This window comes from Dipodomys spectabilis, unplaced genomic scaffold (assembly GCF_019054845.1).
Source record: "Dipodomys spectabilis isolate Male_0828 unplaced genomic scaffold, ASM1905484v1 ptg000333l, whole genome shotgun sequence".
In the NCBI taxonomy this organism is placed as follows: domain Eukaryota; kingdom Metazoa; phylum Chordata; class Mammalia; order Rodentia; family Heteromyidae; genus Dipodomys; species Dipodomys spectabilis.
The window spans coordinates 1034440-1106528 of NW_024871010.1; the positions used below are offsets into that span (position 1 = coordinate 1034440).

The 72089-nt window shown below is 41.3% G+C and overlaps 1 non-coding gene and 1 pseudogene across 1 annotated transcript; one reads left to right on the forward strand and one right to left on the reverse strand.

The window, feature by feature from the left end:
* The first annotated feature begins 21004 nt into the window (after window positions 1-21004).
* LOC122095058 lies at window positions 21005-47070 on the forward strand (annotated as a pseudogene).
* On the reverse strand, window positions 24676-24839 carry LOC122095087. The gene has a single exon (XR_006145028.1). It is a non-coding gene; the product is annotated as a U1 spliceosomal RNA (small nuclear RNA).
* Window positions 47071-72089: the final 25019 nt, after the last annotated feature.

The following is a 72089-nucleotide window of genomic DNA, read 5'->3' on the forward strand; positions in this document are numbered from 1 at the left end:
ACCATATACTGCTGATTCACACCTATAACCCTAGCCATTCAGGAGTTTGAGAGCAGAGGATCTCCGTTCAAAGCTTGCCGGGGCAAGAACAGTCCACAAAACTTTTTATCACCTTCACCACAAAAAGCCAGTAGGAGAGTTGTGGGCCAAGTGGTACAGTACTACCCTTGAACAAAAGCGCTCAAGGACAGTGCCCAGTCCTGGAGTTCAAGCCTAATACTGGCACACAGACACACAGACACACACACACACACACACACACACACACACACACACACACACACACACACACACACACGAAAAGCTAGAAGTGGAGCTGTGGCTCAATGGTATAAGATTAGTCTCTTTTTGTACATTTTTATTGTAAAAATGCTGGACAGAGGGGTTACATTTACATGAGCAAGGTACTGAGTACATTTCCTATTGATCATTGTTACCTCCTCCTTTGTTTTCTCCCTACCCTACCTTCCCTCCCACCTCCACAAAATACCCTTCCCATCCCACCCCCACCAAAGTTGTAAAGTTCATTTTCAACTTAGTGTTTTGTACATCTTATTGTTACACTGGGTCAACTGTATCCCAAAAAAACAAAGTTCAGACTTATGTGAAAATTTTCACTAAGGTAAAATGTCAATGCCCAGAGTTCAAACCCAATATCAAAATACATTTTTTTAAAAAGACTACTTTTAATAAGCTTTCCAAACATAACTGGTTGTCTTCCTTTTATGGTACTGAGGTTTGAACTCAGGGCCTCATGTTTTCCAGATACACACTGTAGTATTGAGCCACACTTGTATAATTTTTGCTGTTTTTGAGACAGGGTCTCATTACCTGCTCAGGTGTGCAACTGGATTTCAGTCCTCCCACTTTCCTCTCCCATCACTGCTGGGATGAGAGGTGCACACCCCCTGTACACAGCTTCTTCTGTTCAGATGAGGTCTCAAAGAATTCTGCCTGGGTTGATCTGAAAACACAACTTTTGCAGTCTCAGCCTCCCCAAAAGCTAAGCTTTTAGGTTCACATCACTATGCTTGGCTTATTGAAGCCCTAAATTCAATCACCAATACAAAAATTGAAAATGAAAATAAATTTAAATGGAAAGGCAGTATGGTAAGAGCAGGGAAAAAGGATGGAGCAATGATCTTGGGCAGCTCCTGAAGTCCAATCTGATGGCTTTATTTACCAACATTGGAGAATAAAATGAAACTATGTAACAAGACAGCCCTGTCTGTTTTTCCTTAGCAACAAGACAGCCCTGCCTGTCTTTTCTCATTTATGCCAGAGCCAAAGGGCTCAGTAGACCACGACTAAAGGAGGAAGTTAGAGCTGTGTAAGATGAAAAAGAACAAGCCCGGGACATGTCTGGAAATCAAGAAAGCTTCTGGAGCCTTAGAACTCTTAAGCATTTCAGAGACTACTATTCCAAAAAAAAAACAAAACAAATGTTCAGAGAGAAAGTCAAGATGTGCTCTGAGGTGTGTAGATTCCCTTACTCAAAGAACATACAGACCTCCCAATGGCACAATCCTCCCTGCCAACTATAGTTCTTCACAGTGAGTGTCAGGGGGTAAACACACTGCCCTTTTCTACCCGCCAGACACCAGCCCACATCCTGAGAGCACCAGGAGAGCAGGGAGGGAGGGCTCAGCCCTATAACAGCCCAAAGATGAAGCTCAGAGGACCACACCTAATCACATAATGTTCTCAGACCTCATAAAGTTCTAACCGCTGCCAGAAGGAGTCCTCAGCCTTTCAAAAAGAACGAGCTGTAATACCCAGTTTTACAGCCTATCCCCACCCGCAGGACTTCAAGGAGGGCAATGAACCTAAGCAAGAAGGAATGAAGGGACAAGAGACACGAAGAATGACAGCAAGACAAGGATTCTGATCAAGATGCAAATTTTTATTTTTCACACAGGGGTATTTATATGCTTAGAATAAGAAAGCTTTTTCATTGGCGGTAGCAGCTGCAGGATGTTTGCTTAGGGCAGTGTGAAAAGGTGGTCGTTAGCAGCTACCTGGTGTTTGGGGCAGGATGAAAAGACCAGATTCTGTAAACAGCCTCGAGATGTTCCAGTGAGATAGTCAAGCCTATCATGCAGAAAGACTCCCTTTAGGGCTCCCGACAACAGCCCAAACTCCCCACCCAGTATTAGTCCTGCTGTGACATGCAAGCTAAGTAGGGCTCTCTGATAATTTTCCTAAAATTATCAGGCTCCATGCCAGTGTCCACTCATTTGTCCTCTGGTGACAAAGCCTCAGGGTCCTTCAAGACAGAAGCAGCCATGACCTCAACTCCACCTTCTGTGGGCAGTTCAGCAATCCTTACTCTTTTGCTCCCTCAGGGGTTTGTTTCATTTGGGGATAATCTCACAAACACTGTCTCCTAATATCACTGTCCCCTAGGGGCGACTCCCTACCCAAGCAAACAGCCAAACAAGCTGGAGGTGCTCTCTTTGGGAAAGACACACCAGCCTTCCCATGAGCCCATTTTGAGGAGCTCCCCTTTCCCCAGAAGCCTTGGAAGGGGCATCTGCTCCATCCAGCAGCAGGCCTGCCATTCCTCCCAGACCCAAACTGACCAAGCATCCTCTAGTGAGCTGAACACTCATTTTCAAGTTGGGAAAGCTGCTGTCCCCAAGTTCTTTGTCTGAGTAGATGCTAGGCAGCTTCTTGTGCCTTCAGGTGCCTCAAGTTGCAGACTCTGCAAAGCTATCCAGCAAGGTTTCACCTTCCAGCCTGTCTAGTGTACAGCTAGCCAATCCTGGTGTCTGCTTGAGCTCTGGCTTCCCTGGACATGCAGTGTTAGGGAACCCGCAGCTCCTCCTGCCAGTGCCAGCGTTGAATTGCCCACCAAGAGCACCATGTACTCCTGGTCTGTCTACTTTGGTCTTTGGGATTTTGCCCCTCACCAGCATGGGACTCTCTGGTGCATCCAGTTTTAGGGGGATATTTCTGGGTAGCAAGAAAGTCTAACTTTTCATTAGGAAGCCGGCAGTCTACTAATACAGGCTCATCACCTGTCCCCCTGCCAAACTGGATAGCCCTGTTCCTCCAAGGTCCATTGCCCACCCTGTGTTTAGGGGCCCCTTGAGTCAGCTTCTGCTTCCTGAACATGCCCATGTATTCTGAAAAGAGCCCAGAGAAGCCTTTGACATATGTTGTTCCCCAGAAGTCAGGCCACAATGAGGCTTCTGCAGTGCACAGCCTTGCTCCTAGCACAGTCACTAACAGGGCAATGCCCCCAGGATCCAACGCAGACCTCTGACTTGGGTAAAAAAGGCTGTGCTTGAGTCGCCCACAGTCAGCAGTCAGCAGTCCTGGCACATTGGCATCTACTATGTCCACCCCAGTAGCTATGGGGGCTTTGACATAAAGAAAGAGGCAGGCACACCTGTGTAGGCTGACTTTGGAACAGCTCCTCTTCCAGGTGCAGGCATGGTGGCCTTTGAAGCACAACATGACAGTGGACACACTAGAAGATCACAGCACACACTAGAAGAACTTGGTAAGCCATGGTCCTGTGCTCAGAGACCTGACAGGCAGGAAATCAGAGAGAGAGAGAAAGAGAGAGAGAGGCTAGCTCTGATTTGTACCAGTTTAAATATCCTTGCTGAGAAAATTTTCACCAAGAAATAAAATGGAAAACTTCTAACTCTAACTCTGATGGAGTAGCTGGGATCAATCTAGACTTCCTCCATAAACAATCACAAAAGAGGATGTCATGTGAAAAAAAAATGTATATAAATGTATATATAATATAAATATGTAGGCATATACATGTGTATTCACATACGCAATGTGAATATGTATTGTATGTATAATGTGTGTGTGTGTGTGTGTGTGTGTGTGTGTGTGTATATATATATATAACATACAGGGAGAAAAAAATACATAGTATTTGAAGGAATAATTACCAAAACCATCCCAAATTTGATTGAAAGCATGAACCCTTCTATGCAGGAATCTAGCAGCTTAAAGAAGTCAATTAACATAATTACACAGGTCCACACTAAGACCCATTCTAATTAAACAGTCAAAGACAGAATATCTCCCAAAGCACAGAGACACAACTCATCACACACAAGTGATCTTCAATGATATTATGACAAATTTCTCATCCAACACTAGATTAACTATTAGACAGCAAGGGCAACAAATTTAAGGTGCTAAAGGACATATCTAATACCAACCTTTCTAACAAATATATATACTTCCTCCAAATGTGAGCGATGAGCTAAGTACCTAACGATGGCTCAGGCATATAATCCTAACTACTCAGGAAGGTGAATTGTGAGGATTGTGGCTCAGATATTCTGGACCTTGTCCCCTCAGGAGCAAGTTGTAGGACAGCTGTCCTTGAGAAGGCAGAGGCCTTTTTGCCATTTCATTGGTGGAACAAGATATAGGATAAGGTGGGCATCAAGAATGGAGGCTATTGGTTAGTGTCTCCACAGAAGCAATTTATGAGATTCAGGAGTCTTCTATAAGGTCAGAGGACTTTGAGTACTGTCCTAGTGGTTTCAGGAATGGCATAATATGACCAGAGCAACCTCAAGCCCACATGGAGTCCTTAGCCACAGTCTTTGAAGCCTATGAGCTACAGTAGCAATGCTGGCAAGCTATGATTGGTCCACTTTTTCTCTGACCTCACTGGCCCAGACTCTGATTGGTCCATTTCCTCTATGATGTCACTATGCTGGGCTGTGATAGCTCCATTTTGAGAGGTCATGCAGGATATATAGGAAGCCACTATACTCCAACCTATGTCAGTTAACACCGTTAGGAGCTCTTGATTGGTGACCCACTGGACTGTCTCAAAGCTAAATCCATGATATTTTTGGCTGGGGGGTGAGTTGTTATTTGGATTTTAGTATTTATTTTTACTTTTTCTGGGTTTTTCATTATTTTATTCAGTTAATTTTAGGTAGACTTGCTGCCTGCCACCATAGCAGAAGCATGGAAGAATACAAAGAATCATCCTCCAGATCTTTGAAGGAGGAGATCATCAAACAATACCAGATGAAAGAGCTCATTGACCATGGTACTAATGGACAAGTGAAGCTGGCCCATCCTCACCTCACACACATGGCAGTGGCAGTTAAAATACTCCTGAAAGGAGAGTTCTCCAGTCATCAGTTAAAGAATGAGGTGGACATTTTTAAGACGGTATGGCACAAACACATCATGAGGTTGTACCAGGTGATGGAGAAGGAAGAGTATGTGTATTTCATCATGGAACTGGTCAGTAGAGGATACCACCTGGGTTGGATCTGAAAATTCTGCAACCTATATGAGGATGAAACCAAGAGGCTCTTCACACAAATTATAAGTGCTGTTCACTACCCACACTAGAATAGAATCACACACCAAGACCTTAAGTCCAACAACATCTTGTTGGATACCAAAGGTAATAACAAGGTCAGCGGTTTGGTCTGAGCATCTGGTTCACCCTGGGGCAGTTGCTATCAAATATATGTGCTGCTGTGCTATTCAATCCCCCTAAATTTTCCTGGAAAAAAGAAATGATGGCTGGGTGCCAGTGGCTCACACCTAGCTATTCAGGAGGCTGAGATCTGAGGATCACGGTTCAAAGCCAGCCCAGACTGGCTCTACCCTCTGAGCAGACTCATACTGATACCAAAGACTAATTTGAGGAGGAAATGGCAGTGGATAGAGGAGGCTAGCAAAATAACTACCACTCTTCTCAGAACAAGCTATTGAATGTGGGCCTAAGAACAGAGCAGTTCCAGACAAAGGGGAGGAGAGCCCTAAGAGATATCAAAGATAACTTCACTTGAAACACAGAAGACCCTGTTATTGAGATGGGAGAGATTTGTAGGTGGTCTACTAAAAAAGAGTTGTAAGTGGGATTCAAGAATGGAGATCAAAACATTTTGCCCAGCAACACCCTCAGTCCAGCCAAGAAGACAGATGCATCAACTGCCTTAGGTTACCTCAGGAGAGATTCCAGCCAAGGGGCACCTTATACTGCAGTGTAACTGAACGTTGTAGTTATCAAAGCATGTAATTTTTGTGCATTGTATCAGTTCCTTGCACATTCAAAACTACTTGAATTACACTTGAAATACACCCTAGTCTTTAAAAATATAGTTTGATTTATTTTATTCTTTGCAGTCTCATTATATAGCCAAGTCTGATCTTAACTTCATAATTCTCCTGCCTAGTATCCCAAGTGTTGGGATTACAGGTGTGTACATCTATGTTATCCCTCATACTATTATTTGCATGTTTCCTTAAGTTTAATACTTTATTTTATCCCTTGGCAGTACTGTGGTTTTGATTCAGAGGCTGGTGCTGGGCAAGCAAGTGCTCTACCCTTTGACCCCTGTCCCCAGCCCCTGTACTTCATTTTACTTTAGATGAGTTCTTATTGTATTATTTTGCTTGGGTCAGAATCAGACTGTGATTGTAATGTATTTTCCTGCTGGGAAGCTTATTTTGTCCTTTTATATTTTTTGTAAATATAATTTTTCTTCTTATTAAAAAGAAGGTACACAGAGATGTTACATTTATATAAGTCATTTTAAAATTCAAAATCTTATTTTAAAAGAGTAAAAAATGCAAATAATCACTAAAATTTATCTCTAGAAAAAAATGACTACCAGATTAAATTTTTTTGGAGGCTAGGTAAGTGGCATTTGGTATTGTTCTCACTTCAGCTCTAGACAATGCTTCACAGTTCCAGGCCTGCATGACCTAAATAAAAACAAGTAAAAAGTAAGAAAAATGATCCTTTAGGGCACAGCTGTGGAAGATTTGAAATACTCTTGTGTATTGTATTGACCATTTTTACATTTCTGTGGTAATGAAAAGTGATATAACAATTATGGTAGAATTTGACACATTCTTCTAACAAAACATAGCATGACCACATTACCCAGCAATCCCATTGCTCATTGCATAACCAAAAGAACTGAAAAGAAAAAACTAATAGCTCATATGCCAATGATAACAGCAACATTTACAATAGTCAGAAGTTGGAAATACCTAGAGTGTCTATCAGATGAACAGGTTTATAAAATATGAGGTATGCATAAATGGATTATGACATCCACAGAAAAGCTGCAATTTAATATATGTCTGTCATGGATGGACACCAAAAATAATCTACTATTTATGTGAAACATATTGACTAAACCATTTCATAAGAGAAACTGGAAGATTACAATTTCTGGGGCAGGTCATTGGGGTGATTATTACTCAATGATTGTGTGGATTCCATCAGTATCGAAAAGATAGTTCACAAATAGAGGTAATGGTTACAAAGCAGTGTGGATATAATTAATGTCACTGAATTTTATACCTGCCTAGCAAGCATGAAGCCCTATGTTCAACCCCCAGCACATCCAAAAAAAACGCTAAATCTTCCTTCTGTTACCTACCTTGAGTGGTAGGTGCTTTTCTACTGTTTTGATTGTATTCCTCAGAGGATCTCTGGTGGATCTCTGATGTTTAGTCATTCATTACAGAAAATCCATTATTTGAATATTAATTCTGAGTTTTAAAGGAAACCTCATATATTAAAATGAGAGCAATGCTTGCAGTATTAACTCAAGAGGCTAAAGCAGGAAGATCCTTACACAGTTAAGGCTTCATAGAGAGGTCATGTCTAAATCACTGTGGTATCTGCTGAAACTGGAGGGATAATTATTTGTAAGCAATTACAAGTGAGAGATAAGAGAGAGATAAGCTTTTGATCACATTATATTTTGGTCATGTCAGCTTGTATTTAATATTTACATGATTTTTAAAAATTTTCCTTTTTCCCTTACTCTCAGTGTCATTTTAAAACTTTGTACTATGTTCTCATTTGCCACATTAAAAAAAACATAGCTTTTCTTTATATCATATTAAACTTTTTTTTATTTTTTCTATATTACAACTACTTTTATTTATTTTTGAAAGCTTTTAGCATTTTTTTTTCTGCATATAGGGAGTGGCCACTCTCTCAGAGATTTTTCTCAGTTCTGCCAATTGAACCACAGATCAACTTCCAGATTCATTCTTTTGAAAAGTCTCATGCAAAGCCCAGCACAACTAAGGAGGATGAAATCTGAGGATCTTGGTTTGAAGTCAGTCTGAGCAGCAAAGTCTGAGATTCTTATCTCCAATTAATCACCAAAAAGCGGTGGGTAGTAGAACTCTAGCCTTGAGTAAAACAGGGCAAGTTCAAGCCCTAATACTGGTAATTACACAAACAAGTCTCATGGACTTTCTTGCTTGGGCTGGCTTTGAACTACAGCCCTTAGATTTCAGCCTCCTGGGTAGTTAGGAACCAACTGCTGACTTATATTAATTTTTTTTGGTCGTTCATGGGGCTTAAACTCTGGGCTTAGGTGCTGTCCCAGCGCACTTCAGCTCAAGGCAAGCACTCTACCGCTTGAGCCATAGAACCACTTCCAGTTTTCTGGTGGTTTATTGGAGTTAAGAGTCTCACGGACTTTCCTGCCCGGGGTGGCTTGGAACTGTTCCTCAAATATCAACCTCCTGAGTAGCTAGGATTACAGGCGTGTGCCACTGGTACCCAGCTTATTTTACTATTTTTAACCATCTCTTTCTTGCCTTCAACCTCAATACTTTTTTAAATTTTGTCCAGTAGACTTGATCTTTGGGCCACATTGCTGTTTCTTAGTTATTTTGAAGGGAGGTAGGGGTTGAACTCTCAGCTTGGGTGCTGTCTTTGTGCTCTTCAGCTTAAGGCAAATGCTCTACCAGTTTACCCACAGAGTCACTTCAGGTTTTCTGGTGTTTAATTGCAGATAAGAGTCTCATGAACTTTCCTGACCAGGCTGGCTTTGACCCATGATCTTCATATCTCAGCCTCCTGTGTAGTAGGATTACAGGCTAGAACCAGCAGTGCCCTTCTGTTTCTTAGCTTTCTGACTCAAGGATGATGTTTTACAACTTCAACTACAGCTCCACTTCTAGATTTTTTTGGTTTATTGGACATAAGTTTCAAATGTACTTTTCTGGGTAGTCTGGCTTCAAACCATGATCCTCAGATTTCAGCTTCCTGAGGTGCTCTGATTATACATATGAACCACAAACCCATTGATCAATTAAAAATATTAATATGTTTTATTCACTTTTATTTTTAAAATTTTCCTTGCTTTTATTGTTGTATATGTTCTAGTCCTGGGACTACAAATCAGGGCCTGATACAATGCCAGAGATTTATTTCAAGACTAGTAGCTTACCACATGGGCCAAACTATAATTTGTGGCTATACTTGTTTTGTCTTCGTGCTTGACCTAAAGCCCTGGGTGCTGTACTAGAAAGTGATTGCCCAGTTTGCATCTTTGGTCACAGCTCAACTCCAGGTTTTTGTTTTTTTTACTTCTTGGTAGTTAATAGGAGATGAGTTTTATGCAAAGCCCAGCATGAATCAGTGGGCTGAATTCTGAGGATCATGGTTCAAAGCCAACCAGGGCAGGAAAGCCCATGAGACTCTTAGCTCCAATTAATCAATGAAAACCTGAGAGTGGTAGAGCTCTGTCCTTGAACAAAACAACATAAGTTCAAGCCACAAGATAGCACACAAATGCACATACAGAGAAAGCTTCATGGACTTTCTTGCATGGGCCAGCTTTGACCCATGCTCTCAGATTTCAGCCTCTCTTCATCCTCTCTCCTTTGAAAATTTTATTGGTCCTGTAGCTTGACCTCTGACTCTAAGGCCTATATGTTAGCTTTTAAACTCAAGGCTGGTGCTTTACCACCTCATCCACAGCTCAAGGCTTTGTGCCATGTGGCTAGAGATAAGAATGTCAAGCACGTTCCTTCCTAAGCTGACTTGACTCTTCAATGCTCAGTTGTCAGCCTCTTGTGTAGTAAGGATTACACACATGGCCATCAACATTTGAGTCATTTTAAAACTTTAATATGTGCTTGCTTCCACCTTTTTTTCTTTTTCTTTTTCCATTTTTGCTTGTCCTGGGAGTAGAAATTGAAGCTCAGATGTTGTCTCATGGCATACATGGGACCAACCATAACATTTGGCTTTTGAGGGGAGGTTAATTGGAGAGAAAAGAATCATATAGAGCTAGGCCAATTTCAGGAGGCTGAAAATTTAGGAGAGTTCATGACACTCCTATCTCCAAGTAACCACTAAAGTCTGAGAGTTGTAGACCATTGAGCAAAATAGTGCAAGTTCAAGCACCAGGACTGGCAAACCCACACACACACACACACACACACACACACACACACACACACACACACACACGTATCTTATCAACACCTATACCTGAGCTGCGCTTTAAAGAGTACCCTCATATGTCAGCCTGAGTATATAGAATTACAGACATGAGCCACCAATGATTGTCTCATCAAAACCTCTGTTACTTGGTCTTTCTTCTTCTTCTACCCTTCTTTTCATTTATTTCACTCCTTTTGTGTGTGTTGGTGCTGGAGCTCGAACTCATGCAAGGCCTGGCCTAATTCAGAAGCCTGAAATCTGTCCATCATGGTTTGAAAGCAGCCTGAGCAGGAAAGTCCATGAAGCTCTTATCTCCCTTCAATCAACAAAAACTTATCCCCAGTGTGGCCACCACACACAAAACAGTTTACTGTAATTTCTTGATTGGGTTTGCCTTTACACAGGATCTTATATTTCAGTCTCCTGCATTTCTAGAATTACAGACATGAGCCAACAGTTCTTGGTTCTCTACTTCCAAGCATTTAATTTTCTCATTGTGATCCTGAGGCTGAATCTCTGAGCCAGGGCACTGTTTCAATAAGTTATTCTTTCAAGGCTGGTGCTTTACAACTACAACCACAGCTTTATTTCTGGCGTTTTTTGCTGGTTAGTTGGAGACTTATGCACTTCCCTGTCCAGGCTGGCTATGAACAACAACCTTCAGATTTCATTCTTATGAGTCAGTAGGATTACACATATCGACCAAATATTCTTACATGGATCATTTTGAAAATTTAATTGGATTTTCTCACGGGGGGGGGGGGGGGTTCATTTTCCTAATCCTGGGGCTTGAACTCAGGCCTTGGGCACTGTCCTTGAACTTCTGTTACTCAAGGTAAGAACTCTACTACTTGAGCCACTGTGCCACTGCTAGCCTTTTTTATTTATGAGGTACTGAGGATACAAATCCAGGGATTAAAACATGGTAGGCAAGCACTCTGTCACTAAGCCACATTCCCAGCCATTCTTACACCTTTCTATTTGTATTTTTATTTTCTTGTGTATGCTGGTCCTGGGTCTAAAAATCAGCCCAGTTGCAGTCCCAGAAGTTTTTATTCAAAACTAGCACACTAAGACATGAACCACAGCATAACTTGTGGCTATTAGTTTTTGTTTTGTTTTAAGTAGCTACTTAGATTTGAGTCAATGAATTCTCCTACCGGGGCTGGCTTTCAACTGTGATCCTCAGATTTGAGCCTCCCGTGTGGCTACCATCACAGATGTGTGCCACCTATGCTTGGCTCATTTTAAGCTCTGGAATTGGTCATTTATTCTCCTAACTTTTCTGCAATTATTTATTTTATTGTTTGTGTGTATGTTGGTCCTGAAGTTAATATCAAGATCTGGGTGCTGTCCCAGAAATTATTTTCTCATTTCTGCCATTGAAGCCACAGCTCAATCACCAGGTTTTATTTTTCTTCCTTTTGGTGGTTAATTGGAGATAAGAGTATCATGTAAAGCCCAGCAAGACACAGGAGGCAGAAATCTGAGGATTGAAGTTGAAGCTATCCTGGATAGGAAAGTCCATGAGACTATTTGCATCAACTAAATACTCAAATTCAAGCCCTAGGCACACAGTAAAAAAGCCCCATGGACTTTCCTGTTTGGACTGGTCTTAAAATGTATCTTCAGACTTCAGCTCCATGAATAGCTAAAATAATAAGCAGGAACCACCAGCCCCAGGCTTTTTTTCAAATCTCAAATGGTCATTTCTCCTCTTCTTTCAGTTTTGTTTTTGGTCGACTTTGGGCTGAATTATGGACCAGGGAACTATTTCCCAGTTTTTTTTTTTCATGAAATTTCAGTACTTTACAACTACTATCACACCTTCATTTCCAGCTTTTACTGGGTAGTGGGAGAAAAGAATTTCAATCACTTTCCTGCCCAGGCTGGCTTTTAGCGGTGATCCTCATATTTCATCTTTCTGAGTAGCTAGGAATACACACATAAACCAATAACTCATGACTCATTTTGAAACTATAATTTTCTCATTCTCCCATCTTTTATAATTTGTGCTTTTTTTTCTTTTCTTTGTAAGTGTCTGTGCTAGGGCATCAGCACCAGGGTCTGTGTGCTGTCCCAGAGCTTTCTGTTTAAGACTAGCACTCTACCACATGTGCTAGAGCACAGCTAGTGGCATATTTTTGGTGACAAGTGAGACATAAGAATCTCAGGGATTCTCCTACCTGGGCTAGCCTTCAACTGTGATCCTAGGCTTTCATTCTCCTGAGTAGCTGATAGAACATCAGTGAGCTACCAATGTCATTGGATCTGTCATTGAACTCTGTCATTGGATCTTCCTTCTGTACTTCTACCCTCCTTTAATTCTTCTGTGATTGTCCTGGGGCTTGAACTCAGTGCTTGGTTGCTGTCTTAGAAACTGATTGCCCAATTCTGCCACTTGAGCCATAACTCAATTCCCAGGTTTTTTTTTCTTTTATTTTTGACAATTAATTGGAGATAAGAGTCTGAGACAAAGCCTAGCATAAATCAAGCTAGCCTGGGAAGGAAAGTCCATGAGACTATGACCTCCAATTAACCACTGAATAGTTGGGAGTGGTAGAACTCTATCCTTGAACAAACCAGCACAAGTTCAAGGATGGCACGCACAAGCTGCAGGATGGCACCGAGATGCACACACACAAAGTCTCATGGATTTTCTTGCTTGCGTTAGCTTTGAACTCTGATCCTCAGATTTCAGTCTCTCTTCTTCCACTGTCCTTTTTATTTATTGTTTTTATTTGTAATTTTTAGTGGTCCTACAGCTTGACCTCTGGCTCTGGGGACTATTTCTTAGCTTTTTAAACAAAGGCTGCTACTTTATCACCTCAGCTTCAGCTCAGGGCTTTGTGCTAGGTAGCTTGGATAAGCATCTCAAGCACGTTTATGCCCAGGCTGACTTGATATCACAATCCTCAGATGTCAGCCTCTTGTGGAGTTAGGATTATACACAGGACCAACAACCCTTGTGTCATTTTAAAACTTTAATATGTGCTTTCCACTATCTACTGTTGTTTACTCTTTTTTTGCATGTGTGTGTTGTTACTGGGTCTACAAATTGGGGCTCATATTCTGTCCCAGAAGTTTTTATTCAAGGCTATCCTCTATTACATGAGACACACTATAACTTTTTGTCCCTTTTTTGGGGAGGGTGATTAATTACAGACAAGATTTTCATGAACTCTCCTGCCAGGGCTGGACATAAACCATCATCCTCAGATTTTAGCCACTTGTATAGCTAGTAGAACATGTATGAACCACCAATGCTTGATTCATTTAAGCCTTTGTCACTCACTCTTCCTTGGTTACTTCTACTCTTCTTTATTTCTTCTGTGCATGTCCTGGGGCTTCAACTCAGGGTTTAGGTGGAGTCCCAGAAAATATTTTCCCAGTTCTGCCACTTAAGTCATAGCTCAAATTCCAGATGAATTAGGTGGCTGAAATCTGAGGACCACGTTTCAAAGCTAGCCTGGGCAGAAAATCGATGACACTCTTATCTCCAATTCACCACCCAAAATCTGATAATGCTAGGGTACTAGCAAAGTATGGTACACAAACACACACATCACAAATACAAACACACACACACACAAACAAACATACACACACACACACACACATACACCCAAAGTTTCCTGGATTTTGCTTCTTGACCTGGCCTTGAAAGTTGATCCTCAGGAGTTGGGAAGATGGCTCAGAGGTAGAGCGCTTGCCTTGCATGCATGAAGCCCTGGGTTCAATTCCTCAGCACCACATAAGCAAAAAGAAAAAAGCCAGAAGTGGCGCTGTGGCTCAAGTGGTAGAGCACTAGCCTTGAGCTGAAGAGCTAAGGGACAGTGCCCAGGCCCAGAGTTCAGGCCCCACGTCTGGACCCAAAAAAAAAAAGAAAAAGAAAAAAAGAAAGTTGATCCTCAGATTTCTGCCCCCACGATCAACAAGCCACCAGGCTTATGTTTCAATTTACAATTGGCCTTTCTTCTCTTCTCCTACATTTTTTTAGCACCAGGAATTGATCCCTGGATCAATAAACAATTTTTTTTTTTTAGCTTTTTCAACAAATACAATGTTTTACAACTACAATGATATCTACACTGGGTAGTTGGGTATAAGAGTCTCATGTACTTTCTTGCCCAGTCTAGCTTTGAACCTTGAATAGCTAGGAACACACATATGAACCAAAACCAATGCTCATTTTGAAACTGGCTTTCTCTTTTCCCATCATTTTTAGTTTGTGGTTTTTTTTTTTTGTTTTTTGAAATATGTGTCTAGGATTTCAACTTAGTGCTTAGGTGCTGTTCCAAGCTTACTGTTTAAGACTACCACTCAACCGCATGAGCCAAAGTACAGCTTGTAGCTTATTTTTGGTGGCAAATTAGATAGATGAGTCTCATGGGTCTCATGGACTCTCCTGCCTTGGCTGGTCATGAACTGTGATCCTTAGATTTCATCCTCCTGAGTACCTCGTATAACATGTGTGAGCAACCAATGTTTGATTCATTTCAACCTCTATCACTGATAGAGGTTTTGTACTTCTATCCTCCTTTTCTTTTATTTCTTCTGTGTTTGTCCTGCAGCTTGAACTCAGGGTCTGAGTGCTGTACCAGATACTATTGCCCAGTTCTGCCAGTTGACCACAGCTCAATTCCAGGGTTTTTTTTTTTTTTTTTTCTGTTTTGGTGGTTAATTAGAAATGAGTAGAGCCAGTCCACATTCATGAGGCTGAAATCTGAGGATCAACGTTTGTACCAGCCTGGGCAGGAAAGTCCATGATATCTCCAATTATAACAACTAAAAAGCTGAGAATAATAGAGCCTTGAGAAAAACAGTACAAGTTCAAGCAACAGGACTCTCACACAGACATACAGACACACACACACACACACACACACACACACACACACACACACACACACACACACACATCTTATGGACTTTCCTAATTGGTCTGGTCTTTAAATATTATCCTCATATTTTAGCCTCCTGAGTAACTAGAATTACAGTTATGAGCCACCAATGATTGGCTGATTGGCTCATTGAAGCCTCGGTTATTGGTTCTTCTTCTACCCTTCTTTACATTTATTCATTTCATTGTTTTGTGGGTGATGGTCCTGGAGCTAGAACTCATGCAAGGCTTGGCCTGTTTCAGGAGGCTGAAGTCTGACCATCATGGTTCAAAGCCACGCTGAGCAGAAAGTCTAAGATCCTTACCTCCAATTAACTGCCACAAATCTGGGAGTAGTACAGTTCCAGCCCTAGGATGTGCCACAAAGAACTGTCTTCTGGGCTTTCTTGCTAAGTTTGGTCTTTACACTGGATCCCCATATTTCTGCCTCCTGAGGTTCTAGAATTACAGGCATGAGTCACCAGCCCTGGGTTCTATTTTTCTTATCTTTTTTTTTGTGATCCAGAGGCTGGATCTCTGAGGCACTCAGGGCACTGTTTTGTAGCTTTCTCACTCAAGGCTGGTGCCTTACAACTCCAATCACAGCCTCACTTCTCTTTTCTTGTTTGTTTGTTTTGTTGGTGATTTGATGATGAGACACCATAATCCTCAGATTTCATCTATCTTAGTTTCTAGGATTACACACATGAAACAAAAACTCATGGCTCATTTGGAAAATTTAATTGGATTTTCCAATACATTTTTTAATTTCTATTTTTTATTTCTATATGTATGCTGGGCTTAGGGCTATAAATCAGAGCCTGGGTATTGTCCCAGTACTTTTTGTTTTTGCCGGTCATGGGGCCTGAACTCTGGGCTTGGGCACTGTCTCTCAACTCTTCAGCTTGAGGCTAGAGCCCTACCACTTGTTCCACAGTGCCACTTCTGGCTTTTTTTCTTATTTTTTGCTGAGGAATTGAACCCAGGGCCTCATGCATGCAAGGCAGCACTCTACTACTGAGGCAACTTCCCAGCCCCGTCCCAGTACATTTTTAATACTAGCATGCTAATACGTGAGCCACAGCACAATTTGTGGATTTTTTTAAAAACTGTAGTTGACTAATTAGAGATGAGTCCATGGACTCACCTGCCTTGGCTGGCCTTGAACACTGAGTCTCAGATGTGTGACCCTTGAGTAACTTTAATAACAAGTGTAAGCTACCTCAGTTTTTATTTTATCCTCTGAAATTTGCTCTCCCTTTTCTTCTTCTACCTTTCTTTTCATTTATTTATTTTATTCTTGTTTGTTCTGGTCCTGAAGCTTATCTCAAGATGTGGGTGCTGTCCCAGAAATCAGTCTCATTTCTGCCATTGGAGCCACAGCTCAACCTCCAGCTGTTTTTTTTTGTTCTTTTCTTTATTTTTTTGGTGGTTCATTGGAGATAAGAGTCTCATGCAATGCACAGAATACCTCAGGAAGCTGAAATCTGAGGATCACAGTTTTGAAGCCAGCCTGCAAAGGAAATTCCATGATTCTCTTTATCTCCAGTTAGCTGGTAGTGATCCCACCAAAAAGCTGAGATTGATAGAACTCCAGCCTTGAATAAAGTAGAACAAATTCAACTCTCATGACTGGCACAAACAGAAAAATGGCCAATGGGTTTCCCTGCTTGGGCTTGCCTTTTAAATGGTATTTTCTGACTTTAATCCCCTATGTAGTTAATATAACATGTGTAAGCCACATGTGATTGATTAATTTAAAACTCTGTCACTGTCTATTACTTTTCTTCTACACTTCTTTATTTCTTTTGTGGTGGTCCTTAGGCTTTAACTTGGGGCTTTGGTGTTGGTCTTTTTATGTCTTCTATATAACTTGTTCCAGTTTTGTTCTAATGTTTCATTTGTTTATATTGCTTTTTATATCTTACATAAGTAAATTTTTATATCTCACAAAAGTAACGTTTAGCTGGTGGCTCATGCCTGTTATCTTACTCAGGAGGCTGACATTGAGGATCACAGTTTGAAGCCAGCACAGGCAGAAAAATCTTGGAAATTCTTATCTCCACTACACTACCAAATGTACTAGAAGTGAAGATATTACTGAAGTAGTAAATTGCTAGACTTGAGCAAAAAACTCAGAGCCCAGGTCTCAAGTTCAAACACTTGGACTGGCACAAAAAGAAAACTTTCATTAACTTATATTATACTAGGATTACTGGTGTGAGACACCAGTTGGTTTTAAGAACCAACTTTTGTAGCAGCTGCCACTTTTGATGTTTTCCCTAGGAACTTTTATGTTGTTTTTTTCCATGCCTTACATTTACATTCCATTAAATGGCATTCTTACTTCTTTTGTTTGGAGGGACATATCAATAATTCAATGACAAATCAAAAAAGGCATGTCTTGAATTTTTCTTTAATTTAAATAGGAAAGGGAAACGCTGAGTCTAAACCTAGCAGAGAGTGAATGACGGTTTGTTTAATGTATTCGTGAATGTGGGAACCTGCCATTTTGGGTGCTTTCATGGTGGGGTCATCCTGCAGCTTCACAATAACTTCTATGATGTCACAACCTCTTTTTCCATCACAACGGATAGGTGTCAGCCACTGATCTCACCCTTATGTGGACTTAGATACACAAGGAGGAAAAAAATAATTAGAAGAAATGACTATTAACTACAAGACCACAGCTTGATGAGTTTTCCTGACTGAATTCTGATATTACATGAGCAGAGCAGACTCACCTCTATACAAGAGTACTAAGCACTAAGGCTCATCTCTACACAAAGCTACTAAGCCGTAGGCAACTGGAGAAACATGTGAATGCAGCTATAAATGGCCTTCTCCATGCAAATTTCATGCTGAAGGAGAAAACCAGAAATCCCAATGATAATATCAATGAATCAGAAAGATGGTAATCTGGGGAGACAACTTCACATTGAGGATGGGAGGAAGAGACATATGATCTAACAGCAGGGGACTTCATCCATGCTGGCACCAATCTCAATCCCAGATCTCATCCTTCTGAGTAGACAATTATAGGTATGAAGTACCTGCAGTGGGCTCTTTGATATCAATATCTAACCAATGTGTGCTAAGTTTCTTGGAAGTTTCTTGAGAGGAAGGTTCAAAATTAAGCATATTATGTATCCTAAACATTCATTTCATTATCTTCTAATTATTTGAATATGAGCTGTATTCCTCACTTTTTGGAAAAACCAAGACAATTTTTTTTTCATTGTTCAAATCCTGGGGAGGGAAGGAAAATCACAGCTTCTTTGCCAAACTAGAAAGTAATAGTCATTTCAACTTAACAGTTTTTCCAAATAGTATGTCTTGTCCTTGATGGATTTTTCATCTTCAACAATGTTAGATGGATGAAATTATAAATGGGAGAAAAGCAACCACATAGTAGCAAGTTTATCACAATGACATATAATCTGTCCACTTTCTATCCAATGAAAACATTTGCCACAAGAATTAAAAACTTGAATAAAAACTTGGAGATTCTACTCTTTATACAAAGTTGTTTTTTTGTTGTTTTTTGTCAGTCGTGGGGCTTGAACTCTGGGCCGAGGGGCAGTCCCTTAGCTATTCAGCTCAAGGAAAGCACTCTAGCACTCGAGCCACAGCACAACTTCTGGTTTTCTGGTGGTTATTTGTAGATAAGCTTCATGGAGTTTCCTGCACAGGCTGGCTTTGAACTGCAATCTTCATGTCCCAGCCTCCTGAGTAGATAGGAATACAGACATGAGACATCAGCACCTAGCCAAACTTGTATTTTCTTCAGTTTTGCTGGCTTGAATGATTACCAAGGAAAAAATAGAACCTAAAATTATTATTTTGTGCTAAAATTTGCAATAGTTTTACCACGAAGAATAGTGAAATATTTAGAATTACATATTTTGAGAAAATGTAGCTTATTAGCTTTTATTGTTCTAAAATAATAGAATCTCTTTTTTTGTAGACACTGTACTCTGAGTTCAGAACTTGTACATGTTGACAGACACTCTATTCTGTGAGCCACATCCTTCTCATTTTTAAATCAATCATCATTTAAATAATTTGAAGCTCACAGGCATCTTTTGTTAAGATTAAGTAAAATAAGCCTAAACTCCTGCCTTTTGAGTAACAGAAGAAATCCTAATATCTAGAATATATAGACAAAAAATGAAACACCCTAAGAACAAATAATCTAATCAATAAATAGGCAAGTGAATTGACTAGATAGTTCCCCAAAACTGATGTAGGTGTCTAAGGAATACATGAAAATATTCAACACCGTTAGTAATCAAGGAAATGCAAATCAAATCTATGTTGAAGTTCATGTCTGCCTAATCAGAATGCCTATTAAAAAAGAAAACAGAAATACTTGCAAGGAGGTGGGGAAAGATACCCTACACAATGATGGCAATTAAGTGAATCATTGCAGCCCCAACAGAAATCAGTGTGGAAGTTCCACACAAGAAATCCTACATATACACCTGAAGAAATGTAAGTCAGCCTTATAGTACAGCTATTTGCACACACATTTTTTACAGCATGATTCAAAATAATCACATTCCAAAATTGGCCACCACAGGCAGAAAAGTGTGTAAAACTGTTATCTCCAATTAACAATTAAAAATCTGGGAGTAGGACTGTGTACCAAGTCGCAGAGTACCAGCCTTGATGGAAGGAAGCCAATCAAGAGATTAATGTCCTAGGTTCAAGCCTCAGGACTGGCAAACACACACACACACACACACACACACACACACACACACACACACACACACACACACACACAATGCTTACTATATTTTTTAGCCAAGTTTCTTATTCCCCTAAGATTCATACATCTATGACAGATCTAAATGTAATGGGAAAGAGATATTTATAATGATAAACTTCTACTGAAGAACCCAACTTTTTCTTGTTTTTTTTTTTGTGGTCTTTGGACTTGAACTCATGGCCTGAGTGCTGTCTGTGTGCATTTTCCCTCAAGGTTGGTGCTCTACCACTTAGATACAGTGCCACTTCCAGGTTTGTGATAGTTTGTTGGAGATAAAGAGTCTCAAGAACTCTGTCCTCCACACACTGATTTCTAACTGCAATTCTCAGATTTCACATTCCTGAATTGGTAGAATTAGAGGCCTGATCCACCAATGCCGGGCTAGAACCTGAGTATTTTCACCTTTGCTCATTGGAAGAGTTCAATTCTTTTTCCTCCAGAACACTTACCAAGCACAGTTCTCTCTCGATGGTAATCAAGCAAATACTGAGGCACCAGTAGCTCACACCTGTAAATCCTAGCTACTGAAAAGTCTGAGATATGAGGATAGTGGTTCAAGGCCAGCCCAGATAGGAAAATCTGGGAGACTTTTAGTCCCAATTAACCACAAAAAAATGCCATATGTTGAGTTGTGGCTCAAGAAGTAGAGCTCTACCTTGATCAAATACCTCAGGGATAGACCTCAGGCCCTGAGTTCAAGGCCCAAGACCAGTGCACATGCAAACACACACAATTTAATAACATGGTTATCAAACCTAGCAAGGTGCCATCCTAATCCATTAATGTCATGCTTTGTTATGAGAACTGGAAAAGTCTAACGTCTGGCGTGGGCTGGTAAACAGCATCTGGACATAGTAATTAGCTCACAGCCAGTCAGACCAACCCAGACTGGAAGCAAGATTGAGTTGGTACAGGCACATGGCCCCTACTCCTTATTCACCCAGACTGGAATCAGGAGTGAGGTGACACAGGCAAGCAGCCCCCACTCACCAAGACCGGAAGACAGAGTAAGGTGACAAGGGCACCAAGCCCAGACTTATCCAGCCAGGAAGCAGTAGTGAGGTGATGCAGGGACATGGCCCCTACCCACCCAGACCGGAGGTTGTCGTGAGGTGACACAGGCAGCATGGCCCTTACTCCCCCACTCATGCAGACCAGAAGCAGGAGTGAGGCGAAACAGGCACGTGGCCCCCACTCACCTAGAGTGGAAGCAGGAGTGAGGTGAAACAGGCATGCAGCCCACACTCACCCAGACTGGAAGTGGGAGTGAGGTGGTGCAGGCACACGGCTCCTACCCACCCAGACCAGAAGCAGGAGTGAGGTGACACAGGCATGCGGCCCCTATTCATCTAGCCAGGAAGCAGAAGTGAGGTGATGGTCGCATGCCACACCAGAGGCATGATCCTAGCATTCCATGGCAGCTCTCTTCTCTCCCAGCCTTTGTGAAGGGCTGCTAGGTTCCATGATGCACTCCGGAGGTCAAGGGGCTGGAGCCAAGGTTGCTGCTGCCTCCTGTTACTCCACCTGCTGCAGCTATGGTAGCAAATTTAATAAGTTCTAATTCACAGACCATATACTATGAACTATTAGTGTCTTCATGTACCATGTTCCACTTGCTAGTCACTTAATTGTATAGTTGCCAATGTCTTAAGTGTTCACTGACTTGTAAATATGCTGGAATGGAAATCCTAATATCACTGATGTCTTTTAATTTCTAGGAATGATGATTTTGAAATGACCCTTTCTGAAGAGAAGAGGAGGGGACATAGACTCAACTGTTCAAGAGTGCCTTTGGTTGACACTATTGGCCCAAGAATGAGTCGACACAGCTGGTATCCAGTTGTTTTGTGTTAGTCTTTGGGTCATGTTTTCTGTTTGGCCTTGGAGTCTTAGGCTTCTCTTTGTAGACACAGAAGATGGGAAAGTAATTGCCAAGGCTTATATAATCAGGAGCCATTTACTTCCTGCCCTTCTGAAATGGCATCTCACTACATAGCCAAGATGGCCTTGAACTTATTTTGCTTCTGCTTCAGCTTCCCAAGTGATGGAATTACAGGCTTACCATACCATGCCGAGCTATCTCTCATGGACCATTTGAAATAGAAAAATCATGACATGTGCGCTGTATCTACTAAGAGACTTGTGCAAAGACCAAATAATTTACAACCCTGTTGTTAAGAATATAGACTCATATTCAACTGAATTTCAAATTCAATTTTGGTTTCTTACCTGCTTTGGGTTAAAGAGGTAGACACTATATCACTGAGTTTTATTCACTTGTACAGAAATGTGGATGGTGCCAGGGACAGGTGGCTCATGCCTATAATCTTACTCAAGAGGCTGAGATGTAAGGATTGTGTTTTGAATCCTGCCCGGGCAGAAAAGTCAACATTAGAATAGGAGGGCAAGAGCCAAACTGATGAGCCAGATACTCTTCTGAAAAATGGTTTAATATGGTACAATGTTTCCCATATGTCAGTTTGTCATTCTGCTTCTAGTCAGAAAGTTTATAAGGCTCAGAAAAGGATTCAAGCTCTCTGTTAAACCATACTGTAGCCATTTTGATTTGTATTAAAGGAATAATCAATTTAGACATTGGTAGCTCATGCCTATAATCCTTGCTGCTTAGGAGGCTGAGATCTGAGGAACATGATTTCAGGCCAGCCCAAGCAGAAAGTCCATGAGACTTGTCTCCAATTAAGCAGTGATAAACCCAGAAGAAGAGGTATGCCTTAATACAGTATTATTCCTAAGGAAAAAGCTTTATTTAAGCTGGCTTAAAACTTTGGGTCATATGTTGGGACATTGCCACGTACAATGCTGCTGGACCCTGCCTTCCTTTGGTGTGTTTGCCTAGAGCCTGGCTTTCACTCCTGTGGATATAGGCTGTTTAGCCCACAACCTTGGGGGTGGCATGATCCGTGTATGCCATATACTGCCCAGACAAAAACCTATGATGGAAGCAATGATTGACAAGGTGTTAGTCCAAAGTTACAATGGTAAGGATGTATTCTGTTTAGCTTTTTTCTTTAGTTAATTGCTTTTTTAAGTTTATCTGCTTATTTAATGTACTCTAGGAAATCAAAAGTTAATATTTGGAATTTTTGGTGCAATTTGCAACTAGGCAAGTAAGAGCACCCATTGCCCCCAAATTCAACATTTCAAATTATTAAAACTCTGTTCAGATGTTTTAGTCATCAGAAATTTGAGCCAGGGATGGGAGCTCACACTTGTAATGCTAGCTGCTGGGTCTTGACAGATACAGAGAGGATTATGATTTGATGTTAGCCCAGGAAAAACATTCAAAATATTGGATCTCAATCAATATTGAACCCAATGCATTGTGCTTCTTATTTCATCTACTCAGAAAGGGTAAAAAGAAGGATTATGGTCCATGCTGGTCTGGTCATAGACATAAAACCCTACCACAAAAATAGCTAAAGCCAAGCCAGGCGCAGGTGGCTCATGCCTGTAATCTTAGCCACGCAGGAGGCCGAAATCTGAAGATCACAGATCAAAGCCAGGCCAGGCAGCCCAGTGAGACTCATATCTCCAATAAACCACTAGAAAACCAGAAGTGGTACTGTGGCTCAAACAATAGAGCTTTCACCTTGGGCTGAAGAACTCAGGGACAACTCCCAGGCACAGAGTTCAAGTTACATAACCAACAAAAGAAAAATGAGGGCTGGGAAGGCGGTCAGTGGTAGAGTGCTTGCCTTGCATGCCTGAGGCCCTGGGTTCGATTCCTCAGCACCACATAAGCAAAAAGAAAAAAGCCAGAAGTGGCGCTGTGGCTCAAGTGAAGAGTTGAGGGACAGTGCCCAGGCCCAGAGTTCAGGCTCCACGACTGGACTCCCCCCCAAAAAAAAAGAAAGAAAGAAAGAAAAATAACTAAAGCCAAAAAAAGCAGGTGTATGGCTCATCTGGTAAAGTACCTACCTAAAATGCATGAGGCCCTGAGTTTAAGTTCTAGGATAGAAAGGGGGAAAGGATGTGAAGGAATAGAAGGAAGAAAAGAAGGAAGGGAAAAGTTATTCTGTATATTGTACTTGCCTAGCTATTTCATTAAGGTGGCTTCTCATTCCTTTTTTTTTGTTTTTTGGTCGGTTGTGGGGCTTGAACTCAGGTCCTGGATCCTGTCCCTGATCTTTTGTGCTCAAGGATAGTGCTCTACCATTTTGAGTTACATTGTCACTTACGGTTTTCAGTGGTTAACTGGAAATAAGAATCTCATAGATTTTCCTTCCTAGGCTGGTGTTGAACCTTGATCCTCAGATCTCAGCCTTCTAACTAGCTAGAATTACAGGTATGAGCCATTGGCTCTGGTCACTCATTTGTTTTCTTTCTTTTTATTTGTAAGTCATAGGACTTGAACTCTGGGTACTGTCCCTGAGCTCTTCAGCTCAAGTGAAGTGCTCTACCACTTGAGCCAGAGCCCACTTCTGGTTTTCTGGTGGTTAATTGAGGATAAGAATCTCATGAGCTTTCCTATATGGGCTGGCTTTGAACTGCAATCCTCAGATCTCAGGATTACATGTGTAAGCCACCTGCACCCAACTTCCTCATTTATTTTCTCATGGTGAGTTGTAGCTGATTTCCCTACTCCTTGTAGTTCCTAGCAACTACAAAGTAGTCCTAGAGGTACCTCATCCTTTATAGTAGTCCTTAGGACCAAGTGACTGCTGAGTGCAGGAAAGCAGATGAGGCCAATATAAAATACAATGCTATCTATCTATCTATCTATCTATCTATCTATCTATCTATCTATCTATCTATCTATCTATCTATCTATCTATCCAGTGGAGAGAACTAACACAGTCCCCCACTACCACAAATTATACAGTCGAATTTCCCACATTTGGGGAAATCTCAGGGGTCAGCACATCTGAAGTGCAATAGATAAGCCTGGCCCTGGGAAAACCATCTTCATGATCATAGTATCTCCCCTGCCAGGTAAGTAACAAGTGCCAGGTAAGTAACAAGGCTGACTTGGTATTTAAAAAACTAACAAACACATGAGAGTAGTTCACATTTGTAATCCTAGCTACTCAGAATGCTGAAATCTGAGGATTAAGCTTTAAATACTAGATAAATTTTGCTGAATTTTTATTAAAGCTCCTTTGGTGTTTTTAATTGAAGGTTTTATTTATTTTCTTATTTTACTGTTTCTTACTGTGACTACCAAAAAGCTGAGTGACTTCCGTGGCTTGTATTCCTGGATTACTTTGGAGGTGCTCTAAGACTTCATCAGAGGCCAGACTTGTTCTACTCAGTGGAGTAGCCAGCCACAAAGTTGTAAGTGACAATACTTACAGTAAGCAAAATTACATAAAATTAAAAATTCAGACACACATTTCCACTAGCCATATTTCAAATAAAAATAGAATTCAAGTTTCAGTGAATGTTAGTAAAGTTATAATGCATTCATTTTATGTGTCCCCTGTCACACTGCCACAGAAGAATGGAATACTTAAGGCATATCATGTGACTCCCAAGGCCTGGATGTACTTACTCTGTTCCTTTACAGAAAATGTTTGCCTGACCATGTACCCTAGTGAATATCATTTATTATGCAGAGCTACCCTCTTTTCTATATGCTGTTATTTCTCCCTATACTTTTCTCCCTCCCTCTCTCTTCCCTCACCCAATCCCTCCCTTTCCTTGTTTTAGGGATCAAAACTCATGCATGGTAAGTTGCTAAGCTGAATCTCAGCCCTGTGTATGATTTTATGTTTGGTGAGGGGGTACTTTTTCAGGGCTTGAACTTTGGCCCTGGACACTATCTCAACTTTCTTCCTCCCTCCCTCCCTCCCTTCCTTCCTCCCTCCCTCCCTCCCTTCCTCCCTTCCTTCCTTCCTTCCTTCCTTCCTTCCTTCCTTCCTTTCTTTCTTTCTTTCTTTCTTTCTTTCTTTCTTTCTTTCTTTCTTTCTTTCTTTCTTTCTTTCTTTCTTTCTTTCTTTCTTTCTTTCTTTCTTTCTTTCTTTCTTTCTTTCTTTCTTTCTTTCTCTCTTTCATTTTGTCAGTCATGGGGCCTGAACTCTGAAATCTGGGCCTGGTCACTGTCCCTCAGCTCTTTAGATGAAGGATAGTGCTTTACCATTTGAGCCACAGCACCACTTCTGGCTTTTTCCGACTTATGTGGTGATGAGTAATGGAACTCAGGGCCTTATGCATGCATGACAATCACTCTACCCCTAAGCAACCTTCCCAGCCCTCATTTTATTTTAAAAATAAAATTCAAAACATGCCTTTTATGAATCTTCTTTCAATTTATTGAAACATAGTATATATTCTTTAAGCTGTTTTTAAAATATTTTTAGTGTAAAAATATTGTACAGAAGGTTTACAGTTACATGAGTAAAGTAGTGGGCACATTTCCTAGTGAGCATTGTCACCTCCTCCTTTCTTTTTCCCCAAACATCCCTTCCCTCCCCACCTTCCCAACACCTCCCATCCACCACAAATGTTGTAAAGTTTGTTTTCAACATAGTGTTTTGTACATCTCATTGTTACAATGGTTAAACTGTATCCTTATTTAAACATCTTGTTATGTACATATAAGACGCAGGTCACCAGAAACAAATACAGTGAATACAGAGTAATACCCTGGAGGAAGAACATACCAGAGAAACAAAAAAAATCACATAGTACATTATAAATATGTTAAAAACAATAGCAAGAAAGAAAAAAGCACTTGAGTTACTATCTTGAGGTTTATTTCACTTAACATCATCCTATATGGTCATATGTACATAGCTTTTGATTTTTTCTTCTTGTCCTAGACATATACTAGATATTGAAAAAAAGGGAAACTATAAGACCTACGTTTTGGGGGGGCCTGGCCTACTTCACTTAATATAATTTTTTCCAAGTCTTTCTATTTCCTAACAAGTGGGGTGATGTAATTCTAATGGAGGCATAGAATTCCATTGTGTACGTGTGTATGTGTGTGTTTGTGTGTGTGTGTGTGTGTGTGTGTGTGTATTATATATATATATGTATATATACATATATGTATATATATATATGTATATATACATATATATGTCACATTTTCTTGATCCATTTATCTACTGAGGGACACCTGGGTTGGTTCCATATCCTAGCTATGGTAAATAATGCTGCAATAAACAATTGTGCTGGTAGCTTTAATATAGCCTTGTTTGCGATCATTTGGGTAAATGCTCAAAAGTGGGATTTCTGGGTCATAGGGAAGCTCTATGTGGAGTCTATTGAAGAATATCCATACTGCTTTCCAAAGTGGATGAACAAGTTTACACTCCCACCAACAATGCAGTAAGGTTCCTTTTTGACCACATCCCCTCTATCATCTGTTATTATTAGAGTTCTTGATTATAGCCATTCTAACTGGGGTGAGGTGGAATCTCAACATTGTCTTGATTTTCATTTTTATTCTTCATGTGTCTATTGGCCATTCCTATTTCCTCTTCAGAGACCTTTCTCTTTAAGTCTTTAGCCCACTTATTCATGGGGCAGTTGTTTCTTTGAGGATTGGTTTTTGGGGAATTTAATTTTTTGAGTTCTAAATATATTTTAGATATGAGACCCTTGTCCATTGTATGGCTAGTGAAGATCTTCTCCCAGTACTTGGGCTTTCTATTGATCTTGCTAGCTATGTCCTTTGCCATGCAGAAGCTCTGCAGTTTCACGCAATTCCATTTGTCCAACCTTTCTATGATTTTATGTGTTTCTGGGCCTTTATTAAGAAATTTTCGGCATGTGCCAAGGAGACCTAGAGGTTTTCCTCTTCCTTCCTGAAATGTTTTCAGGCTATCTGCTTTGACTCCAAGGTCTTTGATCCATTTGGAGTTGATTCTGTTGCAGGGTGCTATATAAGGATCTAGTTTTAGTTTTCTACAGGTGTGAAATATAGTATATATTTTATAAGTCTTTGTCCATCTCTCTAGAGGTCTCCACAAGTTTATATGTATTTGTAGCTTGGGAAGGGAAATAAGATTTAAATCAGGACAGTAGGAGGCTATGGTTTATAAGACTCATTTGAGACCCTTTTGGAAGGAATGTTGACTTTTTCCATCTGATATCCTACAGATGACAATCTTGGTACAGGTATTGAGTAGTCACAGGATAGGAAGCTTGTACTGATTTCTCCTGACTTTCCCCTGGGGACAAAGAAGGTGAAGTAGCCATAGGCATGAATCTGTAGGGGGATTGCAATTTATTTGTACTGACTGTATATTTCTAATTACTGTTGCCACAGGCCAGTGGGTGAAAGGTTTTTTTTTCCTTTCCTACTTTAGCTGTAACTAGTTATTTTTCATTTTTTAAATTTTATTTTATTGTAAAGAGTCTATAGAGGGGTTAGAGTTACATAAATAAGGCAATGAGTACATTTCTGGTCAAGCATTGTTACCCCTTCCCTTGTTTATCTTCCACTATCCCTTACCTCCCCCACCTCCCACACTCCTCCCCTCCCCACCCGAAGTTGTAAAGTTCATTTCCAACATACTGTCTTATGGGTGTCATTGTTGCAACGGGTCATCCTGTGTCCTTGTTTTAGCATTTTGTTATTTCCCTTCCCCTCCCCAAATTAGAAAAATGTATCTACAAGATGCAGGGTATCAAAGTCAAGCACAGTGACAACAGGGGATATACCACAGGGGGAAGAATATACAAAGGAAACCAAACACTTACATAATAAATCTAAAACAACAACAACAAATGAACCCCAAGATATAGTAATTTGTTTTTATAGGATATTTATTCTAAAACTCCCTAGACATCTTAAATTTGGACTGTTTCTTTTTTTTCTGCCAGCCTGTGGTTTGAACTTAGGGCACTCTACCGCTTGAGTCACAGAGCACCACTTTGAGCTTTTTCTGAGTAGTATATCTTATATAGAGTGTCATAACTTTCCAGCTTAGGCAGGTTTCAAATAATGATCCTTAGTTCTCAGCTTCCTGAGCATCTAGGAGTACAAGTATGAGCCACTAGGACCTGGCTTGAATAATCCCATAGTTTTAACTAGCTGTTTTCATATCCCCTACCAACAATGCTTTCTCATACTTTTTAAAGTTATCTCTAAATAGCTTAGGAAGGAGTTTGAGCATTGCTTAATCATTTTTTCACTTTCATTAGTATATACTAGTTGCACACACTGAGAGGTTTGATGGAGTTACTTCCACACACGCATATGATATACTTGCTCACATTCATCCTGACATCCCAGTGCCCAGCCCTTGAATTCAAGGCCCAGAACTACTGTGTACATGCAAACATTCACGGAGACACACACACACACACACACACACACACACAGAAGAACAATTAGCAAAGGTTATACTATTGATCAGGAACTGCAAGGAAACATGGGAAGGTAGATTGTCTTTTCCCAGTTTCTCTGTCTTCCTCCATTCTCTGCTTTTCCTCAGAACAACTCAAGCCCTCCACACCTCGCTTCTGTCTGTTTGAACACCCTGAGCCTGGCTTCCAGTATGCCATTCATAGGGAGCTGCCCTTGCCTGGATAGATGGTCCTCAAAGTAAGCAGAGTGTCTCAGGTTATATTTTATTTTTCCATTTGGAGTGTGAATGCAGGCCCTGGGACCATAAGCAGCATCTTGAAGTGTATGGACAGCTGTTTTGAGCTACAAAACTCACCTCAGAAAACAAGCAGAGGAAGTGGGATGCAAAATACACAACCTGAACCAATAGATCTATAGGTGACTGAGAGCCAATTTCCACATTAATGTGAATACAAGGTTGAGTCCATTTGAAGACAGGTCTCCAACGATTTAATGGGACCCCATGGACAAGCCTGGCAGGAAGACACGTGTGTGTGTGTGTGTGTGTGTGTGTGTGTGTGTGTGCCTGAAGGCTGGGCTGGGGCTCAGGCTGAGGCTGAGTGCAACCTGCCCTTATGCCTTTTTTGCTGCTCTACCACTTCATCCACAGCTCCACTTCTGGCTTTTTTGTTAATTGATTGGAGATGAGATTCTGATGGACTCTCCTACCATGGCAGGCTTCAACTCTGATCTTCAAATCCCAGCCTCATGAGTAGCTAGTATTAAAGAAGTGAGGCACTGGAACCTGTCAGGAAGCCTCTTAAATAACAGAGCTATTTTTAGGGAGACAGGAAACACCTCAGTCCAAAAGATGGTGTTGCGTTTTCATGTTTTAAAGGAAAAAATGCACTCAATATTGAAGTGTGAAGTAATATTGAAGGAAATATTGAAGTAATATTGAAGGAAAGAAGACAGCAAACTTTCATAAATCTGGTGTTGTGAAAGCCCATCAGACATGAGTGTTTCATATAGGAATCAAAATAATATCCATGTGGCAACATTGAGACTCACCCATGTGGTCACTTGAACTGGTTGAAGACCTATTCTCAGACTGACTAACCTTCAAAAGTCTGGGATTCTGCTCTGTGGAAGATGTTTTCCAGTCACACTTGTAAGTCTCTTAGTTCTGTTTTTCACACTTCTCATCCCTCATTCTTAGTATTCACCAAGTATCTTTTCCATTGCTGCTCCAGAAGATGCTTTCAATGTCACTGTAAGAAGTGGCGCTGTAGCTCAAGTGGTAGAGCGCTCGCCTTGAGCTGAAGAGCTGAGGGACAGCGCCCAGGCCCAGAGTTCAAGCCCCACGGCCAGCCAAAAAAAAAAAAAAGAATCTTTGGGGCTGGGAAGGTGGCTCAGTGGTAGAGCACTTGCCTTGCATGCCCGCGGCCCTGGGTTCGATTCCTCAGCACCACATAAGAAAAAAGCTGGAAGTGGCGCTATGGCTCAAGTGGTAGAGCACTAGCCTTGAGCTGAAGAGCTGAGGGACAGCGCCCAGTCCCAGAGTTCAGGCCCCACGACTGGACCCCCCCCCCCAAAAAAAAGAAAGTAATATCAATGTCACTGTAAGGATTCATCTAATAAGAGAAACTTGTTTGAAGAACTTTAATACTTATATTAATAATATCATTACTAATAAAGAGTATTATTCAAGAACTACTTTAAGATAAATAAAACATGATTCAGAGCAGTTATGTAGTTTGGATATTAAATCTGATAACACACATATATTCCTAGGCCATTACAAATCTGTAGTTACTTCAATCTTACAATACAAATGTTCTTAAGAAAGAAAGTGTTGATAATATAAGCAACCCAGTAGTTGTTGAATGAGATAAATATAGTGAGGACTTCTGTTGAGCTAGTACACACTGGTTCTTGCTCTGAAAGCATCACCTATCTGTTCTGAGAGCCAGTCAGGCTTAAGTAGGACACATGCTTCCGGATGACAGACCTGCCTGGCATTCACTGCCTAAGTCCATTCAGGCCCACAGCCCATAGGCAATATAGAACAATCTTCAGAACAGTCATCCTGACTTTAAAGTTCAAGCCTCTAATCCTAGCACATCAGCAGACTGATGTCTGAGGATTGTGGTTCAAAGTCACCCTGGGCAGCAAAGTCTGGAAGACTCTTATCTCCAGTTAACCACAAAAAAGCCACAGTGGAAGGGATAAACTGAGAGCAAGGGAAGGGGTGTAATTGTCCCCAAAAAATGTATTCATTACCTGACAACTGTTTAATTTAACTGACTTAACTGTTACCCCTCTGAACGTCATATTCCTAATAATATTTTTTTAAGAAAAGGAAAGATGAGTCTGGGAAGGTGGCTCAATGGTAGAGTGCTTTCCTTGCATTCATGAGGCCCTGAATTCAATTCTTCAGTACCATATAAGCAGAAAGAAAGCTGGAAGGCACACTGTGGCTCAAGTGGTAGAGCACTAGCCTTGATCTGAAGAGATGAGGGACAGTGCCCAAGCCCAGAATTCAGGCCCATAACTTACAAAAAAAATAAAGAAAAGGAAACAAAAAAGGAAGAGTATTGCTGCCAGGCTCAGTGGCCAAGCCTGTAATCCTAGCTATTCATGAGGCTGAGGATCAGTGATTGAAGCCAACTTGGGTTGGAAAGCCTATACGACTTTTATCTCCAATTATGTACAAAAAAACCTAGAAGTAGAGTTGTGGCTCCAGTGGTAAAGCAGTAGCCTTGAGGGGAAAAACATAAACTACAGGGATAGTATCCATTTCCTGAGTGCAAGCCCCAGAAAGGCACAGAATAAAAGAAGGAAAGACACTATGAACTTGGTTTATCTGTACCTGAGATGTCCTTGTTAGAGACGATTATGGACTGAAACTCTGAACAGGGCATACTAGGTCTGGCATTTTTTCTGCACAAACTGTGTGCACAACCATCTTAACTCCTTCGCTATTCTATAGTTGCAGGTTGCATTATCTTCTCACCATGGAAGAGGTCCAGTATTTACTTTCCCTAGGGTACCTGTTTCCTTGTCTTCTGCTCTTTATTCATGGACAGCAGTATTTTAACTGAGAATGCAAGGAGGAGGATTGGCAAGGCCTTGAAAAAGAGAATTTGCTAGAAGTGGGTGAGACAGTGGTGATAATGCCCAGGACCAGGTGAGCATTTTGGTGATGATTGGGCATGGTGTGTCATTCTTTATCAATATGCTGAGGGGCCATGGGCATGAAGAGGAGGCCTCAATGCCTCCTGGGGTCATTCAGATTACACAGATATAAGCCAGCTAATCTTCCTCTCACTTTCCCAGCATGGAGTTATGGGTCCTGCCTGGAAGGGGACTCATGCCCAAGTATGGACAGCTATCCACACAACATCCAGTTGTGTCCTCTACATTGTTACTACATTGAGAGCAGTGCAGCACAAATCACATGGAGCATGTCTAAATCATTAAAGGGATGGGAAAGTGGTTCTATGTTATATGGACCAAGACAGACAGAGAACACCATATAAGTTCCCTTTCAGAGACCCCACTTCTGTTCAATGGCCAAGAGAACATACAGGAAAACCTCCAGAAGGAGGAGCTATGTTCCTAACCTGGACCTTCACTGCATGATTTCCCAAAGCTTATGGATACAATAAAACTAAATCTCTCCAAGATCAGGCATGAAGTCTCTCAGAGACCATTGCCCACATCTGTGAGGAGAGCATAGGAGGTAAAATGGACTGTCAGGGAGGGGAATAGCCACAGAGTGTCTCCGTGACATCTCTGGCATCCAGTATTCAGATAATTAGGGAAAGGTTACGAAAGCCTATTTGGTGTGGATAATGAATCATTGCAGCAGGTGGCACAGAGGATGGGAAAGCTAGTTGAAGAATACATGGGTCCCATCAAGTCCCAAGATGTGCAGATCTACCATCAAGAGAGCTGGACTATATGTTGGATATGTTACATGATAGCCTTTGCTAATGCCAGGTCTTAGACATGTGTTATACTACAGTGACTCTGCTGTCTACTACCACAAAGGCATGTAAGAGAGAGAAACTTGATACAGTTGCTGACGTCACCAAGATCATCCTAAGGAAGAACTTCGTAGACATTATCATCTGATTGTGTGTGGGGTCTGGGGTGGGGGGGGTGTATGTGTGGACACTAGAGATTCAACTTTGGGTCTGGACAGTGCCCCTGAGCCTCTTTTGCTCAAGGCTTGTACTATAGCTCTTAAGCCACAGCTCCACTTTCAGCTTTTTTGATATTTTATTGAAGTCTCACAAGTATTTACTTACAAGATAAACTTTAATTATGAGGTGATATGATTTTAAGGATGATATACTACTATGCAAATGCAATAAATAAAAATAGGAGGTAAAAAGACACTCTAAGGACTATATAGGAAGTTTTATGAAAGCCATGAAAGTATATCTTAAAAAAGTGTTATTAGTGACTTAAACAGCAGTGCTAAATTTTTTGTCCTGTATAAATGAATGAAGTCAGTTATTTCTGTTTAAATGTATAATGTTATTTTTCTCTTTTTACTGTTTGTAATCCATACTATTAATATTAATAGGTGTAGGAGACTCAAGCTTAGCTGTTGAACCTGGAAAAGGTTTGAGAGGTTGGAACATCACCTGAATAGTACTCAGAAAGCTGAGAGCTGACTATGCAAAGGTTAAAACACAGCTCTGTGAAGTAAGCCAGGCCCAAAGAAATATAAGTCCCATGGTTTCCCTTATTTGAAATAACTAGTATATGTCTGAGACAAACAGAAACTGTCAGACAAGTTGATGTTAGGTGAAATGAACCCCAAGATAAGGATTCAAATGTTTTTTTTTTCTTTCTTGAGATTGTTTCCAACATATTTATAAAATGATTTCTTTGTTGCTTTGTATGTACCTCCCCATGGAATTAGCCCTGCTTTCACTGTAGTTGATGTTGGTATAATTTGTGGAAAGGAAGGAAAAAAAACAAATTGTTTAAATAGGGATACTGGTGGACCCATTGCATGAATGAGATGTACAACACGTTATGTCGAAAAGCGAACTTTACAACTTTGAGGGGGAGGTAGGAAGAGCTGGAGGGAGGGGTGGGGGGCGCGACATGGGGAGGGATGGGAGATGGGAAGGGATAGGAAGGGAAAACAAAGGAGGAGGCAGCAATGCTTGATAAGAAATGTACTCATTATCTTGCCCATGCAATTGTAACTCCTCTGTATGGTATTTTCACAATAAAAAAAAAAACAAATATATAAATAGGGTTACAGGTGACCCCATTAAAACAATGAAATGTATAAGATGTTATGTTGAAAAATGAACTTTACAACTTCGGTAGGGCGCGGGGGTAAGGAAGGGGGGTTGAGAGGGGAAGGGATGGTAAGGGGAAACAAAGGAGGAGGCAACAATGCTTGATAAGAAATGTACTCACTATCTTGTCAATGTAATTGTAACTCCTCTGTATGGTATTTTCACAATTTAAAAAAAAAGCACAGCTGTGGAGAGTGTTAAGCTATTGCCCCCTTCCATAGTGCTTTAAAGGCCTTGAAGCCTGGGAGGTAAAAGAATTGACAACTTAACCTAGGAAGCTAGATAAAATAGACCAAATGTCTGGATTTTCTCTAGGTTGCATTCTCCTTTCTCAAAACAAAAAGGGAACCAGTGTTTCTCACTCACTGTGGTGGTTCTGATTGCAATATAGAAGCTTCATTTTTGCATGTATCCATGGTAACCTTCCCAGTGTGAATCCAAATAAATATGATTGCTTGTATGACCTTGGGCCCAAGTGCCAGTAAGCCTTGGGACCCCAGGTCCTCATTGATTTTTTTTTCTTTTTCTCTATACCTGTCCGTGTATTTTCTAATTTTCTTCAGCTTGGTATCCTATTGCACTGCCTTGGGTTGCAATTAGCAACAAATATGAATATTCTTGAGTTGTAAAACATAAAGGACTTACAAACTTTCTTATCCCAGATGGCTTCAAACCACAATCCTCAGATCTAAGCCTTCTGAGTAGGATTACAGGCATAAGCCACTGGCAACCAGCATGCATCTGAAGACTTGATGTCAGTGAGATCTTTCTTGGGGAATGTCTGCACATCTCAGTCCTCCTCAGCTCTGTTCCTTCCTGTTACCCAAACAGAGTCAACATTTTCATTCCTTTATGTTCAAAATCCTTGAGGTTAGTGAACTGACTTGCCTGCCATGTACCTCCTTTCTATAAATACAATAGTGGGTTTTACTCCTTACCATCGATTAACTAAATTAACTGGGATCCACACAGAGGTGACATGTCCTTTTCTGGATTGCACACCGTACACCTATGTTTTACTTTATCTAATAAAGTTAACATAACTTACCTTGTTTGAGGGTTCTTAGTTCCCATATTTCTTCCTTCTCATCCCTCTTTCCCTTGCACAGAGGGAAGAACCATTTGGAATTGTGAAGAGTGAGTTTTTAGTCATTTTCTGAAAAGCCCTGCCAATGGATCCTGATTTCCAAGTCCTGAGTAACTGGCCTGTAAAGCCTTGTTCTTTAATCTCTCCTCAGCTGACACAAATGACCACATATATCTAAAAAAGGCTTTGGGAAATGAGTTCAGGTTATCAGTTAGGAATCCTTATTACCTGGTCACTGTGCATAAGTTGTTTTTGTTTTTTTGTTTTGTTTTGTTTGAATAGTGTACAATTAGTACCAGAATTAGACTTCCAAGTATTTTTTTTTAATTCAAAGCTAGCAGGCTCTCTTATTTGAACCACAGATCAACTTCTGCCCCACACTCTTTATCTTCTGGTGGTAAACAGGACAGAAGTTTCCCACAGGAAGCCAAGGGCACTACACAGTATCCTCAAACCTGAAGACTGTGGTTCACAGCCAGCCTGGGCAGGAAAATCAATGAGCCTCCTATTCCCAACTAATCAGCAAAAAGAAGTGGAACTGTGGCTGAAGTGGTAGAGCAGCAACCTTGAGCATAAAAAAAGCTAAGAAAAAGCTAAGAAAAAAAGTTTTAAAAAAGGTAAGTGAAAAACAGATCTAGCACTAAGACAACCACAAAATAAATTTTTTTAAAAAGTGCAAGAGAGCACAAAGAGTCTTAAAAATGATAAAAATTAACAAGAAACTGGTGGCTCACACTTGAAATTCTAGCTACTCAAAACACTGAAATTGAGCATTACTATTCCAAGCCAACCAGGACAGGAAAGCCCATTGTGTGTGTGTGTGTGTGTGTGTGTGTGTGTGTGTGTGTGTGTGTGTGTATGAGTGTGTGTGTGTTCCTTTCTGGGATATGATCTACAAGTTTTTGCTTGACCATTTCCAATCTTTTGGAGGTTAATTTGAGATAAGAGTCTCATGAACTTTCCTTGTCTCCTGACAATGAACCGCAATCAGTATAAGTCAGGACTTTGTGGGAGTGTCTATACTTACCTCCTACTAACCACCAAAACCAAAAAATGAACCAAATTGCAACTGTTACTAAAGTTTTAGAGCATTCTATCCTTCAGCAGGATTGGTGAGGCCCTAAAAACAAGACAGAGAACCAACAAATAAATAAATGTATTTGAAGAAGAAAAGAGCCAATTAGTTTTTTATAATATAGACTCATATCTTTAATCCAAGCTGAAATGTAAAGATCACAGTTCGAATCCAGCCTGGGCAGGAAAGTCCAACTAACTTCTTTTTGAGTGTGCTAGACATGGGCTTGAACTTGAGGGTTTTTACTCAAGTTTAAAAATACTACTTCCTGTATCATGTGCTGAATTGGAGATGAGACTGATGGACTTTCTAGCCCAGGCTGGCTTTAATCTGTAATCCTTAGATTTTAGGATACTGTGTAGTGCCTTGGTTCCCATGGGACTCTTATTTACTATTAACCACTAAAAGAAAAATAGAGGCGGAAGTTGAGCTGAGGCTCAAGTAGTAGAGCCTGCTAGCTTTGAAATGAAAAACAAAATACCCACAACAAAACAAAACAACCCTCAGTGAGAGTCACTAGGCCTTGAATTCAAGCCTCCTCTCCCCCCAAAAAAAGACCTCAGGAGTTGAGTTTTTGTTCCTGCTAGCTTTGAGCAAAAAACAAAAGGCCAAAAATCTCATGGACAGTGAAGTAGTGTGGCCTAAATATAGAGCCTGCTAGTTTTGATCTAAAAAAAACAAGCCAGGTGCCTCTGGCTCATGCCTGTAATCCTTGCTACTCAGGAAGCTTAGATCTGAGAATCACATTTGGAAGCCAGCCTCGGCTAAAAGGTCCCCTGGTGACTGTTTTTTCCAACTAAGTAGAAGTGGCACTATGTCTGAAAATAGTAGTGTGCCTGCTGTGTCCCTGATGGACAGTTCCTAGGCATTGAGTTCAAGCCCCAAAACTGACAATATCAATAAATTGATTAATTAAATACTGAGCATAAATGAGTAGGCCCTAATAATAAAGGACATGAACTTTGAAAAAGGGGGAAGGGACAATCAAATAAATGAAAAGGTGGAAAGGGAGCATATTAAGGCCTTCTAAATCAAAACTGTAATTCTACCTGCTCAGATTACTGAAAACTGAGGACTTTGGTTCAAGCCAGCCCAGGCAGGAAAGTACAGGAGACATATTTTACTGTGTTCAGTATGGGGGCTTGAACTTGCTATGTTTTGCTCATGGCTACAGGTCTACTTCTTCCAACCTCTAGGTGGTTATTAGAGATAATTGTCTCATTGACTTTCTTGCCCAAGACTGGCATTGAAACATGATTCTCAGATTTCAGTCCTTTCTGTAATGCTCTTGACTTTCTATTGATATTCTAATCTCCTATTAACCATAAAAAAATGCAAAAGTTGAGCTGTGGCTCAAGTAGTGAAACCAGCTACTATTAAGGTAAAAATAAATAAACCTCAAGGAAAGTCATCATGACTTAATTTCAAGACCTAAGAACCACCACTCAATTAAAAAAAAATAGAACCTCAGTCACTGTGACCTGAGTTTAAGCCCTAGAAAAACAGCTGCAAAAAAGAAAAACAGCCTGTAGTTTACCTGTGGTCAAAGTTGTAGGTCATGGTAGTTTCAAGGGAAACAAAAAATCAGCATAATAGCTAGTGCCTAATAACAAATGCCAAAAAGAAAGAAATAATAAATAACTGAAAAGGTGAAAGAAGAGGTAATTAAAGATTTGTAAATGTTGACTCACACTTATAATTCTGAATGCTAAGGAAACAGAAATCTGTAGGTCATGGTTCAAAGCCATACTGGACAGCAAAGTCCATGAAACTTGCTTCAGTATGTTCAGTCGAGGGACTTAAAATTGAAGTGTTTTGCTCAAGGCTACAGCTCTACTATCTTCCACCTATTAGGTTGACTGGAGATAAATGGCTCATTGACTTTCCTGCCCAGGTTGACTTTGAACTCTGATCCTCAGATTTCAAGCCTCTCTGTACTGCCCTGGACTACCCATGGAATTCTTGCCTCATATTAATCACTTAAAAAAGGCAGAAGTTTAGCTGTGGCTCAAGTAGTAGAGCCATCTACCCTTCAGTTAACTAAGTAAATCAATAAAACCTCAGAAAGAGAGGAGAGGAATGAGAGTGAAAGACAGAACATCTTACAATAAGCAAAAGGAAAGAAATGTATATATCACCTGGAAGAAATAATTGTATTGTCAAAGCTTATAGAATTGTATTGTCAAAGCTTATAGAATTCACAAACTTTATCGACCATAATAATGACAATTTGCATTGTGAAGGTTAAAGTATGTTTGTGACTTCAACTAAATATCACTATTCCACAATATTCTGAAATAAGAGAAATTTAGGTAATCACCTAATCTCAATAATAGTAAAAATCTCAGAAAGAGTCACCAGGCCTTAATTTCAAGCCCTAACACCAACGTGCCTAACTCCAGCCAAACACACACACACACACACACACACACACACACACACACACACACACACAGAGCAGGAGCTGAGTTCTCACTCTTGGAGCAGAAGCCAAATGAAACAAAAAGTAGACTGTAGTAGACCTATGGCTTAAGTAATAAAGCAAGCTGCTTTTAAGAGAAAAGAAAAGAAAACTTGAGTATGAAGGCAAGGCCCTAAGCCCCTGACTCTTCCCAGAATGGAAATCAGTCATGGAATCCAACAGAACGTGCCCCTTCAGTTCTAGGCCCTCCTATCAAAAATAGATGGTAGTCTTGTTCTTGGCTTCTGGCACAAGTACCTTGTGTAGAGGAAGCCCCTCCTCTTGCTTCCTGGATCCCAGGGTTCAGCCTCTCTTGTGAGTCAGGGTGGGAGGTGGATGGCAGTGTGGCAAGAGGTTCCAAATAGAGTGGCAGCTGTGCTAATTGACTTGAGGCTGACAGCTGGATGCCAGGGCTAAGTGATAACAGGTAGCTATCTCTGATTACCCAGCAGTAGGCAGACTGAGTTGGAGCACCTGCTGGCTCTGCCTATCAAGTCCACCCCATCTCCTCTGCCCCATAACAACCAGAGGTTTAAATGGGGATCTGAGTTGGCTGTGTCAGATTCCTGCTCCCCAGCCCTACCTGTTTTCCTCGGTGTACACCACTGCTGAGGACACGCATCCAACTGCTTTGCAGCCCTACACCGTGAGGGAGATCGTGTACATACAGGCAAGCCACTGTGGCAACCAGATTGGCTCAAAGGGGAGCATGACACTGGCCTAGGATCCTAGTCTCAAATTTAGGGGGATAAGGAGGAAGAGGACGGGGTTGGAGGGTGCAGGTGGTGGTGGTCATGTCTAGGCTGAGGTAGGTGGGGCTCCATAGTAGTCCCTAACCTCCTAGAAATCAAGTCCCCCAGATAGTTTCCCCAATTTCCCTAATTTGTGTGGCCCAGGTGGGTGTGGTTTTTTAAGCAAGGCTGGGGTGGTTTCAAATCCCTTGCATGTCTTAGTCTTACCTGAGACTCAAGTCATTGTACTTAGTTTCCTGGGAATAGACTAATGCATTTTTGGTCTGATTTGAAAGAAAGGAGTGCAGTGTCTTTGAGCTGACAGATACAGAGGATTCCCTTTTTGTCAACTGATGAGTATTAGATAATTGAGAACAGTTCATCAACCTTAATGCAAATTTCTCTGAGTTTTCATGCCCTATCTCAGTTCCCTTAAGTTGGGTGTTTTCTAAATCCGTGGTTGTCGGTGTATGCTCTGAGGACCCTTGGGGTTCTGGAGACCCTTCTAGCTGAGTCTTCAAGTTACTGCTTTGGCAATTTCATGTCCATATAAGGCCAGGTTCTCATCATAGAATCCAAACAGAATATTGTATCCCGTAAGATAGAATAAACATAGGAGAACCCAGATGTCTTCTATTCAGCCAGATAGCAAAGAGATTAACAAAACTAAAATACCATCAATTTTTGTGCTTTTTTTAATTTAAAAAATTAATTTTTTTACAAAAATATTTGTGTCAACAGGATTTGGATTTCTTATAGTTATTTTAAAATCCATTGTTTGGACAGTTAACATTCTAGGCCATAATACACTTCTAGTTCCATCTCAGTTTTGGGAAATGCTAAGCGATGAGCACAACATTGACTGCACTGGCAACTATTATGTAGACAGCAGCTTAGAGAATCGAGGTATATTACAACGAGGCAGCTAGTGAGTGTCTCCTGTCTGGCTTCCAATACTGTGGCAGAATAGGTCCCTGGGGAATACTAATGACAAGGAAGGAGTTCCTGCCTTTCTTAGGGTGGTATTGTAGTTCGAATTTGGGGCCTCAATCTTGTAAGTCAAGTGCTGTATCCACCTGAGCCCCTCCACCATATATTTTAATTTTTGAGTATACACTTGTGAATTTCCTCAGGAAAGCCTTTTACTGAATTCCCCCTACCTGAACTTGCTGACTAGCCACACCTGGATTTTTTTTTTTTTGTCATGGGGCTTCAACTCTGGGCATAGGCATTGTCCTTCATCTCTTCAATCTTTCTTTTCCTTTTATTACCAGGGGTTCCTTTTTTTAGAACTCTCTGGGCTTCTGGGATAACTCCTTCTAGCTTAGTTTAATTCATTAATTCTGCTTGTTGTAACATATTTGGAAATTTTAAGTTTTTATGTTTACTATGCGTGAGCCGCAAAACCGCTTGTGAAGTTGTAGGAGTTTTTGGAGGCAGCGTCACATCAGATGATTGATTGGGGCATCGCCCACATTTAATCTTTGGTCCTAGTCTTTATTATTTAGAGAAGTCATCTCTATTGGACTGGAAAGAAACAACATGCTCTGTTCACGGATCAATAGAAAAATAGCCAAAACGAGAATAAAAGCAATGAATGTACAGCCAAGAAGAATATAGAATAAAGGTAGAGGCTATAAAGGTGCAGCCAAGTGTATGGGAAGCCTTGAACCAACACCCCCTTCCTGCAGGCATGCTTCCTTAAAGCTCTTTGTCTAACGCGATCTCATGCAGACTCCGCAGGAGGTGGCATGACACCAACTATTTCAGGTAGTTTCTTGGAAATGAGAGTCTCCCAGAATTTCCTGCCCCAGCTGGCTTCAATCTGCGATCCTAAGATCTCAGACTTTTGAGTAGCTAGAATTTCACCCTTCAGCAACCAGAGCCCAGTTGCATTGCCCTCTTTAAAATACAGATTAAATTTCTAAAAGAAAATTTTGAAATTGAAAATTTTAAAATTTTAAAGAGGGATGTTCAGTCACTAATATATATGTGAATAGTCCAAATCATAAAGCATAAATAAAGTGTCTCACCCTGAAATCTATAACACTTCTGGACTTTAGCATTTTGAATATGAATACTTAGCCAACAATAAATTCTTTTTAAGGTTTTTAAAGTAAAAAACATTGTTGTGATGTAGAAAAACCCAATAATAATGTGTAAACACTGCTTTTAAGTGATATATATTGTCTTTCCTAACACAAACAACCTTACTGAAGTCTACAGAGTAGATTGTCAGTTTTTGTAACTGTCAATGTGAAATTCATTTAATTTTATATAAAGAGTTTCCATTCTACATCATTGTATACAAACAGAATCGTAGATAATTGGTTTTCCTGTGTAATAAACCAATGAAAAAGTGCAAACAAAAGGACAGAGCTATTTAATGTATTTGAGTTTTATAGATCTACATTTGGGGATGTCCTCACCTTCGTATTTTGTGGTGATATTGCTTAAGTAAGATATAAGACTTTAATCTTGTGGTTCCTTGGTTGAGAGTCGTTGTGTGGAATTGTATCACTGCTATGAACAGTATTTTATGTTGTGTCTTTATTAGATCCTGTATATCAGGCAGGATGGCCAGTTTTCTTCATGTCATTGTTTAGGAAGGGGGCAGTCTCAAACTCATGTTTATATCATTTTAACTGATATCCCTTTTGAAAAATCAGGTTAAATGGCAAATTGCAAGTAATTGCCCAAGGTTGCTCTGAGTATTTGAATACAGGGAAATGTGCTATTTGATAACAATTATTGAAAAATTATAACACAAGAAATATGAATTTTATGTATTTTCCCCAGGAAAGCATTATACTTGAATTTCCCCTACATCTACTTGCTGAAGAGCCACACCTGGCTCTTTTGTTTTATTTGTTTGTTTTTTTGTCGGCAGTGGCACTTAAACTCTGGGCCTATGCACTGTGCCCCAACTCTTCTGTTCAAGACAAGCAGCTCTACCACTTAAGCCACAGTGCCATTTCTGGTTTTCTATCAGTTTATTGGAGATAAGAGTCTCACAGACTTTCCTGCCCAGGCTGGCTTTGAACAGTGATGATCTCCAACTCCATAGTTGCTAAGATTATAGGCATGAGCCACTGGTGCTCTGCACCTAGCTACTTTTAATTGGGGAATGGAAGGGATAGTGGGAGAACAACAAAGGAGTGGGTAACAATGTTCGACAATAAATGTTCTCATTTCCTTACTCATGTAACTGTAACTCCTCTATACAGCACCTTTACAATAAAAATAAAATTAACAAAAAAGAGAAAGCTTCTTGCTGATAGGCAATGATGACTCACACCAATAATCCTAGCTACTCAGGAGGCTGAGAAATGAGAATCATCGTTCAAATCCAGCCTGGGCAGGAAAGTCCCTGAGACCTTTATCTCTAATAAACAACTCAGAAAACTGAAAGTGGGACTGTGCCTCAAGTGATAGAGTGCTAGCCTTGAGCTGAAGAGCTGAGGGACAGTGCCCAGGCCCAGAGTTCAAGCCCCACCATGAACAACAACAACAAAAAAAAGGTGTTGTCATCTTTCTTTTGCCCCATTAGACTCAAAGCCTGATGCTCATCTTTGCCTCCTGAGTAGCTGAGATTTCAGCCACCATGCCCAAAGCAAAGGAATAAAATGCATGGAAATAGACAACTGCAAACGTCCTTAAAGTTGCTGAAGCCTCTTGCATGGTGATTCATTCTCAAGATATCTTTTCTGTTTCCATGTCTGAAATGCTGTAATTTCTATAATGAATGCTGAGAGCCACTTAGAATCATAAGCTCTGCTCCTAAGTTCCTTGTCAAGTATAGGCCCAAGTCAACTCTTGTTCCCACAGGCAACAAATATGTTCCTTGGGCCATCATGGTGGACCTAGAGCCTGGCACCTTAGACTTAGTAGGATCGGAACCATAGAGTTTCAGACCAGACACTTCATATTTAGTACGTCAGCATGGTCCATAGAAGATGGCTAACAGGCACCCCTCCTTCGTAACATCCAGACACTCCAGTTCCCAGAGCTGAGCTGAGCCTTTATTCATCTAGATAACATCCTCACCTAACCCACCTATTTCAGTCCACGGGAGTCATGTCCCTGTCCACTCAATCAGCACAGATAAATACCAGTCTGCAAACAGCCTCTGAAGGGAATGAACAGCGAGCAGGGAATGCCTCCAACAAGGTTTCAGCGCTGCTGGCCCTTTCAAATACCTGGCAATAACAGGGAACCATTTCAGGACACCAGAAATCAAAGCACAGCTATATGTGAGCAAGGTGCAGACAAGTGCCTTCAGCTTAGCTTCCCTCTGACCATTCTGTTCTCCTGTTCCTCCTCTGAAAGTAAGTACTTTTCCAGTATTGATGCAGGCTCTGTTCATTTTTTTTGGTCGGTCGTGGGGCTTCAACTCTGGGCCTGAGCACTGTACCTCAGCTCTTCAGCTCAAGGCAAGCACTCTACCGCTTGAACCACAGCATCCCTTGTGGCTTTTTCTGTTTATGTGGTGTTGAGGAATCGATCCCAGGGCCTTGTGCATGTGAGGCAAGCACTCTTCCATTAAGACCCCTTCTCATCACCAGGCTCTGTTCATTTTTAGAAGTACGTGGTTTGGGTTAAAATGTATCTTCCTCCACATTGTCTTTACTTTCTTTAGAACCTGGTTGATTTGTAGGGTCCCAGATACATTGAAAACATTTCCTGGGGGCTAGGAAGGTGGCTCAGCAGTACCGTGCTTGCCTTGCATGCATGAGGCCCTGGGTTCGATTCCTCAGCACCATTAATCAGGAAAAAAAGCCAGAAGTGGTGCTGTGGCTTAAGTGGTAGAGCACTAGCCTTGAGCTGAAGAGCTGAGGGACAGCTCCCAGGCCCAGAGTTCAGGCCCACGACTGGACCCCAAAAAAGAAAACATTTCCTTTATTTCACCAGTGTATCTAAAATAATAGCCAAAGTTGCTCAGAGGAGCCTATAGTCTTCACAATGCATATAGCAAAGTCATTATTCCTGGAGTATGTGTCTCATCATGTCTTTGTGTCTGATAGGCCAGAACAGAGCAGGCAATAACTGGGCCAAGGGCCACTACACAGAGGGAACCGAGCTGGTGGAGTCAGTGCTGGAAGTGGTGAGCAGAAAGGTGTGTCTGTCTCCAGGGTTTCTAGCTGGCCTACTCCCTGGGAGGTGGCACCAGGTCAGGCATGGGCACCTTGATTCTCAACAAGATCCGAGAGGAGTTCCCAGACAGCATCATGAACACCTTCAGTGTCATGCCCTTGCCCAAGATGTTGGACACTGGCACCTTAGACTCAGTGAGATTGGAATCATTTGGCCAGTGTTTCAGACCAGACAACTTCATATTTGATACATCATCATAGTCCATGGGAGATGGCTAACGGGCACCCCTCCTCCCTAACATCCAGACACTCTAGTTCCCAGTGCTGGGCTGAGCCTTTATCCACCTAACCCTATCATCCTCACCTAACCCTACAACACCATCTTGTCTTTCCACCAGTTGGTGGAAAATGCAGATGAAACGTTCTGCATTGACAACAAGGCCCTGTATGACATCTGCTTTTGCACTCTGAAGCTGCCCATGCCCACCTATGGAGAACTGAACCACCTGGTGTTGGCTACCATGATCAAGGTCATCACCTGCCTGCGCTTCCCTGCCCAGCTGAATGCAGACCTGCGCAAGCTGGCTGTGAACACGGTGTCCTTGCCCTGCCTGCGCTTCTTCATGCCTGGCCTTGCACCCCTGACTAGCCGTGCCAGCCAGCAATACAATGCTCTCTCAGTGCCCAAGCTCACCCAGCAGATGTTTACACCAAGAACACGATGGTCACCTGTGATCCCCGCCATGGCTTCTACCTGACAGCGGCTGCCATCTTCCGAGGCCGCATGTCCATGAAGGAGGTGGATGAGCAGATGCTCAACTTGCAGAACAAGAACAGCAGCTACTTTGCAGAATGGATCCCCAACAACGTGAAGACACTTGTGTGTGACATCCCCACACATGGCCTCACGATGTTGGCCACATTCATTGGCAACAACACGGCCATCCAGGAACCCTTCAAGCACACCTCAGAGCAGTTCAGTGCCATGTTGCAGCACAAGGCATTCTTGCACTGGTATACAGGTGAGGGCATGGATGAGATGGAGTTCACTGAGGTTGAAAGCAACATCAAGGACCCGGTGTCCAAGTACCAGCAAATCAAAGATGCCACTGCTGATGAACAGGGGAAATTTGAAGAAGTCTTGTGGAAGAAGAGGTTTAAGACTTCCCATTGCTAGCAGTGCAACAGGAATGCCAGAGCCTGCCTACTGCTTCTCAAATAAATGGTGCTTTCCTGAGCTACTGTTGTCCTGCAGTGGGACCTTGCTATGTATCATCATGCTCAGCCTTCTCTGTCAGGAACTCACTGACAGTGAATGTAAAAATGCAGATTTCTTTTAAATATGATTGTTTTAAAACCCTATTTGTATAAATAAAGAAGTATACATTTTATACCCTGAGCCCTTATTCTTCTTTAGAATCCTTTTTATTCTTTCAGTGTATTTGAAATATAAATTTGGCCAGAAGGATTTAATCTTAGCAATATAGGACTGGTGCTCAAGAGGAGTATTAAATTCATGGTTTTTCTGCTATTTTGAAGAGGAGGATGACAAGTGCCAAGTTGTTGTTTTTCCCCCTGGCCCAGTTTTATAGTTTTCAATCTCTCAAAAGCATGCAAGTAGCAAAAAAGCAGTTTGAAGAGAAAGAAAACTAGATCCAGATGCTACTTCTCCTTCAGACAACCACAGGTTCTTGTCTCATGTCCCATCAGAGGGATTTCAGTCACATTCCCCAGAAACAGTATCAGGAACACTGATCCCTGTGTTTAGAGTTCAGTTGGCAATGAAGCAGCACTCACAGGATGAGTGCAAGTTCCTGGTTGCCAGGGTAGTTTCTCAAGGTGTCTGGCAGCTTTAAGTACAGAAGTGATTCTAGCTGTTTGAGGGAGTGAGAGGCTGAGAAGCTGACCAATCCCATAGTGTATCAAGAACTGCTTGACACAGTGCTTCCAAGTCAAACAGAGGAGGGGAGACATGGCCTCTCCCAATGACCCATTCTCATGTTCATTTTTCCAGCAGTCAAAGCTGTCTGAGGCCCACAGGGTGTTGTAAGGATATAAGGGATGGATGGATCTAGCCTGTTGGGTATGTTTACTTTACATGAGTGAAACAGAAATCTCAATTGCTTAGAACCTACAATGGCCAGGAAGAGGGTGAACACTTCTGTTTTCACTGGAGGCCAAATCAATCACTGGTTCTTTTTGCCAGAATCTTTCACTCTTCTTTCAGTGAGGCTCCAGGCAGGTTGTCTGTGCCAAGCATTCCTCCATGGCCACCAATAACCTGTAAGAGTACCTTTTTCTTCAGAAAAAGGGCTATGGGAATACTGCAACTTATAGAAAGCTCTAAGGAAAAGGTACTTCTGGGTGAGGTGCAAGTACCTTGTTGCTAGTAAAGTTGGGAGATGGTAAGTTCCGTAAGTTTTCCTCTACCAGGCCTGAGGTTGGGGTAGGGTAGGGAGGGGTGGGATAGAGATCTTTAAGCCAAGCTGGTCTCACTCATTAGAAAGTAAACTGTCCCAGAGAGTGATCTGTGACTAGAAGCAGGTTATTTTGTGTCCTTGCCCCAGGGAGATCAAAGTGCAAATAGCTTCCATTGTGGGAGTCCTATGGAGTAAGTACTGATACCCCTGGGTCTCTAGTCCTAGAACTGACCAGGTTGGATGAACCCAAATCTTCTAAGGCTGCTGGGTCAGAACTGAAGGCAGGCCTGGCCAAGGCACTCTCATTCCTCAGTGGGTTAAGGATTGAGGCCAAGCTGTGATGGAGGCACCACCCATCCTATCTACCAGTGTTTGACTAAGAACATTTTTGTTTTCTCTTAAGTACCCATTTATGAGTCTTTTCATGAGTCTTTTCTGGTGGCTTTGGCTTATTTCTTTACACTTTTGAAGAAGTAGTTCTTGGTTCATAATTAATGACTCATGCCTCACTCCTTAGAAAACTCCTGTTGATAATTTTACCAGTAGACCACCATGTATTTCTCAGGCATGACTTTTGTTTTCTCCTAGCCAGAGCTCTGCATTCATTGCCACACAAGCTAATGTGGAGGTGATTCCTATAGATCAGTGATTTTTTGTCCAATTGCTAAGTGCAGCATCTCCCTTATTCTCATGTACCTTAGTAATTGTATCAAATACTTAATAGAGTTCTTGACAAGTATGATAAACAAAGTTCAGAGGTGAAGATGCAGCTCAGTAGTAGAGTACATCCCTGGCATGCACATGACTCTCAGTTCAGTCCCTAGCACCAAAAGGAGGAAAGGCAACAAATGTTAGGCTCAGGAGAGGATACATTAGGACTCATAGAACAGCAGCACCTAGATTGGCAATGAGGAGTTGTGAAATGAGGGAACATTGGTAGAATATTTGTAGGGGGAAAGAAGAGAGCCCCTTGATGTGTGTACCCTTTTAGAAAGCAGAGGTAAAAACAGGGAATGAACCTCTGGTAGTCAGCCTAGGCCGTGGAAGGAAGAAGCCATGACATGTATGTTACTCTATTGGGACCAGAGTGTAAAGTGGCACCACCATACCAGGTCATGGCCCAACAAGAACAAGTTTGTCAGAAACACATTCTTGCATTGGAGAGATGTCTTTTGACCACTTTGGCCATGTTAATATTTCCTTATGCTGCTTCTTTTTCCTTCCAACTTGTCATACCTATAGCAGATCCTGTCCAGGAGACCCATTCTCTCTAATCTTATTCTCTAAGTCTCCCAGTTTATAGCTCCATATATCCTAGACCAAAAAAGTAGGGGGTAGATACTCTGTCAGACATAGATTGAAACTGAAAGGTATCTTTGAAGTAGACTTTGACAAGGTTCAGGTATTGACAGTCTTGTGTTGATATGTGCTGTGATTGCAACCAGCTTCTGGTCTAATTCTGAGATGACAGTGGGAGAGAAATGGTGATAGGACATCATGGACCACTATGGTTTCAAAACCTTCGCAGGTACATCTCCATTCATGGATGTGCTATCAGCCAACATACAGATGTCTGTTAAAGGGATGATGGCCGGGAAAAGGAAATTTATTGGCCACAGATGAGACCAGCCTTTGGACAAGTGGTTGCCTTTCAGTGTGAGGCAAAGAATGCCTACCTATACAGAGATATTTTTCAGGAAGCAAGATGATTCACTCACATCTTCTTATCCACAAAATAATCTGAGAATAACTCTGGAAGACCAGGGGTGAGAGTCATGTGCTTTGTGTTTCTACACGACTGCTTTGCTTCATGGCTCTTTATGCTCTTCTGAAACCTCCTTCTGAGCTGGCCCACAATGTGCCCAGGAGGCAGGAATCAAAGGGGACTTGGAAGCTTGGCTGCTAATCACTCTGGCCACACTGACTTGGGGCTGTAGGCATGTGCTGGGAATCTGCTCCATTCTAATGGTATGGGCTCCAGTGGGAGCTTTGGTTCTTACCAGGAGAAGATAACAGTGCCTCTGTTTTTGAGCCATCTCCCAGGTCAGGATGTCTTTATCTGCAGAGGCTGGAGCTTTGCCATATCTCTCATCATGACAGGTTTTTTTCTTTCGACTTTTTCTTTTTTCTTTCTTTCTTTCTTTCTTTTTCTTTCTTTCTTTCTTTCTTTCTTTCTTTCTTTCTTTCTTTCTTTCTTCCTTTCTTTCTTTCTTTCTTTCTTTCTTTCTTTCTTTCTTTCTTTCTTTCTTTCTTTCTCTCTCTCTCTCTCTCTCTTTCTCTCTTTCCTTTTTCCCTTTCTTTCTTTCTTTCTTTTACTTTTTTTTCCTTTATTTTGTCAGTCATGGGACTTGAACTCTAGGCCTAGGGGCTGTCTCTCTGTTCTTCAGCTCAAGTCTAGCTCTCTATCACTTGAGCCACAGTGCCACTTCCAGTTTTCTGGTGGTTTCTTGGAGATAAGTGTCTCAAGGCCTTTCCTGCCCAAGCTGGTTTTTTACTGGCATACTCATATCTCTGCCTCCTGTGTAGCTAGGTTTACAGTCAAGGGCCACTGGTGCCCAGTTTGACAGGTTAATTATTTGCTAAACATAACAATGGCCACATTCTGTCCTGGGAGAAGTTTCCCCATCATCCTACAACACTGATGGTCTTAGTGTTGTGGCAGAGCACACAGCAAGGGGGCTTTCTATGCATGCATATTGACTAATACCTGAAAAGGCAGCTTGCAAAGGCCAAGGAGATTGTTGTTGGAGAGATTGTTGTTCAAAAGCCCTTAGTGCTAGGAAGACTCTAGAAATGCATACATCTCAACTTGCACTGGGCATTTCCAAATTTTAAGTTCTAGTGTTGTTTCTTTTCCTTTGTACACAGCTTGAGTAGGTTGTTCCAGACAAGGAAAGCTACCTACAGAAGGTCTGTGTGCTAGCTACACTCATACAGAACAAGTTCAGGGCTTGATTTTTGGTACATTTTTAGACTGCAATCTGTTCACTGGTGAGGTTTTTTAATGTTTCCAAGATCATTTTAAATGATTTTGTGCCCTCTCACCATATCACTTAGGTTTCTATCCTAAGCTAAATCAGCAACAACAATAACAAAAACAACAACAAACAGACTGGACTCACTTGTAAAGTAGTTAAAAGTGCCACCTGCTGTTCAAACTGCAGAAATACCCATTTCTTGTAACCTTCAGAGAAACAAAGGCTTTCTTCTTCTTCTTCTTCTTATTATTATTATTATTGTGAAAATACCGTACAGATGGGTCTTTCTTTTCCTATGCTATTCCTCTTGTTTCATAGTTACAGTGTATTTTGTCCCCAGCACATATGTCTCTCCTTCCAGAAAATAAGCAATGTACAGACTGTTTATTGCTGTTCTATGCAAAGCAAAGCACATCAGTCTGGGCATGAGTTTTCTGTAGTCTAGTTTGTCGACTAGTAAAACGCTTATAGTAGTCTGTACCCAAAGTGGTTCTTATCATTGGAACTTATGGTGACTTCCAGGTGATAAAAGAAGTCCAGAGTGCCCTGAAAACAGCCACTGCCGATGACAGCAGGTGTATCTCAGTGCACTGGGCAGCGTCTTCTATTGTGGCCTGGATTTAACTTACTTCATAGACCATCTCACAGATGATAGAAAGAGAAAAGGCACCAAGATGGCAGATGCAATCAGGTTTGCAGAGCCAATGTGTTTGCATCAGGGTTGGGGTTAGTTTTCCAAGTACTAGAACTGAAGATCACAGCCCTGCATAGGCTTCAATGTCAGTCATTTAAGTCAGTTGACTCGATTAACTCATCTGCTCTTTCTGTGAGTCTGATATTAATGACTGCTTATCAGAGGCCAACAACTGAAACCCAGCAAGTGCTCAGCATGTTGGCTAAGAGTGCTGTATAGATAATGTACAGCTGCATGGTACTTGTGCTGTACACTTCTCCTATGCTTCCCCAAATTCTAAATATTTCTAGTAGAGAGGAAAAAAGCTGAATCCAGCTAATGAGCACATCTTACATCTGTTGGGTTGTTTTAATAGTATTATCGTTTGATTGGACTCAAAGCCTCATACATGCTAGCATGCATTCTACCACCTCCTGCCCCCTTCTTGCTTTAAGTATTTTAAGTAATTTTTGGGCTTTGCTCTTCCCTCACGTACACCTCCCACAGAGCTGGGATTTCAGGAATGAACCACCTAGCCAGAAGAATTTGTTGAGATAAGGTCTGCTTGCTAACACATTGCCTAGACTAGCCTTGGATCTCAATCCCCCCCATCTCTGTTATTCCCCAGAATAACATACCTATGGTCTGAAATATTATAATCCCATTAAATATTATAATCCCATTATTATTCTGAGTTCTCAGATTGGAGTTTTGTGGTGCTAGAAGGCACTGCTTTCTTACTTGACTTGAAATTACAAACCTTCATCAGTGGACATAATTCTGCTCTAGATTATCAGAACCTCATATCAATGTGTGACACTGCTCATTGTTAAATCATAGTTCAGGATATGTTGCATGACTTTAAGCCTCACTTTTTACACACACACACACACACACACACATACACAAACACACACACATGCCATTGTCTTCAGTGGTGACTTTGTACATCTTCTGTGAGACCACCTGAGTCCTCTCCTGTGCATCTTAGAGCTTTTTTTTTTTTTACCAATCTTGCTGCTCTCCAGTCTGCTCCCTCCTCAGGTATCCAGTCTCTGCCCTTGACAGTGGCTGAGGCTTATAGTACTAGTGTTAGAGAAAGAGAAAAGATAGATACAGATATTTAAGTAGAAACTTCATCTCTTGCACTTTTAGGTGATTTTAGATGCTTGTTTTCATTAGATCCTCACTCCTATTATTTCTCCCAGCCTCACAATGCCATGTCCTTCTCCTAGATCCCACAGAAGGCTCAACTGATATTATAGGAAACCGAAACATTGTGCTTCTGTGAAACCTGCATTGCTGCTGCTTTGAGTAAATGCATTTTTATCAGTGATAATTTTGCTTAATGGAATATGGGAGAATCAGAAAAAACTACTTATTTAAAGCTGTTTCACTTAACCTTTCTCTTACTCAGTTTATTTAAATTAACTTCATATGCCTATGAGGGACATTACACAAAACAATCTTTCTATGTATTATATTTTTGCCTGTTTCTGTGGTATCATGACTCAAATTCCTTAAACTTTTTGAGGCAAAACTCTTCATTGTGGCAAATATTCAGAATGGAAGGAAAGGGAAGTGAGAATGGAGATCAATTAACATCTTACATCATCCACTGTCCAGGGCTGCTATTTCCACTATTGGAATTGATGATACCCAGTTTGCAGATTCATTGTCATGAAATGGCCCTTACATCATTGATAAAACTGAGTATCTTGGGTTCCCTTTATAGCATTGGACTTTTGATGTCTGCATACTATGTGTCTGAAGGACCCAAGAGCAAGCTTATCTCCACAGAAGTGAGGTCTCCTCTCATGATAGAGTGAGATAATGTGGGGACTTTCCAAAGGAAGAGGCTATTACTCAGCACTCCTATCTTACAGGATTTGGAGAGAGAACAAAACAAACCCATAAACTGGCCCTAGAACTTGACCTCTTCCTACTCATTCCTTTCTTCTTCAGATAATAAAGCTGAGTTAGCTGAGGAAGGAAGCACATTACCTCCTAATTCAAATTTTGTTGCCTGGTTTCCCCAGACAATTCCTACACCATTCCATGAGGGTTTGACCTAACATCTGATCTTGTCAAGTGTCTTCTCAGAAGGAATTCTATTGAATAATAATGTCTTCAAAAACTAACTTTGTGGAAAATCTTTCCTTCCCTTCCATATCTAAGACAGCCTTTAACTCAGTTCACAGATGATCCAGTGGGAACAAATACAAATTGAGTATGCTGCATTGTACACCTCTTAATGTTTATGGGCTTTCATTTTAAGTTTTAAAGGATAAGTATAAAAACCAGGAGCCTGCTGGTTCATGCCTGTAATCCTAGCTACTCAGGGGGCTGAAATCTGAGGATTGCAGTTTGAAGCCAGCTGAGACAAGAAAGTCCATGAGACCCTTATCTCCAATAAACTACTAAGAAAAAGCTGGAAGTGGTGTTGGGATTTAGTTGGTAGAACACTAGCCTTGAGCACAAAGAGGCTGAGAGACAGTGCACAGGCCCTATGTTCAAGCCCCATGGCTAGCAAACACAACCACATGTATACTTACTTAACAAAACTGTACACATTTCCTCTTTAGGTCCATCATGATCTCCTACCACTAGCCACACTGCCGCTGGACTTTTGTAGTACATGATCGTACAGCTTTGTGGACCGGAGAGGTCTCTCCTGACAGGTCATTTCTACAAAGATTTGGTGGGTGGCTGTGTTTTAACAAACTGAGTTTCTGTTCAACTCATGTTTACAAATGAGTTTACACATCATCATGCACCCTTCCTCTGAGCAGGGCTGCTGGTGAATTTAGCATGGACCTCTGAAATAGAGACATAATTTCATTTGACATTATTACCATTCCAGGCAAAAATTGAAATTCCAGTTATAAAACAATATATCAATCCTATTGAAATCCTCGTATTGATTTTCCTCAAAGACTTTGAAACCAGAATTTTTTTTTTAAATCTTGAAAATGTAGTACAGAGGGGTTACAATTACATGAGCAAGGTAATGAGTACATTTCTTTTTTGGGGGTTGGGGAGTCCGGTCGTGGGCCTGAACTCTGGGCCTGGTCACTGTCCCTCAGCTCTTCCCCTCAAGGCTAGCGCTCAACCTCTTGAGCCACAGCACCACTTCCAGCTTTTTATTTCTGCTTCTGTGGTGCTGAGGAATCAAACCAGGGCCTCATGCATGCAAGGCAAGCACTGTACCACTGAGCCACCTTCCCAGCCCAAATGAGTACATTTCTTATCAAGCATTGTTCCCTCCTCCTTTGTTTCCCCTTACCATCCCTTCCCATCTCCCTCCCCATACCACACCAGAGTTGTAAAGTTTGTTTTTCGACATAACGTCTTGTACATCTCATTGTTGCAATGGGTCCATCTGTATCCCTGTTTAAACAATTTGTTTTTTCCCTTCCCCTCCACAAATTATAGCAACATCAAATACAGTGAAAACAGGGCTTATACTGAGGAGGAGGGACATAAAAAACCACAAAGCAATCATCTTATAAATATGTTTAAAACAATAGCAAGAAAGAAAAAAAATGTGAGTCCTTATCTTGGGGTTCATTTCACCTCTGAACATTTCTGCTTGTCTCAGACATATACTAGTCATTGCAAATAAGGGAAACCATGGGACCTGTGTTTCTTTGGGCTTGAGATGAGAATTTTTTATATATGTACAAATATATCATGGGAGAAGCATGGAATCGTGGACAGTTTTTGATTCTTATGTGTTCATGTACCAGAGCTTTATCGTTAAACTCCATTGTGAGCTTTCGAATAATGCCTTGGGCCATCTCATTTAGAAACCTTAGATATTAGTGCAGCTTGTTCTTTTAAAGGATCAATTCTTGCATAATGCAAAACATTACTTACCTTGGGGGCAATTGGCAAGGCTGAGATGAGGTCGGCCTCACCTAACAGACAACATCTCACACCAATTGCTGGAATCTGCATCTGTAAGCCCTGTTCTCCTGTGTTCCTTACAAACCTCCCAACCTCCCTCCTTACAATATAATCTAGCTGGAAGCATTGACTCACACTTGTAATTCTAGCTACTCAAAAGTCTGAGATACATCCAGAGGATTTGTGTTAAGACCAGATCAATTAGAAAAGTCTGTTAAAATTGGGCCTCCAATGATTAGTACAAACAGAACTGAAAGTGTGATTCAAGTAGTCAAGTGCCAGCCAACTAAGCAGAAGACCCTGAGTTCAACTGCAGGACTTGCAGAGGGGTGGGGTGGGGGGAGGGAGGGGGGAGGGGAGATGCAGCACTATATTCCATCTGATAGTATTCAGAGGATGAGGAACTAGTAGCAAGTGCTTCAATAGCTGTTGTCAGTCAAGCCCTGGCTTAGAACTCTGCATATGAAAAGTTGTAGTTATTCTTCAATGGTCAGGCTCAAACTCCCTATAAAGAATAACTTTATATGTATGTAGGTATAAGTTTATGCTTTGATCTACTGTGTGAAATCAGAACAAGAAACTACCTCTGAAAACAGAATCAGCTGTATGGTAGGGAGGAAGAAGCAGATTCCCTATATAGTATAGCATCAACCTCCCTGGAACTACAAAGCCTATAAAACAAATTCCAGCACAGCATTGGCTGTGTTTTATGGCAAGTGCTTGTCCCCTGCAAAGGCCACCCTCTCCCATGTCTGCTTTGCTCTCCAATTTCCTGTGGCAGTAGCATCCACCAACACATAATGGGATACAGGCATTGAGATGCTTGCTGATCTTTCTTTCCAACCTTATGTCTTAAATTAGCTTATCTCCATGTCCATAAGTTAATTTAGTCCAGTTTATAAGACCTTAGAAAATACGTGTTTCCAATTCAATGTGTAAAGTCTCCTTGCAGGGGCAGGTTATATCCCTTGGTCAATAACCCTTCAGTCAGTACCAGACAATCTTAGTGCCAAGTTCACTCTGAATTTTCCTTTTTCTTGGATACAAGAACTCCCTAAAAAAAAAAAAAGAACTCCCTGAAATCAGTATGATCTTTGGGTCTTCAAAGAGAAAAAGTTGGAAAGGCTATATGCAATAGTCAGAGTGGCCAAGAGCCACTGTAAATACGAAAGCCGTTCTGGCTATGTCACCTACAACCGGTGGCAGCAGCCACACCTGTGTAATATCCAGGCTGTAGGTAAGCCTTTACAACCTGCAGCAGGTAGATCCACAGTCTACCTTTTCTGGGAGGAGGCTTTTTAAGAAATCTTAGTTTTTATGATTTGCACAGTTTCTGCTTGGCAACTTCCAATCTAGAATATATTTTTGTCATCTGCTCACATATGCAATGTTTTTACTTGTTCCCTGTGTATTGTTTTTAACTTTAGAAACTTAGTGAATACTTTCATCCAGTCTAAGAAGCCTAATTTTGTAGCAGTAAAGGGCCCAGCCATTGGACTAGAAGCATCCATATTGTCTCTTTGTGATGTGGTTTGGACTAAGGAAAAGGCTTGGTTCCAAATACCCTGTACACCCGTAGGACAGGATTCAGATGGCTGCTCTACTGGTATCTTTCCCAAGGATATAGGAGGCACATCTGTGAGTACCTTGGTTAAAAACTTATTTTAGGCAATGTCCTAAGAACCTGTGCTTTGGGTGTTGTTCCACTCAGGGTATCTTGTGTGTTCTCTGGGGACATTTCATCAAACCTACTTGGTTCATGTAGTGCTGTAATACTTCCAAGGAGAAGGCCTTTCCTCCCATGAGGAGCCTCCAGATTTACCTAAATCACACTGATATCCAGTTTTCAATCAAGAATTTTCTTTTACTTCACTTTAAAAGCTGCCCTTTTAAAGTGGCAGTGGGAGGCCATGCACTAGTTGCTCACACACACCTGTAATACTAGCCTTTTGGGAGGCTGATACCAGAATTGCAGTTTGAAGCCAGTGTAGGCAGAGAAACCCAAGAGATTCTTATTGCAATTAGCTTGGAAAAAGCCACTAGGGATCAGTGGCTGGAATGGTAGAGTGCCAGCTTTGAACAAAAAGAGCCAGGTTAAGAGCCAAAGGCCCTGAGTTCAATCCTATTATACACAATGTCCCCCACACCCGTACCCACACACCTTCCCCAACAAACACACAAGAGCAATTAGGGAGCAAACTTGCACAAATAAAAGAAGCGGGGAGAGGGGTTCAGTATAATTTTGTGGTTCATTTTTTTCACTATTTAAATTGGTCCATTCATGATGAGAGATTGTGTTTGTGGTTTCTCAATTACATATACCTTGTTCCTTAGTTCTAGAGACAGACTGAGAGTGTTGGCAGAGAGGAGAATGCACAGAGATTGAATTCTGTTGAAGGGAGGGACTGGATGTCAGATTGGATAGGGGACAAGTGCAACTCCTCCAGCTCCACCACTGAGTGTCCCATAGTTTGACCTGGCCAATTGGCATGATGCTGTCTTTGTACCCATCAGTGTGGGGAGTGTAGGAAGACCATTGTGTCATGGAAAATGACTGTAGCTGAGGGAGTTGCAGAAGGAACTGACAGCCCACAACTGAAATAACAGGATCTCCCTTTGGGGTTCACAGCTAAGTTTACCTCCTCATGTAGAAATATCCAGTATCCAAAGGTATCACTTCCTTGGGGAGCCTACAATGAGGGGAGATAGTACAATTTCAGGAGCAATCTTGGGAGCAATTAGGGTACAATGAAAAAGAAAATGCGTGACTCCTCTCTGAAATTCCAGAGGGTAAGAGTAACTGAGGAGAGCAAGCTGTCAGTCACTGCTGAGTTGGTAGGGTTGAGAAGGAAGGCACATTGGAGCTGGAAGTCACATGTGTATTCCTAACTATTTAAGATGCTGAGATTTGGATGATCATTATTCAGGGCCAGCCCAGGCCAAAAACTGGGTGACATCTCCTCTTAAGCTAGCAATGAATATCAACTTCACTACAACAGGAAGCTTAAAATAGGTGAGTCCAGGCCCAGGCATGTACCTGGATAAGAAGCAAGACCATAACTAAAAAATGACCAGCACAAAATAGGCATATAGCTCACCTACCTAGCAAGTACAGTACTCTGAGTTCTAACACGAGTACCATGAACAAGGGTAAGCATGGTGATCTCGGTGCCCCAGTGTGATTCACTGAGATGGCTGCAGCATCTGTTGCTCTGTAGGCTCCTGCCAAAGAGGAACAGTCCGTCGACATCCCTCAATCTATGTCTACCAAGACAGCAAATGCTGAGCAGAACCCCTCACAATGGCCAAGGATGGAGGTTTGGTTGGAACTTTGGCCCCTCAAAGGGGAGGAGAGCAATGATCTTCAGGACCAGATGGCCTCCTGAGTGAGAGAAGGGCAGAAGGAGGCAATGTTGAGGTTGGTATGAGGTTTGTGTTTAATGACTAATATGGCTTCAGTGGAAATGTTCTGACTTTGAATAATATGTTTTATGACATGTGAATCAAGGGAGAGCTAGGGCAGTGAGGGAAACACACTTGTGTAAATTTTCCATAGGTTGAAACTTACTCTAACGTCTAAGTTGTTTTTGAAAACTGAAATGTGGAGAAGTTGATAAAAGAGCACAGCTCCCCAGTACTGGCACTGTTGTCTGTAGATTTACCTGCCCTATCCATCCCTCTACTGGTGGGTACTTGTCCCCAGGGTGCCTCATACCCCATCCCAGTGTGCTGCTCAATCCAGAACAGCTGCTGTTGGGCAGGGAGGATCAGGAAGCCCTGATGCACTCATGTGCCAACAGTGCCTCCTTCCCTTGGAGGCACAACACAATCCAGAGCTCTGCATCACCCTATCATTGCTATGAATTGGAGCCTCCAACACTTGGGCTTTGCCTGCATTATTCCCCCACACTTCCAGACCAGCCTTTTGGGGACTTCTGAGACCTGGAGAATACGAAAGGGAGGCCTGGAGGCAGCATCTATTCCCATTGGAGCACTGAGTTTGCCACAAGGACCTAACAGGCTGAGAATCTTGGAAATGAACAGTGCAGGGTGGCTAAACCTTGATTCTCTCTGCTAACATGTAGGCATTTACTGACATTTATATTCTAGCCCTCTGTGTCCACCAAACCATGGCCATTTGTGGTGTGTGTGTATGTCTGATAAGTCAGAAAGTGATTGGCTAGCAAACAAGAATGACCAGTGCTAATGGGTTCACATGGTTGACTGTATTGGCCCTTTATGAGAGATCTCTGGTAGATCTGAATGTGATGTTGCAGTTGACAATTCTTTCCATCAACTCATCCCTCTATCATTCAATTCACATCCTACTCCCTACTTTTCCAGCTCTCTGACCAGCAGTCCAGGTTAACACTCAGTATTGTTCAGCCCTAATACTTTGACATCAAGTAGATGACCAGTGCAGTCCCATTTGGGGTTATTTTCCTCTTCTTGTCACTATAGGATGATACTGTAAGGAAGTGGTCAGTCCCCTCCTTGGCTTGCATACCCACACTGTCTGACCACAACCAATCCATTTCTATAAGCTCATAAGTTCTTAGTAAGTATGAAGGTGTCTTTTCAGAAATTGCATGCTACGTTTTAGGCTCCTGTCTTTCTTCACCTGTAGCCTAGCATACCTTCCTTGGGCAGATTACTGAGTTTTTCTGAAACTTCGCCAGCAATTTGAGAAGAGTAAGGGTTGGACTCAGGTCTCAGCCTCCTACTTTCCTGATATCCAGGAGTCCCATAAGTACAAGAGGGTATTCTGCCCTCACCTTGGAGGTCCATGTTTAGCACATGATGGTATTGGGTCCCATAGTGCTCCACCTGGCATTGAAATGCTGTTTTGTCCATTTTACTATGCTGTGTCCACCTATCCCTACCTGATTAAGGGTAGATCTTTAAGCTCATTGTGAGTTATTACTGAAGAAGGTGACTTGCTAACAATTAAATGCTAATTCTACCACTAAAGAATCTTTATTTCCAGGAAACTGTTAAGATCATTGTAAACAATAATCTGGGGGAATGTGTGGAGGTGCAATGGTATGGGAGGATGAGGGTCAACTAGAGGAAAGACTAAGTAAATATGGATAGGTAAACACCATCTAACCAAATGGCATTTTGGAAGTGGAATCTTTGTACTGAATGTTTCAGTGGTAGAATTCTTGATGGTTCATTGTGTTTGGAAAGATTCAAATTGGTTTGAAGTCTCTGCAACATAAGCACGTGCAACTTAATATTATCAGTGTACACAACAAGTGCATGAGTATGTGAAGTTGTACACATACACACTCATACATAAAGTTGGAATTGAAGAGATGTTATTAGTACAGACCTGGGACTAAAGGGCCTGTGCTACCAGCAGCCCAAGGTGACCTACACTATGATAGCTCTTGCTCAGATTGTATGCTCACCGTAAGCCATACTTCCAGCCCTTCTTTTGTGATTATTTTGAAGGTGGGATCTCAAGACTTTTCTGCTTAGGCTGGTCTAGGAGCCACCATCCTCCAGATTTAAGCCTACTTATTAGCTAAGATCACAGGTGTGAGCCACCAATCCTGGCCCACTGCTTGTGTGTTTAAGTGGAAAATAGTTAACAGCCTTGAATCAGCCATGTCATTCACACTCTTGGCAAAATTCAGGAACTCCTTTTATTGTCTTGCACATCCAGTCATTTGGAAAAGTGAAAAGCACAAGTCAGGAAAGACTCCCTAGTAACAAACAGATGTGTATGGAGCTAGCTGGGAAGAAGGAAGATGGACCACCATGACAGTGTGCTGGCTAGAGACAGATGGCTCCAGTTAGACCAGATGGAGAGAACCAGATAAGGACGTGAATAGAATGTAAATGGAAGAGAGCGATGTTAGAGCTATTGGCTGACTTTCAAAGGGAAGAAAACAAAAAGAAGTAATGAGGCTAGTCATGGTGGTACATGCCTATGATCTACATACACAGGGAGCTTAGCCCAAAGTCCTACTTAGATTAGACCCTATCTCAAAAAAGAGAAGAGAAGTTACTGAGAGAACAGAGTGGAACCACTATCACTGAGTTCTCTGGACCTCAACATGTTGGCATATACTATTGAGAATATATTTCTATTGGCTAGCTGGACTAGGCTGTGGCTTCCCTACTGTATGTTGAGAAAGAAAATGATGCTCTAAGATGGGAAAATTCAGTGGTCCTAGGGCCCTTCTCCTTTATCCATTCTCACTTGTCTGCCTTGAAGGACTGACTTAATATAAAGAACAAGGTTTAGTGAGATTTCTGATAAGTGTTTACTTATAGTAGATCCTTTTCCCCCAAGGAGAGGCTGCTTAGTCAACCTGTGGATTAGCAGAACATTCCACACTCTTCAGACGCTCATGACCTGTCCAAGACTGTGCTCAAATGCCAGCCTCACTTAGGGTGATGTTCAGAACCTTGCAAGGCTTTCTGCTGAGGAACAGGTCCCCTGCCACTGTGTTCATCTTTTTTGACTCTCTTGAAGGGTGGTGAGTCAGCCATACCTGTGCCCTCCAGCATTTGCTCGTGTGCTCTGTGCACTGCGTGGAAGTAAAAAAGCAGTGGAAACTGTAGTGTCCTCTGGGCACTTTTCATGAAGATTTCATCTCTTGAGAAGGGAGACTCTATCCACTGCTTGTTTACCTGAAGCCCAGAATCTCTGGGTCTGGTTTTCAGCACTGCCAGGGAAACACAGAAGGAAGTCATCATTTCAACCCATTCTCCCCTCTTCACCCTCCATGAGCATCTGGGAGCCTGTTGCTGGAATGGTAAATCCAGACACTTTCCTCTGAAACCAAAATGAAAACCTGGGACAAAATTAAAGTCAGTGTAAAGTGAATAAGCATGTATCGATGTATACACTATTACATATTGTAAAAACAAAAGAATGTCCACTTCCTTCATGCAGTCATTCGAAGTCATGTGTCAGACTCACTCAACATGGCAATAATTTTGGGAACATCAAAGTCCTGGCTGCTTTGTCTCTTTTAGTTATATCCACATGGTGAAATGTGATATCCAGCAGTAATAGCTCAGCCATTAGAACATGGGCTCTGTGTCTCAGGAACAAGTCACTTTTTGTAACTCAGAGAGGAAAAGAAACCCCAGACAGCCATTCTATGCCTGGCTGACTTCCATAAGATTAACAATTACTTGGCCTTATTTATGGCTCATTTTCTGCATATGAAGAGTTCACACATGGGAGCTGGCTTTAGAGGACAGAGTGCAGATAAAGGAAGTTAAAACAATAATCTCAAACACAAAGTAGACCTTTTCTAGTTCACACTTTTGGAGTCCATATGATTCTGAAGGAGGTTATGCCTTTCTCATAGTAGCCCAGCCCATCTGCCCATTGGATCATGACTCCACACAATTCATAATTAGTGTCTACTAGCATGTGTGCCACAGGGTCTGGGGTTTGTGAGTACCCATCCTCAGTGTTGACAGTGGGGGATGAGGCCCCCTCTGTCTGCTTGCATCATGTTTCACATCTCAAAACTCTCCTTGCTTTCAGGCCAATGAAACGATGCTCAGTGGTTGGAAGCTGACCACACAGGAGACTTGTGGCAAAGGCCTGGTCTCCCAGGTTTCTGGCCAGGGAAGTCATGGTTCTAGTCATGGAGCTCGCCTCCTGTAATACAGTTGTTCATGTACTTGGTTCTTTTACATGTTAGCATTTAAAAAATAAAATCTTGGGCTGGGAAGGTGGCTTAGTGGTAGAGTGCTTGCCTAGCATGCATGAAGCCCTGAGTTTGATTCTTCAGTAACCACATACCCAGAAAAAGCCGGAAGTGTTGCTGTGGCTCAAAGGTTAGTATGTTAGCTTTAAGCAAAAAATGCTTAGGAACAGTGCACAGGCACTGAGTTCAGGCCCCAGGAATTGCAAAAATGAACAAATTGTTGATCAGCTTTTACCACTTCAGGCCATAAAAAAGGCTCAGTACTGCTGCTACAAGAGCTCATGTCTTCCCACAAACAGAGGGATAAGGCTCATGTCTCTCACTTTCCAGTACCCAGAAAACCCTCATATGGTGAATGGATCAATAAAATGTGGCATACATGTATGAGGTTACATATATATATATATATATATATACATATATATATATATATATATATGTATGTATGTATGTATGATGTTACATACATGTATACCACATTTTATATACATATATGTATATATAGATATAAATATATACATATATGTGTGTATATGTACATATATATACATATATATAAATGTATGTATAAACACACACACAAACAGAGAGAAATCCCACTCATCCATCAGAGAGCATGATGCACTACCATTTGTAATAATGTGGAAAGACTGGGAAAGCATTATATTATGGGAAGTAATCCAGACCCAGAGAACACAAGCTTCATGGTTTCCCTTATTTGTGGCTGCTAGAATGCTCCAATAAACCCAAAAGCAAATTCACTCAGTTGTATACTAATAGTTACAGATGAATTAACTGAAGTATAGTAGACTCTATGAAGAGAAGAAATAGTGTGGTATTTTTTCCTCTAAAGAAATGTTTAATGGTTTGCCAAGAAAACAAAAACTCTCAAAGTTTGCCTGGCAATCCATTCACTTGTTAATAACTTAGTAATTAAGGATGCTCTCACCAGAGTGGGCAAGAGTAAGCGTAGTAGTCACACACATTTTAGTGACTAAAATTCCAAAGCCTACTGACATCACAAGTAAATGTATCATGTTTAAAATTTTAATCTATTTCTATTTCCTAACTTTCCACACCAAGAATTATTGTCTTACAAGGGAATATGAAAATAAAAACATCCATTTGTGGAAATGAGCATGAGGTTAGTTGTTCTTTCTCAGAATTTTGTCTCAATGAAAACAAAGAATTAAACTTAAATGCTGGGGAAAATAAATGTTATTACTTCATTATACCATAAAAGAATGTAAACTGTGAGCAAGGTAAATATGACAGGCAAAAATAAGGCAAATAACCGAGTTTCAGTGAAGTAAATTTCTTTTTTCTCATTGCTATCTAAAACCCTCCATCTCTGTGTTCTTCTGGTACACAGCTGAGAATCTAGCAGACCTCTTAAGGACCAGAGCAGAATGGACAATCTCCACACAGGCCAGATGAACACAGTGAGTTGACAAGTACCCAAGGAGTGGGTGTTTCAATATGGGAAACTGTTGGAATAATTATTCTTTCCTCATAATCCAGACAAATGTTCATGCCAAGGTCCAAAAATGTCCAAGTCAGGCTTATAAAGGCCACAGGTGAAAAAGAAATAATCTAACATGAAAGTTAAATGTTTCAAACAGAAATGTGGTTATGCATGACTGTAATCCTAGAACTCTGCAATGTGAGGCAGGAGGATCTTGACTTTTAGTCCAGCTAGGCAATAAAGCCAGGTCTTGCCTTAGGAAGCTCAGGTTTCCTACTATCACTTGCCAAAGAATAACTACTTGCAGTAGAAGCACCATCTGAGATTTCCATGGCACCCTCTCCATCTTCACATTCATTGCCTTTACTGGTTTCTTCTCTGCCACCATTTTCTAGTCAATCAACTACAGTTCATCTTCCTTGGCCCTATCTTCTGCACACAAATTGTTCCTGCCAATAGTGCCAATCCTATTGTTTCTCTGTATTTTAAACAGTGTCCTATCTTCATCTGATTGATCATTTTCACTGGATCTCCATGGTATACTTGTGAGCTCAATTACTAGATGTGGTTGTTTCTTTGGTCTTGGAGATAATTCAATATTTCAATAATTCAATATTTCAGATGTCCTGAAATCCCTCTCCAAACTTGAGCCATGCTTCAGAGAGGGAAGCAGCAGCTGTGCCCACTCTCCTAATACTTGCTCTTCTGACCTGTGGTGGACTCTTGTGAAAAGGATGGGTACTCTATGTCCCACTTCCTTTTCCACTTGGATCTGCTGATGCCATCACCAGAGACGTGGTATCAACCCATGATAATATACTTGTTTGGAGAGAATAAGACAAAAACCAATAAAGGAAGCACAAGGAAAGTATATGGTGTTCAGTGTGAAAATAGAAAATTCATAGTGAAGCAAAATTTATGCAGGTTAAACCTTCATTTTCAGAGGCCATGAAGGTCAAGCCATCATACTAGTTCTTCATGTCTGTGTGTAACGTTTATCCTCATGCTCTTCTGTGGTCATGTAGATCATACTGACCACCAGGAGACACTGGAAGTACAGGATACATTTGGAGCAGAGGTGCAGGGGTTCTCCTGGAGGCCTTTTTTGGCACTGACAGGCCAGTGATGAGGGCAAGGAGGAAGCAGCAGTAGTTGCAGGAATTACTGCCAATTATTAGATATTAAATTATGTCTCCAGCCGGGCGCTGGTGGCTCATGCCTAGCTACTCAGGAGGCTGAGATCTGAGGATCGCAGTTCAAAGCCAGCCCGGGCAGAAAAGACCGTGAGACTCCTCTCTCCAATAAACCACCAGAAAACCGGAAGTGGCGCTGTAGCTCAAGTGGTAGAGCGCTCGCCTTGAGCTGAAGAGCTGAGGGACAGCGTCCAGGCCCAGAGTTCAAGCCCCACGACCGACCAAAAAATAAAAATAAAAATAAATAAATAAATAAAATATGTCTCCATTTAATGATGCGTCCCAGCTGAGCAATTAATAAAGCATTAATTAATAATTACTCAATATCCTGTTATTGTTTATTATATATGTACATATATACATATATTTACATATTTTATAGAATGAGACAGATGTCTATATGTAATTAAATTATGCATCATGTGTCACTACCTATTATTAGGTATTTAATTATGTCTCCATGTAATTTTTATTCTGGTAATGCTTAATAAAATATTAATAAAACTTAACACACTTCCTATAATTGTTGCATCTAATTTAATCTAGAATGATTCACTAATTCAACCCTTTATCATTTATTGTAGTGACAATTATTCCACCTATGCCATTTATTACATTTATGACATCCTATTACATAGCATATAGATTTGCATCCAAATTATACATCCTACCTGACACTGAGCACTTTCAAAGAAAAAGAAAACGTGTCATGCTCAGCTTCTCACTCCAAGATTATACTTTTGGCAGTGCTGGGATCTAAATTCATGGCCTAGAAGTTCATGAATGAGTGATTGTAAGCACAGCAGCCAATTCAGCTCCTAGGCAGTTCCCAGGCCCTGAAATCAAGCCCCATATGTTGACTCCATATTGTGCTTAGTGTATCTATTCACTAATTTTTTTCTTTTATGCATCTATTTGCCATTTATTTTATTGACTGTTATTACACATGGAAAATTTATTACATTTATTACAGAGGATATAGATTTACCTTTGTATGAAACTTCACACCTGACATCCAAGACTTTCACAGAAAAGGAAAACATGTGTCACCATGGGCTTCTTACTCCATGATTCAATTTTTGTGAGTGCTGACATCTGAACTCACAGCCTACAAGGCCCAATGCATGAATGGGTGAATGTCAGCATGCCAGCCTGGTGCATATTGAGCCCACAAGTAGTTCCCAGCACCTGAGATCAAGCCCCTGGGTTTGACAAAATAAGAACAGATTGACATGCAGATGGTAGTACACAAATAAATATAGATCTTTATAGAGTGCCAGAGATGTCTATATAATATTCAGTTATATATGCTACCTTCCTACCAATTATTGGGTACTTATTATGCCTCCATGTAATTAATATTGTTTTCATCCTTAATGAATTATTAATTAAATCAACCACTGTCCCAAAATAATTGCGTCCATGTAATTAATAGTATTCATTTAGTGTGCCAAAAATATTCATTAAACTCCATCGGCCTCCTAAAATAACTCTAATTTTATAGTAGTATCATTCAGGAACAACCAATTCAACCTTGAAATTCATAACCTTCCATCGGTATTCCTATGAATAGGAACAAGACTCTTAGGATCTCCTGCCATTGGTAAGGTCAGGACCGGGCTTCCCACCCAGAGCCTATGTTGCCATGTTGGCCTATGGCTTCCCTGATAGTCTGCCAGCCTTCAGCAATGCTAGGTTACCAACACTTTTCAACTGTGTCATTCCGACCCAGGAAGGTCACCTTGCAAAGAAAACAAATGTAAAACTTTCAGCCGTATGCAAGTTGCCAGGGTTTTTTTTTTTCTTGTGTTATTTTTTTTCCTATCAGCCTTTGGGGCCCAGGAACCAAGGTTCCGCTGTGGGTCCAGTGGCTAGAGTAAAAGAAGCTGAGGCAGAGTTGACGGACCTGAGTTCAAGCCTTGTGCTTGACAAAATAAAAATGCATACATACATACATACATATATGCATACATACATACATTAAAAATATATAAAATATTTTGAGGCTCCTTGGCTTGGAATTCAGGCCATTTTTTCTGCCAGGCCTGGGATTTGAACTCAGGGTCTGGGTAAATCTGCAGCATTGTGGGAAGGGGAAGCTCACCATGCTGGAAGACAAGAAAGTCAGACCTGTCTCCAGGGCCGGAATTCAAGTCCTAGCACTCATATACATTTTAAATCCATGGTTTATATTTACATACACGTTTACTGCATATTGCAGCTAGTGTAGTTATTCATTTTATTCTGTTTTATTTATTTATTATGTATTTTAGTGAGTATGATTACACATATAACATTTTTTACATCCTATTTCGTAGGACATAAATTTGCCTATGTATTGTACATCATTCCTGAGACCCAGGACTTTCACCGATAAGGAAAATAAGTGTGACAATTGGCTTCTTCCACCAGGATCAAGTTTTTGGCAGTTCTGTTATTTGAACTCTGGACCTAGAAGGCCCACTTCATGAATGAGTCAATGTTAGCACACCAGTCTGATGCAAGTGAAGCTGTCGGGCAACTTTGAGGACCTGAGATCAAGCCCTAGGGGTGGCCAATATACAAACACATAGATGTGTAGATTTCAGTGTGTGTGTGTGTATTTACGTATGTATATGCATCCATAAATGTATACAGAGACAGATAGACATTTATGTAGATTTTAGTGTATAACTCTATATAAAGTGATGTCTATATCTTACTTTTATATATTCTAATACTACCAACTATTTGGTCTAAAATTATGCCTCCATTAATTAATCACAGTACAAGACTTAATAAATATTAAATTATCAATGAGTTGTATTTATTGCATACAAACTTATAGAATGACAAGCTAATTAGTAATTCAGTTAGCACATTTCAAACATCCTATTAGTGTTTCTATACATAGGAACAAGTTTCCTAGGATCTTCAGCAGTGTGTAGGTGCCAGTCCCAGAATCCAACTCAGGGCCTAGATGTGTCAGTTGAGCTTCACTAATAGCCCACCAGCTTTCAGCCATGCAAGGTCACGTTCAATTTTCAAGCCAAGTCATTGAGACCCAGGATGGTCACAGTGCAAAGGAAACAAAGGTAAAACAGTTATGTAAAACTTCCTGGTTTTTTCCTCCTCCATTTGTGTTGGTTTGATTTTTTTTTTTTTTTTTTTTGCCAGTGCTGGGAGTTGAACTCGGATCCTAGGATCCCTGGATCATCTGTGGGTGTAAAAGCTGCACCCCAGCCTAGAGTAATCATGGTTTAAGACACAATAAAATGCTTCCTTGAGCAAAAAGAGCACAGGGAAAATGTCTAGGTTCACAGTTCAAGCCGCAGGACCTGCCACACAATAAAAAAGCCAGTAACTCCATGTGTCTGTGTATGTATGCATGTATTTCTATTGGTGAACATCCAGATTCTCTATGAAGAAAAGCACCCAGCTAGGAAATTTGCTTTGAATAGAATGATTTCATAGCACAGAGAGTGCTTTCAAGACAGTGCATGTTCCGGGGCTCCCCTCACTGTTCCCAGTGTAGCCTGAGTGTTTCTGTGCACCCCAGGCAGCTGGAGGAAGTCTGCTTCAATGTTGGAACAGGCAGAACAAAAGCCTCACTCCTGTACAGCGTTGTAGCAATTCATCTGGGGGCAATTGGTGAGGATGAATGTGGGTGGGCTCTGAAGTCCAGGAGAAAAAGGCCTCTTTGTACCCCAAGCTCTTTCTCTCCCCAGTGCTCTGTTTTGACAGGAAGCCTTCATTTGTGCCACTTCCCATGTCAGGCCTGGTTTATGTCTCCGAGCTCTTCAGCTCAAGCTCTACCACTTGAGCTACAGCACTCCTTCAGGCTTTCTGGTGGTTCACTGGAGATAACCATCTCAAGGAATTTCCTGCCCAGGCTGGTTTGGAATGTGATCCTCAGCTCTCTGTCTCCTGAGTAGCTAGGATAACAGGCACGAGTCAGCAACGCTGGCTTCCACTTCAAGTTGCTAAGTGGTGAGTAGGAGATAATAGTCTCATGGGACCTTTTTTGTCCCGGATAGTTTTGAACCCAGATCCTCAGATCTCAGCTTCCTGAGTAGGCAGGATGACAGACCTCAGCTACAGATGCTTAGGGTCCTTGGTTCCACGTGATAGGGCACTAGCCATAAGCCCAACAGGGAAGGGTCACAACCGAGAAAAATAAGCCAGGAGACAACTCATTAGAGTTCAATACATACTTAATTTTGGCCCTGATATGGGGACATATTTGAGCTTCAACTTTCTTATGTGCACAATCATCTTATTTGTGGACCAGATGAAAGAATGCACCCTGTGGAGAGTTCCGGGAAGATGGCGAAGGAGCAGCTGGAATCTGAACAAGCTCTTGCATAGAAAGCAGTTTCAGAGTTCCAGTGAACAGTCCCAAGCCAGAGAATCACACCAAGTGTGCCATCACAGGACAGAGAGTTAGTCAAGAGAGGGGAAGCCAAGCAGACACATCTGAGCGCCTGCCAGCAGCTGCCGCTGCGGCGGCAGGGTCACGGTGGCGACCACCGCCACGGGGGCATACCTGAGACACAGTCCGGGATGAAGGAGCCAGACGCAGCGGACAAGCGGATTCTACTCAACACCAGCAAGAACCGACAAGGAGCGGACAACTGCATCCTGCACTTTGCAGACCAGAGACAACCCAGGATCCAAGACTCGGCATGAGTAGAAGCCCGATTTCCTCACTCCTTCTCAGGGAGCAGAGGAAGGAAGGCCAACCGTCCCCCCGCCCCAGCACCGGTGATCTCCATCTTGGATACCGACAAAGCTCGGAGGAGTGGCTAGCTCCAGCTCAGGACATGGAATAAAACAAGTCATTTAGCAGGTCACAAGAACTTAACGGCGAAGTGACCTCACAGACTCAATTCCATCCAGGGAAAAGTCACCCAGCTCAGGCGCCAGCCATAAGAGTGGCTCTCCTCACTGGGTAACCAGAGCCAGAGGCTGCCCCTCCCTCGAGCAGCCATCACAATCGATTGAAAAACAGAAACCTTGAGATGGCTCCAGGCTGGGTGCTGTGAGTTATTTTTTCACAAAATAGCCCCAGGGAAAAGCTACTGTTTGTTGAAAGGCCTCAACTCTACCCAGAACCTAGCCTCATCACTGCATCCCCCTCTTTTGTGATTCTCAAAGCAGATCACCCTCCCAGTAAACTAACCTGGGAGGGGGATCTCAAAATCTTGGGTGAAGCAGAGCATTTTTCTGCCTGTTCCAACAAACTGACTTAAGAAACCAATCAAGCCACAGGACCTCAAGCTGACCAGAGACTCCAACCAGACTCTGGTTACAGACAAAAGGGAGATACAGGACTCTTCCCACCCCTCCCCCCCAAAAAAAATCAAAGAACTTTTTTTTCTTCTTCTTCTTCTTTTCTTTTTTTCTTTTTTTGTTTTGTTTTTTTTTTTTCGTTTTTTGTTACCTTATATATATAAAAAAATTTTTTTCCTTTTCTAAAACTTTTATTAATCTTTAATTTTTGCCTCTTCTGAAAAAATAATTGTTTTCCAGTAACTTTTTTTTTTCTCCTCTTATAATTTTTATTTTAGGAATATGTGAATGTGTGTTTTCCTTTCTTTTCTTGTCTTCTTTCTCTTTTTCTTTCATTCTTAATTATCTTTTTGTTTTTTGTCTAGCTCTACTGAACTTCTGATCTTTTATTCTCACTTTCCTATCATTTCCACATTTTCCTCGTTTGTTCTTCTTTATGTGACTTAACTCTTGTCCTGCACATCCTCTGATAAACCCGTAGTTAACTAGTAGACCCTATCCCCCATTGTGTACACACTTAATCCACAAACTAATTACTCAATTCAAAACCTCTGAGACTTAAATTCATTAATAGCAGTACTACCTCTTTATACCTATATAATATTTTAAGCATATTTTTAAAGTTTTTCACATCTCCTCTATGTCCCTCCCTTTCTCTCAACATATTCATATTCCTCTCTAAATAGATGGTCTTTTAATCTCTATAATATCATTAATTTTTACGTTTCTATTTTTTTTTCTGGTCTCTTTTCATTCCCCTTTCCCTTTCTTCTTTTTTTCTCTCTCTCTACTTGCATCCTGCGCAACCTATTTCCTGCATTGTGATTAGGACATAGTTAACTCTCCCTGTGCCTCCCCACACCAATCTATTCCTATTTTTTACCCATATCTCTCCCTAACCCTAATAATTTCTGGTTTTCCAAATTCTTCTCTTCGGTTCGAAGTCCTTTAACATATAGTTGTTTGATGTAGAATAGATGTATCTGTTGAACTAGATTGTATCTGTAGACTATTGACTGTACAAATGCAAACTTTGGTTGATGGTTGCCTTAAGATAGTGTTCTAGCACAAAACTGGTGCTATCTTCATCTCAAATGGGCAAAGTAAGCCGGAAAAACACAAGAAAAATGGCAAATTGGGGTATCTCAATTCCCAATCTTGATAATCAGGGGTTAGAACAGATAATGAATAATCCAGAGGAGAGTTCCCAAATAGCTCTACAAACAATGCTGGCAAACATGATAAATGAGAAGTTTGACAACGTACAAAGGACTCTGTATGAGCATGATAGGGAGAGAGAGGAGGCATCCCAGAAGTTTATACAGGAATATCATAAGCGTGAGGAAGCTACTCAAAAACTGATACAGGATTTGCGTGAACAACTTGAGAATACTCAAAGAGAAAGGGAGGAATGGTGTGAGCAGGCTGAGAACACTCAAAGAGAACTGCAGGAATCCCACGAACGGGAGGAAGCTAAGAAAAGAGTAATACAGGAATTGAGAGACCAGGTAGAGAACACACAAAGATCACTAAAGGCATTCATGGAATCCATTAACAAAGAGCTGAAGGAAGTCAGGGAGA